Source organism: Phragmites australis, chromosome 7 (genome assembly GCF_958298935.1).
Source record: "Phragmites australis chromosome 7, lpPhrAust1.1, whole genome shotgun sequence".
NCBI classification, from domain to species: Eukaryota; Viridiplantae; Streptophyta; class Magnoliopsida; order Poales; family Poaceae; genus Phragmites; species Phragmites australis.
Window position 1 is genome coordinate 35295798 of NC_084927.1, and position 61525 is coordinate 35357322.

The 61525-nt window shown below is 45.0% G+C and overlaps 11 protein-coding genes, 1 non-coding gene and 1 pseudogene across 17 annotated transcripts; 4 read left to right on the forward strand and 9 right to left on the reverse strand.

Moving 5' to 3' along the window:
- Positions 1 to 1303: 1303 nt before the first annotated feature.
- LOC133923664 (vascular-related unknown protein 1-like) lies at positions 1304 to 2160 on the forward strand. Its single transcript, XM_062368953.1, has 3 exons — positions 1304 to 1591; positions 1681 to 1755; positions 1848 to 2160. Exons 1-3 carry the CDS (start codon positions 1304 to 1306, stop codon positions 2013 to 2015), a joined length of 531 nt encoding a protein of 176 aa, XP_062224937.1. The 3' UTR covers positions 2016 to 2160.
- Positions 2161 to 12659: 10499 nt separating this feature from the next.
- Positions 12660 to 14069, reverse strand: LOC133923665 (CRIB domain-containing protein RIC11-like). The gene is made up of 4 exons (XM_062368954.1): positions 13871 to 14069; positions 13635 to 13735; positions 13420 to 13501; positions 12660 to 12979 (listed from the first exon to the last, which is right to left on the reverse strand). Exons 1-4 carry the CDS (start codon positions 13926 to 13928, stop codon positions 12732 to 12734), a joined length of 489 nt encoding a protein of 162 aa, XP_062224938.1. The 5' UTR covers positions 13929 to 14069; the 3' UTR covers positions 12660 to 12731.
- Positions 14070 to 14721: 652 nt separating this feature from the next.
- Positions 14722 to 14943, reverse strand: LOC133925694 (small nucleolar RNA U3). Its single transcript, XR_009910966.1, has one exon. It is a non-coding gene; the product is annotated as a small nucleolar RNA U3 (small nucleolar RNA).
- A 799-nt stretch (positions 14944 to 15742) lies between these two features.
- LOC133923666 (protein translation factor SUI1 homolog 2-like) lies at positions 15743 to 16603 on the reverse strand. Its single transcript, XM_062368955.1, has one exon. It carries the CDS (start codon positions 16263 to 16265, stop codon positions 15915 to 15917), a length of 351 nt encoding a protein of 116 aa, XP_062224939.1. The 5' UTR covers positions 16266 to 16603; the 3' UTR covers positions 15743 to 15914.
- A 935-nt stretch (positions 16604 to 17538) lies between these two features.
- Positions 17539 to 20328, reverse strand: LOC133925042 (APO protein 4, mitochondrial). 2 transcript variants are annotated; one of them, XM_062370855.1, is made up of 3 exons: positions 19806 to 20328; positions 19377 to 19655; positions 17539 to 19004 (listed from the first exon to the last, which is right to left on the reverse strand). In XM_062370855.1, the coding sequence occupies exons 2-3, from the start codon at positions 19634 to 19636 to the stop codon at positions 18278 to 18280; spliced, it is 987 nt and encodes a 328-aa protein (XP_062226839.1). In that variant the 5' UTR covers positions 19637 to 19655; positions 19806 to 20328; the 3' UTR covers positions 17539 to 18277. The 2 variants fall into 2 exon arrangements, with proteins under 2 accessions (XP_062226839.1, XP_062226840.1); XM_062370856.1 differs by lacking the exon at positions 19806 to 20328 and having other exon boundaries at positions 19217 to 19519.
- A 686-nt stretch (positions 20329 to 21014) lies between these two features.
- LOC133925626 (uncharacterized) lies at positions 21015 to 21556 on the forward strand (annotated as a pseudogene).
- Positions 21557 to 21654: 98 nt separating this feature from the next.
- LOC133925044 (zinc finger BED domain-containing protein RICESLEEPER 2-like) lies at positions 21655 to 25204 on the reverse strand. Its single transcript, XM_062370857.1, has 4 exons — positions 25119 to 25204; positions 24489 to 24818; positions 22211 to 24352; positions 21655 to 21965 (listed from the first exon to the last, which is right to left on the reverse strand). The coding sequence occupies exons 2-3, from the start codon at positions 24814 to 24816 to the stop codon at positions 22215 to 22217; spliced, it is 2466 nt and encodes an 821-aa protein (XP_062226841.1). The 5' UTR covers positions 24817 to 24818; positions 25119 to 25204; the 3' UTR covers positions 21655 to 21965; positions 22211 to 22214.
- A 721-nt stretch (positions 25205 to 25925) lies between these two features.
- Positions 25926 to 35474, reverse strand: LOC133925045 (uncharacterized). Of its 4 annotated transcripts, none has more exons than XM_062370858.1 (20): positions 35048 to 35474; positions 34848 to 34936; positions 34128 to 34237; positions 33986 to 34040; positions 33597 to 33685; positions 31911 to 31977; positions 31768 to 31830; positions 31465 to 31635; positions 31259 to 31352; positions 31089 to 31168; positions 30910 to 30982; positions 30783 to 30826; positions 30582 to 30649; positions 30097 to 30182; positions 29852 to 30009; positions 28456 to 29764; positions 27657 to 27943; positions 27352 to 27570; positions 27106 to 27262; positions 25926 to 26620 (listed from the first exon to the last, which is right to left on the reverse strand). In XM_062370858.1, the coding sequence occupies exons 1-20, from the start codon at positions 35157 to 35159 to the stop codon at positions 26310 to 26312; spliced, it is 3642 nt and encodes a 1213-aa protein (XP_062226842.1). In that variant the 5' UTR covers positions 35160 to 35474; the 3' UTR covers positions 25926 to 26309. The 4 variants fall into 4 exon arrangements, with proteins under 4 accessions (XP_062226842.1, XP_062226843.1, XP_062226844.1 ...); XM_062370859.1 differs by having other exon boundaries at positions 33986 to 34037; positions 35048 to 35473; XM_062370860.1 differs by lacking the exons at positions 33986 to 34040; positions 34128 to 34237; positions 34848 to 34936; positions 35048 to 35474 and having other exon boundaries at positions 25927 to 26620; positions 31465 to 31552; positions 31788 to 31830; positions 33597 to 33668.
- Positions 35475 to 40149: 4675 nt separating this feature from the next.
- LOC133925046 (cyclin-P1-1-like) lies at positions 40150 to 42087 on the forward strand. The gene is made up of 2 exons (XM_062370862.1): positions 40150 to 40740; positions 41457 to 42087. Exons 1-2 carry the CDS (start codon positions 40367 to 40369, stop codon positions 41791 to 41793), a joined length of 711 nt encoding a protein of 236 aa, XP_062226846.1. The 5' UTR covers positions 40150 to 40366; the 3' UTR covers positions 41794 to 42087.
- A 2271-nt stretch (positions 42088 to 44358) lies between these two features.
- On the forward strand, positions 44359 to 47522 carry LOC133925047 (peroxisome biogenesis protein 22-like). 2 transcript variants are annotated; one of them, XM_062370864.1, is made up of 9 exons: positions 44359 to 44684; positions 45720 to 45953; positions 46046 to 46093; positions 46185 to 46241; positions 46314 to 46415; positions 46662 to 46727; positions 46841 to 46942; positions 47026 to 47145; positions 47277 to 47522. In XM_062370864.1, the coding sequence occupies exons 1-8, from the start codon at positions 44529 to 44531 to the stop codon at positions 47137 to 47139; spliced, it is 879 nt and encodes a 292-aa protein (XP_062226848.1). In that variant the 5' UTR covers positions 44359 to 44528; the 3' UTR covers positions 47140 to 47145; positions 47277 to 47522. The 2 variants fall into 2 exon arrangements, with proteins under 2 accessions (XP_062226848.1, XP_062226847.1); XM_062370863.1 differs by having other exon boundaries at positions 44360 to 44684; positions 45720 to 45959.
- A 5189-nt stretch (positions 47523 to 52711) lies between these two features.
- On the reverse strand, positions 52712 to 53648 carry LOC133923667 (uncharacterized protein Os04g0629400-like). The gene has a single exon (XM_062368956.1). It carries the CDS (start codon positions 53299 to 53301, stop codon positions 52873 to 52875), a length of 429 nt encoding a protein of 142 aa, XP_062224940.1. The 5' UTR covers positions 53302 to 53648; the 3' UTR covers positions 52712 to 52872.
- A 3731-nt stretch (positions 53649 to 57379) lies between these two features.
- Positions 57380 to 57718, reverse strand: LOC133925627 (glycine-rich cell wall structural protein 2-like). Its single transcript, XM_062371490.1, has one exon. It carries the CDS (start codon positions 57716 to 57718, stop codon positions 57380 to 57382), a length of 339 nt encoding a protein of 112 aa, XP_062227474.1.
- A 9-nt stretch (positions 57719 to 57727) lies between these two features.
- On the reverse strand, positions 57728 to 59350 carry LOC133925048 (thioredoxin-like protein CXXS1). Its single transcript, XM_062370865.1, has 3 exons — positions 58982 to 59350; positions 58408 to 58530; positions 57728 to 58133 (listed from the first exon to the last, which is right to left on the reverse strand). Exons 1-3 carry the CDS (start codon positions 59087 to 59089, stop codon positions 57969 to 57971), a joined length of 396 nt encoding a protein of 131 aa, XP_062226849.1. The 5' UTR covers positions 59090 to 59350; the 3' UTR covers positions 57728 to 57968.
- Between the last annotated feature and the right edge of the window lie 2175 nt (positions 59351 to 61525).

Genomic DNA, 61525 nt, shown 5'->3' on the forward strand with positions numbered 1-61525 from the left:
GAGATCTCTTCTTCTATAGCTTCTTCTTCATCACGTGGGCATTACTTAGAGCTCAATGATCTCGATGCATATCTTTTGATCTCATGGTATTCCTCAACGAATTCATACTTTATCACTTATGCATTTCCTATGAAATATCCTACTGATAATTCTCAATATAATTGTTAGTCAATATGTATTATCATCACTTATCCAAGTATCACCTAGAGCTCATTCATCTTGATATATTTCTCTTGATCACATGACATTACTCGATAAATTCATGCTCAATCCTCCATGCATCACCTATGAAATAAACTACTAGCAATTCTCAGCATAATAGTTAGTTCATAGGTATTATCATTAATTATCAAAACCACACTTAGGTGCTAGATGCACCTTCACCGGGTCAAGCAGGCGGTGCTCGGCCGCGTGTTATATATATATATGTGTGTGTGTGTGTGCGCGCCGTGTCTAAACTTAACTCTAGATACTGTTACGTTACCCTAGTTAAAATCCAAAAAATAGTAGAGTTATAATTCACAAGACAGAGAGTTGCAACCAAATGTAAAAAAATTGAGTTGCAATTACTTTATAAATAAATGTAACTACTAACGAATTCCTTAGCTAATGATGTACAACCTAAGAAATATGATTATAATCGTAATACAATCTAGAACGTAACTCGTTAGCTTCTCGTATTGCAATTATATACTTATAGATGTATGGTTGTAACTAGTCTATCTAGCAGATAATAACTGATAGTTTTTTAGCTGTAACCAGGGGTGGCACGATGGTAAACGTAGTGCTACTGGTGCATAGAATAGGTGGGCTCAGAGGTCGTAGTCATGCGAGGATCGGTGGGGCGCAATCGGGGATGGCGCACGGGTGGAAGCCGCGTCGGTCGGAAGAAAGAGGTGCGCGGACCAGACCTCGATCGGGTGCATTAGCGTAGCGACAGATCTATCTACATTTAGATATATATTAGACTTACTGTATATATATATATACACACACTGGCCGGTGGCTTGACATACATCCCATGAGAGTTCTCGACTAAGAGATCATTACATGATAAAATATGCAACGAAAAGGTTCTTTGAGAGGAATTTTTTAACAATATGAACAGTATTTTTAACAGTATACTGTACAGGATAAAATATACAACTAGTCATATCGGTTCCTTCATGCAGGCTGCAGCTATATATAAAGACGAGCTGCAGCGAGCCTCCACTCCATCCAAGCTCCAAATCAACTAGAAAACATAAGGCTATTGCCTGCTTCTTCTTCTGCTGCTGTATACAGGCACAGATCACACATACACATGGAGAATAAATCACCTTCTTCATGCATCAGCCCAGCAGCCACATCAATGTCAGCTGGCGAGAGCAGCTGGGCGATGCACATTGCGAATTTCCTGGCATCACCACACGGCAGAAGGGAGATGCATCAAGAAGCGGTCTCTGACAGTAGCTTCTTCTCTGGCTTCTCTTCTTCCTTTGATTATTTCCATGATGACGCCTCTTTCATCACATCGGAGATGATGTGCGGCGACGGCGAAGAAGATGAATCTTTACAGGATACTGCATGTTCTTCTGCAGCTGGCTCAAAGGTAAGGAAAATATTATCCAGTTATAGCTTGTCGAACAACAAAATTGCATAGCTTATCTTCTAATAAAATTACGGTTTGTTGTTGCGCAGATAGCTAGCATGGAAAATGTAGATATGAAGTCAATGGCAACCATGGATGCAAAAGAGTTCAACATGCCCCAACTGGTACGTTTGTGAAACAGTCTCCATCTCTTTCTTCTTGCAGATGCTGATTTGGTGTCCCTTGTTTTACTTACAAGGTTCTTGGAATATTGCAGGCCAAGTACTTTGTTGATGTGGGTTCACGACAGCAGGTGGCCAATGTGGATCAAGAATTGAACAATAGTTATAATAACAATGAGAAGGCACTGTATGAGTGTAATGAGCTAAGGAAGAAAGGGCTTTGCTTGGCCCCTATCTCCATGTTGATAGATTATCTCGGATGATTGCCGTTCATGTACTACCAGTGCTCAGTTTAATTCTATACAATTATAGCTAATATATCTTGTTTCAAAAATATAGCTCATATCTCTCTCTCTCTCTTCAGTTAGCTGAGAGAACCCTACTTCCATCAAGCTGTTGAGCTGTATCATCGTATGTTCACATTTTTTAGATAATGGAAACATTGTTTCCGGCCTGTGCAACATACGGTGTACACAGTCTGGTTTCTTATTACACGATGTTGTGATCAACGAATAACACAGGAATTGGGATAAAGCCGCTAACTAATGCTCCCCTCGGTGCCTCCTTGAGGGGCGAACCACCTCCGCCGACAAACCTCCCAGGCTGCCGCCACTGCTCCCCTTTTCCCTTTCCATTCCCTCCCTCCCTCTCCCCTTCTTTTCCAGTGGTGTTGCTGCAGCTGTCAGTATGTACGGCGGCCGTCGATCTGGACGAAGGCGGCCGAGATCCGCTCTGGCAGGCCGGATCTAGGTGGCTGCGGCATGGATCTGCGGGCGGAGGCATCGCGCGAGCCGTGTTATTCGGCGTGGTGGTGCTGGAAGATGAGGCCGCGATGGCCGACGCAGTGCTGCAGGGTGGCGATTGGGTTCGGCGGCCGGATCTGGGCGGGGAAAGACCTGATGGTTGAAAATTCGGGTGCTAGGAAGCCCTAAAACACCTACTTCATGTATAGATGGGGCCAATTTACTGCAGCAGTCCGTGAACAGGAAATTTAATTATATCTCTAAAGTTGATCACTTTTTGATAACATATTTAAAAGTTGATCCTACTATATCCCACATGGCTAGTTTTTAACAAGGTTTAGCTTTCAAATCTCTTATCCAATACGTAATTTATTACAAACTAGTTCATGTTAGACATATAATCAAAGATGATCAATTTTAGATATATTATCAAAGGTTGATTAATTTTAAGACATATAATCAATTAATTTCCCCGTGAACCTGACTCCCAACAGGTCGGGATCCCCATTTCAGTCGAGTTCGATCATGGCGCTACGACGTACGTTCAGCTGAGAATTCATGAGTCCGTCTAAGGATCGGAGTAGCATGCCGGCGGGCGGGCGAGCGGCACACACGGAGAGAGCAACGGCACGGTGAGGCCGGTCAGCATGCTGATTTGCTCCTCCGGTCCTGCACCAGCAGCAGATTAGGACTCACCAGACTAGTCTGGTGATACGTACATGCAATTACCTGCCACGGCGGCAGGGGTGGAACTGATGCGCATGCATCGTTGCGCCGCCGCGCGATGTCATGGACTCATGGCTACCACCGCACGGGTGCGCGGAGGCGCCATGGCGACAGCGCGCGGGCCAGCACCGCGTGCCCTCTCCTGGTCCGGTCCCCTATATTATCCTCGCTTTGCCGCGATCCGCGTACTTGTATTCCTTGAACCGAAATCAACGATGGGCTCAATTACTACATAGCATTAGAAAGATGGACGTTGCATGGCACACTTCTGTTCATTTGAGATCTGTCTATGGCCGAGATGCTTATACCGACTAATTAGCTGGCTGGAAAAAAGGCACGGTTATTTTATCTTGCAAGTTGTGACTATTTTTATTCCATTATACACCTCTAGCGTTTCCGAACGGCTACTTTCCATCGAAGAACTTTAGGTAAGATAATATAATTAAACAAGCCCACTTAGCATGTCTGACTTTTATCATTAGTTTTCATCTATTTGATGGAACTTTTTAATGACAACTTAGCAGTTGTAAATTTTATGATCAAAGTTGTTGGGAAGCTCTTTAGAATAATACAGAGTCCACTTTTAGGATGTCGACGATAACTACTGGTTGAGAACTGACAAAAAGTGTCAAACGGTCTGAATCATGTGGCACTTTCGGAGATATTGAAGGTAAAATTGTATCTTCCGAGGGAAAATGGAGAGAATGCTAAGACGCAGAAATGTACCTTTGTTTTAACTGAAAATATTATTCAATACATATGTCAAGATGGAAACCGGCACAATGGCTCGTAGCAGGATCTAGGACATTCAGTACAGTATTGGGGAATTCTGTAGCTAAGAAGAATTTGCATTTCAGTGCCAAAGCATTGCCTGTAATGATTGGATTGGGGAATAGTATGCCAGTAGACGTGAGTATTATTTATGGTAATTTGACCCTGAGAGATACTGAAGTGAGCATCTAACTGCAGATTGGTGACAATGTCCAACTGAAATGCCAATGCCAATTTCCTACTCATCCATCATTCACTAAAGCGAAGGTGCACCTAAATGCTTCTGTTCTTAGTAAACGTTGCAGGTTTATATTCCAGAGGAAAATATGGTATGTCACAGACAGGGTCAGTGAATGCAGGGGGGCGTAGCCAACCAAAAGCATCGGAATCGGCAACAGCAAGTGATCGCTGGCTGGCTGGCTCCGGAAGAGACAAGGAACTGCTTTACAGCTTTAGGTTGGACCAGCAACATCATGCACATAAAGAAAAGAAGGTCCCAGCGGTTTGAACCTTTTGCCTTGTTTGAATCTTGATCCTCTCGCAACTTGCTCAAACCATATACTTTGGGCGATGCGCATCGCCAGAGGATGGAGCCGGCGCTGATGTGGCGCGCTGGCATATGAGTATCCTAGTGCCGCAGCATCCGTGGACGGTTTTGGAGCAACAGTTATCCAAATGCAACATGTAATATTTTTCTGTGCATATTTCTTGGTACCGGCCTTCCGGAGCAATCTTTTAGTCCCTCCACTCGTCGTGAGTAGTAATTTTAGCAGTTTGATAGCCAATCTTCAAGTTTGGTGGTAAAAGATGTGCCAAGAAATCAAGATCGGCATGCTGTTTCACTAAGGCCTCACGCTCCCGATGACATTGTTTGGAGGATGAGTGCGGACAGGGAATACTCCACGTCTTCAGTATACAAGATGCAATTTTGGGACTCCACCGTCACCGACTTCACCGTCATATTTTGGAAGGTCCGAGCACCACCGAAATGCAAGTTTTTTACTTGGCTGGCTGAACAGAACAAGCTATAAACTATGGACCGTTTGGCCAAGAGCGGATGGTTTTCAAACATAACATGCAGCCTCTATTGGCGAACCCCGGAGACATCTCACCATCTTCTTGTGGGTTGCCGATACACCCGTGTTACTTGGGGGCAAGCTGCGTCATGGCTTGCCCAGGCGGCAATCCACCCTAGCCAATGGCCGCCTTAAGATTCCGTGCATGAATAGTGGTCGGCAATAGCAAAGAAGCGTCACACTTCACGTAAAGGAGTCAGATCTCTTATCATGCTTGTCTCCTACGCGAATTAGAATGAATGGAATCAAAACATTTTTACCATCGAGAGCAGGCCACAGCCTAGATCATTCGTTCGGTCAAGGATGAAGCCGCTCTTTGGGCTTTTGTGGGCACGCGTTATCTAGGGCGCCTTTTAGCACGAGAGTAGGCTTTCTTTTAGGGTTGGGGACACACCAAAAGTCCCCAATCCTAATCATGTATCGGGGTTGTAAAACCTTTTTGTGCCCCATCAAGCTTTCTTCTTATTAATACGATAGACAATCCTCCAATCAATTTCGATTCCCTTAAAAGAAATCAAGATTGTCTCACGGGGATCGGAGACTCCATAGGAGAAAGGGGAAATTGGAAGGAGTGGGGGAGGGGGATGATTGCTAGTTCCTCTAAAACCATAACTTTTAACAGATCTTACAAATTGTTGAAGATAACTTTTAACATGGGGAGTTCTACTTGGCGTTGGTTCTATCAACTTCGCGTGCTTGAGGGGCAAGCAGTTGTGTCGTTGGCAGTGTCTTCACGTGGGCTGCGATGCGCTTGTGGTTTGAATGTGGTTGTTCTCCCCCCTCCACATGGTTGTTTACGGGATCACCAAGCAAAAGCCTTTTCAAACTTGTGTTGATATCGGCACCAGCGGCATCCTCATGCGTCGTTACCTCCTTGGAGGCGGTGATGTGGTGCTCTTTGCCTCTCTGGGAGGTCCTCCGGGTGAAAACCCCGATTCCGACCTTTGACGACGTGCCCTCTTTGGTGGTGTCGTTCTAGAGTTCTTTTCCTATGGTTCGGGTGGCCTCTGGTTCGAGCCCGGTTTTGGCTGTTTTGCAGTGTTTACCATCTCAGTCATAGTTTAGCTAGGTAAATGGTCAAGAGTTGCGGTGTCTTAGGCCTAGTATAGTTAAGTAGTTGTCCGTTGTGTTGTGATTTTCGGCTCGGTTTTCACTAATTAACCAAGCGTTGTTTAGCCCATTGGGCTTTTCTTCTTATCAATATTATTGGCAGCTCTCCTACCAGTCCGTTTCAAATAAACTTTTAACATGGTACTAGAATGTTGAATTTGGCCTTACAAATTATTTAATATGACTTTTATAATTGTTAAATTAAGTTTCACAAATTGTTGAATTCTATCTTTTAAACTGTTATGTGCATGGGAAAAACCAAAAATGACAAACATAAATCCCAGAGATTAAACTATATAGTGTTTAGAAAAATTCAAAAGAAAAAATAGTAAAGAAAAGGGATTATGCTCCGAAAAAATACCCCCAGAATTTCACAACTGACCATGACAAGAAATTAAGATCAAATGCCAATTCTAGGAAAGTTTCATTGTTACACCTTTTCTTCGTCGCATATCTCATCTGCAATACAAGTCAGTAAACATAGAATTGACGCAAAAACAGAGATGACCAATCAAGCATTGCCTACACAACCTTGAACACGCATTGGATCATTACACGCCATTTGCAGCAACAGTGACACCAGCATCAACAACAGCAGCTGCTGACGGCGATGAAGCTAAAAGAGTCCCTCGATATCAATGATCTCAAAACCGCTGTCGGTGACCGTTCCTTGGCTTCCACGGTGGCCTAGGAACGTCGAGGCAGGGCACCCAGTGCTGCTGGTGCCTGGTGTGCTATGAAACTATGCCAAAAAAGCGAGATGCTCCGAGGATGTTCCTAGTTGATATCTGTCACACATTCACTGTAGCACGCATCACGCATGTCAGTGCATGACAAGAACACAGCTTCGGGAAGTGGCTTCGCAAAAGAAAACTTCTAGCATGCATCATGCCACGTCCTGGGCTGACAGGCCAAACGCTGAGCTAGATGTTGGGTTGGACCGGAGGCCCACTCGGCTGGAAGGCAATGTGTGCATAAGAGGCTTCACAAGGAGACATCAGGATTACCATTTTCTTCCTCGCACTCTCCCTCCTCTTCAACCCTGGTTCTTCTTCCCCTGTTATAGCTTCTCTTCCCAGTCTCACTTACCTCTTTGTACCTAGTCTAGAGTGTTGCGTCTCTCTCTATGTTCTAATTTTCTTTCAATTTGTATATATGCACTTGTGGAACTGGTTGGAGTTTGCAATACAGGCATTCAGTTGAGTGGATTGAGTGTTCTGTGATTGAATTGGTTGTGTGCTCAAGCAGGAACGTGAAACATCAGCTGTGTGGTTCATTGTTCAAGCTCTCATTATTTCCTTCCCTGAAACTCTGTTCTGAGATGTTCATGATGCTTGTATAGCCCAAGAACTTTCACGCCTTAATCCATGGGAGATTAGAGGCGGTAGAGAAGCGGCAATGAAGCGGAGTGGTGGACGTGGCAGGGTGTCGTCCCTCTGATCACGGCGGCCATTTCGTGTGCTCCGCCTGCCTTCCCATCGCCGCTCGAGGGGCGAAGGAGGGTGTCTGCCAGCCTGACCGTTGTCGGTTGTCCTCCAGCAATGACGGCTCTGTTCCTTCTGACGATGGAGACGGTGAGTTTGACGGTTGGCTCGCTAGTGGCATGGATCACTCTGGCCTGTCAGTAGGGAGGCGGCTATTGATCCTACCGTTGCTAGGTCCAGCAGCGTGGACCACCTCGCGGGGAGGTGGCCATTTCTATGATGTTCGCTGGGCGAACCATGCTCTTCCCCCATCGAGCTCTGTGAAGATCTCCTTCGGATCCGTCTGTGTCTTGCCTCCCAAGGCAACCTGTCTGGTGCCCCCAGAGGGCGCAGGGGGGGCCATGTCACAGGCGGCCACCTTTCGGGGCATCTCAGGGTGGGCAGCTGGACCCCATGGCTATCTCTATCTCTGCCCGTGACGAGTGCTTTCCTAGGGACTTTGACCCTATGGTGGAGGAGTGCCTTCCCCGAGAAAGACCAGGGGTCCTCACCTAGGCTCTGCCAGTGCGCACTTGACACGTCTCATTGGTGTACTCGATGCGTCCTAAGATTCCCAAGTCTCGTGAGTGTTTTGGACAGTTTGAGGTTGTTGACGCCAATAGATCTGACCCCCACGTGGAGATGGATCACTCCACTGCTTCCCCGCCTCCAAAGGACCGTGGACTTCGGCCCGCTTTACATTCCACTTCATGAAGCCTAGCGTCATGGACCGGATCGTGGCTCAGCAACCAGGTCTGTTGTCGGACAGCCAACAGGAGTCCAAGGAATCACCCTCGGCATGGCATTGCTGTCCATGCTGCCCCTGCGGCTAGCGCCCTAGCTCTAGATGATAGGTTGGCCTGAAGGCATGTAGGCCTGCATAGGGAGCTCCTTGATGCACTCCTTCCTTCATGGCCTCGCTAGGGAGATTCCTGCTCAACTCATGACACCTCCAAGAAGGTTTTCTTAGGTGCCTGCTTCAGACTGGGGCCCCAGGAGGAGTGACCGCTTGGCTACCCAGAACCGGCTTTCATCCGTGCTGCCATCCAAACATGGGAGGTCTTGCTAATACGCCGTCTTGGCCTAATCAAGGATGGTGAGTCTATCTCGCCGCAGCTCCACTAGGCCTATCTTCGGATCTTCGAGCAGCCTTTGTCTAAACAGCACATTCAAGCTATCCGGGAGGTTTTCTCCTATCAAGGCCTTGTATCCAGGGTATCACCACCCTAATCTGTGGCTCTAGCCTGAGCGGCGTCAGCTGGTTGTCATAATTATGGATGGATATCTTCAACATTCTCAGTTGGAATGTCCATGGCCTTAATTGTGAGGCCCGTCGAAATGTTGTTTGAACTATGATCGCAGACCATAATGCGTCAGTTTTATGCTTGATTGAGACGAAGCTGGAGAACTTTACCCCTTATCTAATTAACAAAAATTGCAGCCCTGCCATTTTTGGGTATTCCTTCTTACCTGCCACTAATACTCTGGGTGGTGTGCTTATCGCGTGTAGACATCCGCTATCCTTAACTGTTGTCCAAGTGGACAAATTCTCTGTTTTCATCCACATTTCCTCACAAGCGTCCAGCAATTTCTTCATACAACAGTCTACAAGCTTAACGATGATGGTCTTAAGGACGTTTTCCTTGCCGAGATCACTAATGTCCGTGCGCGGCTGCCTAGACCGTGGTTGCTCATCAGAGACTTCAATATGATTGCCTCAGCCATGGATAAGAGCAACGCTAACATTAACAAGCTTTCTATTGCAAGGTTCTACCGCTTCATTGGCGAGCAGGAGCTTTAGGACTTACACGTTTTTGGATGACATTTACACTTGGTCTAACGAGCGGGCTTCTCCCACTCTGGTGAGACTCCACCGTGCCCTGGTATCCTTCGAATGGGATGCCGCTTTTTCCCGATTGCTTCTTGCAAGCGTTGTCCTTGGAATGCTCAAACCATTGTCCCTTACTCCTCTCAACTTCGGTACACATTCATCGAAGGCATTGCTTTCATTTCAAGACCTTCTGGGCTAGGATGCCGAGCTTCCTTCAAGCTGTACAAAAAGGATGGATGTTGAAGGCTGAGGAATTGTCCAAGCCTCCCCTTTTGTGGCTGCATTTCTTGCTCACGCGCGTGGCCAAAGAGCTCCAATGATGGAGCAGTACGACCATTGGCAACATCAAGGAGTAGTTGCTCTTTGCTCATGAGGTCATCCTTCACTTAGAGACTACCCAGGAGCACCGTGCCCTCATGCTGGTGGAGTCTGAGCTCCGCAAAAGGCTCAAGATGTTGTGCTTAGGCTTGGGCTCCCTTGAACGCACAATTGCGAGGAATCGCTCTAGAATTGCTTGGTTGCGGGACGGTGATGCCAACACCAGACTTTTTCACTCTTTTGCCAAGTTCCGCATGCAAAAAAAACTTAATCACCTCTCTCTCTCTCTCTCTCTCTCTCTCTCTCTCTCTCTCTCTCTCTCTCTACGGCAGTTGTCTCTGTTTCCTCACACTCGGCCATGGAGGACACGTTGTTCACCCATTTTAACTCCATCCTGGGGGCTGCTCCTGCTAGGGACTTCATCATCAACCTGCAAGAGCTTGACATCTCCCCCCTGGACCTGAGCTCACTGGACCAAGCCACTCAATGAGGCGAAAATCCTTGCAACCATTAAGAGCATGCCCCTAAATAAGTCCTCAAGGATCGATGGGTTCACAGTTGAGTTTTACTATGTTGTCTGGGTGGTCATAAAGAATGATATCACTCTAGCCATCAGCGCCTTCGCCATCAGCTATCGTAGAGGCCTCAATCTGCTAAATAATGCACTGGTCACTTTGCTACCGAAGAAGGAGGAGGCCACCACCGCAACTGATTTCCACCCCATCAGTCTCATAAACAGTGTTGGCAAGCTGATCACAAAGGCCATGGCCCTTTGGCTTACTCCTCGGCTCAATTCACTTGTCTATTGCAGTCAGAGCACTTTCATCACGAGTCACTGCATCCATGACAACTTCAAGTTGGTGCACTCCACTGCAAGGCTACTCAAGAAGATCAAACAACCAAAGATCTTGCTTAAGCTTGACATCTCCAAGGCCTTTGACTCCGTTAACTGGGCCTTCCTCCTGGAAGTCTTGAGGGCGTGGGGGTTCAATCCTCGCTAGTGCTGTTGGATCGGGGCCATTTGAGCTCTTTGACAACCCAGATCCTCCTCACTTACATCCCCGGACCTACCCATGTCCATGTCAGAGGTCTACGACAAGGTGACTCCCTCTCTCCCTTCTTGTTTGTGATTGTCATGGACATCCTTGCTCGTCTTCTGACTCTGGCCGGTGAGGCGGCGATCCTAGATCCTACGGGGCAAGGTTCTATTATCCATAGCTGCTCCCTCTATGTGGATGATGAGGTTTATTTCTTATTGCCAACTCATCAGGACATCCAAGCTCGTCTTGCCATCCTCAACTTCTTTGGGGCGGTCTCGGGTCTCAGAACTAACATGAAAAAAATGTGTTGTTGTCCCCATCTGTTGTGGCAAGAATGACATCAACACCTTTAATGAGGAACTCCCTTGTGGGTTATCATCTTTCCCAATTCTATACCTTGGAGTCCCTCTGACGGTTGGCTGGTGGACAAGATTGTCGCCAAACTCCCCACTTGGCAAGCCAAGCTGATCTCCAAACCGGGCGTGCCACTCTGGTGCAGTTCGTCATCTCGTCAACCCCATTACACACACTCATCTCCACAGTGGTGCCCCCTTGGATTATCAAGGAAATCGATAAAATTAGGAAGGCCTTCTTGTGTGTAGGTGACAAAACAACGTCAGGTGGACGATGCTCCCTCTCCTGGCCTATGGTCTGCCGACCTTTCGAATACGGTGGCCTCATCATTCAAGACCTTCGGTTGGCTGGCCTGGTTCTTCGACTAAGGTGGTTCTTGTGGCAGCGGTGCGAGCTTTCCAAACCTTGGGCCAACCTTCCCTTGCATCATGAGAAAGAGGTGGTCACTTTGTTCGAAGCTCCAACCAGGTGGGAGGTTGGCAATGGATGCTCCATTCTCTTTTGGTTAGACTCCTGGATCAATGGTGGTTCAATCAAAGCCATTGTGCCTGATCTTTTCAACTGTGTTGCTCCTTTAAACTCGAAGAAAAGGACTGTGAGGGACGCTTTGTAGGGTAGAAAATGGGTCAAAGATATTACAGGTCCGCTATCTGTTCCGGCTATTCTACAATACCTACGAATTTTGTGTCAACTGGAATCTGTCACCCTGAGAAACGTCGAAGACCGGGCAATTTAGAAATGGTCGAGTTCTGGATAATTCTCTTCCAAATCGGCTTACCATGTCTTGTTTCTAGGTTCCATCCATTTTGAGGGCGCTACTTTGTTATGGAAGACATAGGCCCCTCCCAAGGTTAAGTTCTTTGGTTGGTTGGGCCTTCATGGCCAGCTTTGGACGGCAGCGCGAAGGCGACGACATGGACTCCAATCCGATGATTCATGCAGGCACTGCTCGCAGCTACCAGAGACTATAAACCATCTCCTTCTTCACTGCAATTTGGCAAGGGAGGCATGGTGGAAGATCCTGAGGGTTCATGCTCCAGCCTCAGCAACTTCTCTCGATACTTGGTGGCTTGACTTACAAAGTCGTGTTGTCGCTGAGTTGTGCAAAGGATTGGACTTGTTGATCCTTCTCACTTGTTGGAGGATTTAGTATCGTGTAACGACATCATATTCAACAAACACCATATTTCGTCGGACTACTTGGTGGCCCTTATCAGGAACGACATCATTCGGTGGTGCGAGGATGGGGCAAAGAAGTTAGTGATAACCATGGAGCGGCTGCATTGCGTCGGCTCGATTATCTGATTTAGGGCAATCTTTAGGGTACCTAGTTGTTCCTTCGCGTGTAATCTTATAGTTCTGCTTCTTCAGCTTATGATTGTTTTTGTGATCCCCATTTTTTAGGTCATCGTGTAAAATTGTTTCTCATTTCTTCTATTTAATATAAAGATACGTAGCTCTTCTACGTATTACTGGTCCAAGGTATTTCCGAGTACATATACAATTAGAGGCGAGCAATGGAGCATCGTCCCAGAACACGGTTTGGATCATTGCACGCCATTAGCAGCAACGACAACCGCAGCATCAGCAGCCGGTGGCGGAGGTGGCGATAACAAACCCCTGGGACTCGGCGGCCTCAACGACGCCGTTGGCGAGCCGTTCTTCGGCTTCTTCCTCCTCGTCTTCGTCGGCGGCCTTGGGATGTCGGGTTTGCACGGAGCCGAGTCTTGCCGCCCGCCAGTGTTCTCTGAAACTGCGCCGAAAGGCGGCGTGTCTCGAGGCTGCATCTCGAAGTCTGTCGAACAATCAACGTGGACGCATGTCAGTGTATGGCAAGGACACATCATGTGACTAATCGTTGCGCGTGATGGCATGGCATCAGCTTGGCGGATTGTTCAAACGCTGCATGCATCTGCAGCGAAACGGAGCGGTGAACGCGGAACAGGCGCCGACACGCCGCCGAAAGCGGCTTTGTTCGTAGCCTGCCTCGCCGCGGTGGTACGCGGTGGTCAGAAGATGGCCGTGGTCGGATACCAGATCGAGAACCAAACGCGGCAACATGGGCATGACCTATGTGGCCAATTTGCCAATTTTGCTTCTCCATTCTGCTCTCAGGCATTCGCACAAAGCCACCGCTAAGGGCTAAGGCAAACCGAAACCTTTCCTAAAGAAGGCACAGACACCAAACAGAGCAATGGATTTTGTACCGAAAAGCAGGGCGATTGATCGCCGTACCTTGAGAAGCCCAGCAGGTCCCTGTGGATGCTGCAAAGTTGCCCAAGGACGAAAAGTCCGTGGATGCCGTGATGCCGTTCATCTACGAGGATATGCAAGATAACGCAGAATACCAATATATTATGAGCAAGAACGATGGATGAACTAATAAGATATCTACGAGGAGTATTTGGAACAATAAGTTGCGGCAGTGCACTGAATTCAGGTGTGTTTACCCAGCTTGGAGAGGCATTCCCCGCCGAGCTACCCCAGCCGATATGCGCGACATGCTTCACGTCTGTCGGATAACCAATCTCCATCTCATGCTCCTTCACCACTGCAAGAACGATGGATGAAGCAGGCGAGGAAGAAACAAGATGTGTGAAACATAGCTGAGACCTTGTGGCTAGCGTTTGTCCCTGTTCACCATGGTCGCACTTCAGAGTTCACATGTGAAGAAAGATTCACTCACCGAAGATCCGGGAGATGACCTTGAGGCCCTTGAAGATCCCTTTCACCTTGTACGCCATTGGAGATGCTGTCCACAAAGGCACGGCGCCCTTCGGAAACAAGAAGACAGGACTAACAGGCAAGGACAAGCAGTAAGCAACAGCTTCAAAGACTTTTTTTGGCCCCTGACAAGGATGTACCAACCGGATTTTGTGACTCTGAAGAATGAAACATCTTGCGCATAATGATGGATTGGTGATATATGTATGCAAAAGCGTTGATCTGCAAACCTCAAGAGAGTTGTTGGCGATGTTGATGCTCCTCCTTAGTTTACTTGCTTCTATTGAAAGATTTGGAGTGAACAACAATTCTGTCATCATTCGTGATTATTTTGTTATGGTCTACTGCAATTCTAGTCTTACATTGAAAAATTTGGAGATCATCGTGGAATGTTATGTCAGAATCATCGTGGAACTCTGTCAACTCTTTTTCATTGTAACTACGACAGCACAATTTTCTAGATTTAATAGTTGACGGCAGACTGCAGAACTATATGTTCAGGCATATTATCAAAACTGATTTAGTGACAATATTAGATTTAAGGAATGTAATTAGTATGCTAAACAAAAAAACTATTGTAAGGCATAGCGACAGGAATATTCTGAACAAATTATGTATTCAAAAGTTAAAGCACATCAACATATTGAAAATGTGCAATGTCCATTGAAATTCAGACATCCGCGAGTTCTTTGCCACACACAAAGTTTCTGAATTTTTGCACTTTCATTGCAAGTAGTGAATCACCCTGCTGCAATGCAAGCGTGTTCTATGAGAGACAAAACTCGAAACTAAACAAAAAAAATTTGGATTTGGAGCCTGTCAGACAACCTATGAGCCACCCCAGTCAGGTAAACCCTAACCGAGAACGATCCTCTACAGCTCCGGGCAGAACCAACAGGCTCTAATCCTCGCCGTTAATCACGCTCTGGCCCACAGGTCATACAGTCATCAACCAAGCTTTAGTGCTTGCCTCCTTATTAGTCAAGGATGCAGCGGTACGATCCTATAGAACAGATCCTGTTCAAGTAAGGTCGTGCTTATTGGGACAAAGCTCCGGTATATAAACTGGTTGCAGCGCGCAAGAGCTTCCGAGGTGGTACTTTCTTTCGCTAAGCGCTGGCCTCCCCCCAGGTTTCGTTCTCATCGTGTTAGCATTCTGTCCTGGGCCGCAGCCCATAGGCCTTTCTTCTGCAAAAGGCCTAGGCCTTTGGACACAATCCTATCCTATCATCTGGGCTTCTACACCACCCCCAACCCCAAATAGCCCATGGGCTTCTACTCATAGTTGGAATCACTCTGCCAATCCTTTTCTCTAATTGACAGTGCACACTCTAAATAGCTTAACCAGCAGCACAATAAACTACTTCGTTTCAAAAAGAGCAATAAACTGCTGCAATGCTAACAATCTCAACTCCATGGTAGGGTAGGATTAGTTTTATACTCTATATAAACAGCCCACAAGGTTCAATATAAATCATCCATAATTATCATAATATATTTATCTTTCTACAATATGTCATGTTTGTTCATGAATCGTGATTGTGTGCCCAATGTAGTTTTTTTCGAAATATATTGTACCACAACGTCGAGGAACAGGCTGCAATTGATGCAGAATCTTGTTATTGGAAGTCATTACAAAGACAGCATCTTTTTGCAGAATACAATATGTCAAGCTTGCTGCATGTTTGTGCAGAACCAAAGGAAAGTGAGCAACGTTTTGATCAGATAATTTGTGGGCGTTTTGGAGAATCAAGTAGATGGAATCATGTGCTATATACAAAACATCGAGTAATTTTTGCACGCAACCAAAAGAATTCAGAGAACAACAAGCAAGCAAAATATTCAGCTTTATTAATACCAGAAACGAGCACGAGATCTTAACATGACATCTGCAATCCATATTACGACGGCACACGACAAGCTCAACTAAACCGAGACAGAAATTACCAAACAAAGCATCCGACGACGATGGCAGACTCGAAACTAATAAGCGAAGCGCGCGGCGACTAGTAGCCGTGGATCTTGACGTTGTCCTTCCTGGCCATGCCGCCCTTGACGAGGAACGAGCTGACGCTCTTGCGGTGGTCGCCCTGCAGCTGGATGATCTTGCCGAGGTCCTTGTCGTCGACGATGATGCCGCTGCAGCAGAGCTCCCGCTTGAGGTCCCGCAGGATCTTGTCGAAGTTGTAACCCGCGCTGAGCCCCTGCACCGTGGTCAGCGCCTTGCGGCCGTTGCGCTGCTGAACGCGGAGGTGCACCACGTCCTTGGCCGCCGCCGCGTCCTCGGCGCGCGCGGCGTCGGCGAGCGGGTCGAACGAGGACGGCAAGTCGCCGAAGTTCGCCGCAGGGAAGGACATGAACTTGTCCCCGGCCTCGCGCTCGCGGCCTGCTTGAGCAGGTGGTGGGCCGGGGAGCGGGTACTTGTTCCTGGACGGTACGCGGCCCTGGACCTTGCTCTTCCCCTTCTTCCCCGCCGCGGACTTAGCCCTTGCGACGGCGCCCGCCTCCTGTTCCTCGTCGGAGGAAGACCCCTCCAACGCGTGCGGCGGCGGCGGCGACACCTTGGACTTTTCCAACTCGGACGGCGCCACGTTGCTGGCCTCCAACTCGGACCTCGACAGCGTCGACACGGCGGCGGTTTTGCGGGCTCCGGGGATCCTTGCGCTCGAGATCGCCGGAATCTTTTTGTTCGCGTTCGTCGTTTGCATGACAATCTCAAGGGACGGCCACGGCGTGGTTTTATAGGCGCGATCGCGGCTACAGGAAACGGAAGCAGAGTCCGCGTCGGAGACGGCACGTTGCTACGCGGGGCTCGATCTCAGCCGTCCGATGGTGCCTGTACGCTCGAGAATCTCGGAGGGGTTACGGCAGAACAAAACTTGGCGGCCACGGTTTCCGATCACTCGAGCAAGGTTGCCCTTGAGCTCCACAAAAGCTCGCTGAGCTGGAGCAAGCCTATGATGGTGGTTAAGCTTAGGATTGGCTCGTCTAAACTATCTCAAGAAAGCTGAGCATATCTTATCGTTTTAATTGGTTGTTATGATGTGGTCATTTGAGTAGGTTTTAAAATGATTATCACTTTCGGTCATAAAATATCTTCTTTGGTCTTAAAGATATATAAAAAAAAGTTATATAGATCTAGTATGATGATAAACTCATAAAAAAATCGAGCTTGTAGGACTCACAAACCTTGGCTCAGACTCGAGTTTGACTTCTTTTGACATCGAGTCGAACTCAAATCAAACATAGAACGAGTCAAACTCGAGTTTTTTTTTACAGGCCTATTTTCGATTCCATGTCGGTGTCCTGCATGTATCTCGATTTGGTTACGGACAGGCTGTGCAGCCTTTGAAAGGGAAAAAAAAGCAGCAGCAAACGATCTTGGTACCAACAGCTGTAATACGAATCAAATACGTGTACTGAAATTGTACTTGCCATCATACGTGTCTACGATGTACCGTATCATGGATGTTATATTGTAGTAAACATAGACTGCAGAGCACGTACTTTGTCAGTGATCCGTCCAAAAAAAAAAAAAAAAATTCAGTGAACAACGTGTTCTCAAAGACAGGTAAGAGTTACAGAGATCAGAACAGAAACGCACTTAAACACACATGAAGTTAATTCATCTTCGGAGTTAGATATCAGTAGATTCAGTACAGCAAAACGAACCAGTAAAAGTCGGTACATAAATTACAGCATCAGAAAGAATGGTTTTCAGCTGAAACAGTAGGGCATACAACACAGGATGTCCACACCATGGGCTGCAACTTGCAGCAAGGCATCACAACCATCACTACATGGCATATGCTCCTAAAAAAATTGCCCATGAGGCTAACAGAGACAATCCGAAAACCAAGTCAAGAGGTTTCAGGTATGACGTCCAGGTAACATGAACAACTATCCAGGTAATCCTCTGGGCAAAATGAAGATTACAAAAAACAATGAATGTTATAGTAGCCGAGCAGAGTTGCTGGAGAGCAGACAGATGATTGGTCCTAACTCCTGAGGGCCTCCCTCTATTCTTGCCAAATGAGAGTCTGAACAAATGAAGGGCAATGAAGTAATCTGTTCTGAATATTTTACAACGCAGATAGTTTGCACTTATTAACTGATGATTTTCAGATCCATAGTGGAAAATAGTTGTGTCTAATCCTGATCTTCTGAATTCTAATAACACAAATAATCTTCAAAATGGAATATCTGCTTCACTGGTCATTACCATTAGCTGGTGACTTCTGCCAAAGCAGTCTTTGCAACCTTGAATTTTCCTCACAAAAAAGATTATTTTGATGTCCGATCTATACATTTCCTTTATAACACCATGTGTAGATCTAACTAGGCAATCAACTCTATAAGACACCCGGTATCATGGAACAGGTGGTGCTAAGCCGTGTGTCTTCATCATGCAACGGTATTTTGGGGGTACTTGTGCACCCACTTTCATACAAAGCTCGATGACAGCAGGCGCATGACCATAATAATCCCTCCCACCATCCACAAGAACGGGTGGGTCATGAGGCCGCTGATGCCACACAATCTTCGGAGGAATTAGGTCATCCACTCCGGCCTTCTTCCACTTGTGCATCCCTTTCCAACCCTCAAACTTGAATACGCCACACATTCTGGCCTTGTGCCCTGATGGCCCGACGTGCACTTCAGAGCAGTGCTCACAAACTTTGGATGGGTAGACCAATAGGAGTTTCATGACACCTAATCTCAGGCTTTCCCATGCATCCAGTGTTCTCTGACCGATATATCTAAGTTCATCCGGTAAGAAAGAAGCAGGTTCTTGGCAGTTGCCTTTAACGGCTGTAGATAGTTGGTCACTTTTGTATAGAACCACATCAGGTATAACTGCACCTGCCTGATGGCAGAGCTCGAGTACAGCTGGGACGCGAGTGAAGTCGAACCTCTGGTCATGCTTTATCTCATCCTGAAACATGTATTTCAGGTGGAAAGCCTGAACAGGGGCAAGGATGTCATTCAAGTTGCCTGGACCCCATTTATGTGGTTGGTCCTTGATCATACGCTTGAAACCATGGCATGTTTTCATTTGATGCCCCACAGCTCCAATGTGAACCTCGGGACAAACCCTTCAGCACAAAAACACATAAATTGTTAAACAGCTTAAGAAAATGCAGAATATTCAGCGCATGAATGAACAAATTGACATCAGACATGGACATGACAGAGAACATTTAGTAACTTGGTATCACTAGGACTCACTGAGACTTAAAACCAAACATGGCTATGCCATCAAGATACACAATAACAACAGTAATTCATGAATGAGTAGTATGTCTACTTGAGTTTCTTGTGCCATATCTTCAATCCTTTTTGTGTCTGCTTAAATTGAAAATGTCCTACTACAAAGAAGCATTTTTTTAGCAAAGATAGTAAAACTGAGCTTATTATCTTTCTGAATGAAGACAAGAACATACTAATTTCACATGTCTTGCCCTTACTTGCATGAATGTACAGGAACAACTTTGAGCAGCGTGGAGACACCCTCAGTGACAATCTCCCTAGTCCTGATCACCTCCTCTGCAACTGGGATCATTCGCTTGATTGGGTAATCCTTTGCCCGGTTCTTAATTCTCTTGAGAATCATTGGCCGCAGCTGTTTCCAATCCACCCTCGAAGAAGAGTAGAGCCTCTTATTCATAACTGGGCCACACAGCTCCGAGCAAATGTAGCTTCCAACTCTGCGCCCCAGAGACGCCATTGCAGCACACAAAGCAAGCCTACAAGTTCACATTTCGCATAAGCGCAAGAAGCACACGTTGAGTATTGACAGGAGAGGTGAGAAATAAGAAAATGGTGTGAGAAAATTTTCTCCTTTATCAGCTGCTTGCGATTAGAATTAAGAAAGCCTATGGGATCAGAGAACTTACTGGTCAGGGAGTCGATCTGACGAACCGCGGCCGACCCCGAGCCGAGTCGAGGTCGAGGCCGATGCCGCGCGCACGCTGTCACCCACGCCGCGCGTGTTGCCACCCGAAAGACTCGACTCTGCTACCTACGCCGCCCGCTCAGGGATACCGCCGGCAGGAGGCGTTCGCGCCGGAGCGCAGCCGAGGAAGCGCCGGCGCCGCAGCGCGGTGAGAGGCGGTACTCGCGGGAGGGAGGCGGCGCGGGATGAGCAAGTGGGACGCGGCCGCCTGGGGTACAGGAGCAGGCGACGCCGGGTGCGCAGCGATTAGGGCGGCGCGGCCGCGCGGGGACCCGCCGTGCGGGCAGGGCGGCGTCCTCTCGCTCGCCTGCGTGAGCCCGTGCGGTCGCGACTCGCGAGCGCAGAGCGCAGGAGTTGGGCTTAGCTATTAGGGATCGGCTGGCCGGTAAGCGGGCCAGTTGGGCTTGCGCCGGCTGGTTTAATTGGGCTGCACGCGCGAGTTTTGTAGGCTTTGTTCATGGAATGGGCCCAATAACATCGAAATGCAACTCCGCAGCTGATGCATATCCATCTAAAAATCACGGAGTAACGAGAGAATCAATAGATAAATATGTATTAAATGGGGGATAAACGATTAAGATAGATAGATATATATTATATGTGAAGGCCAAGATTCAGGACAAGAACTAGCAGCGCCTCATCTTCGCTGGTAAGCAGCTGAGGATGGCCACACCTTTGCCGACTACAACATCCGGAAGGAGTCCACCCTGCATCTTGTCCTCCGCCTGGGTGGTGGTCTGTGAGCCATTTTTGCGGTGCAGCATTGGATTTGGCGTCATACTGTGCTCCTTCATCCTATGGCACCTAGGGTTTGTAGCTTAGGATCATAACTTAAACTCGTGATACTATGAAAGAGTACGAGGATTGGTTAATATGATCGATTATATTGCATTGAGTCTCGATGGCTGAATATATAGAGTACATATGGTTTAGATATCAATCAATCTAGAAATAAGATAGAATCTAATATTATCTTATTATAATAACTGGATTTTTATGTATCATATACCCTATACTATACGCGCCAAGAAAAAGAAACCGAAATTAACGAGAACAAATAGTAACCTGTGTCATGCGTAAACTTGGACGATCATGCATGCCAGTGTGCACGGCTATACGCCTACAAACCAAGCAAGCTGTACACGACGCCATGCCACCGCCGGCGCCGGGGAACGCCACGGACCTCATCCGCCCGCTCCGAGCGGAGCGGCCGCACCTGACCCGCTGTACCAAGCTGCATGCTGTGCTCGGCCTTCCTCACCGTCGTCCTCCTCGCCGGCGTGCTCCTCTTCGCCACCTACCTCGCCGTCCGTCCGCAACCCGAACAGGGACATCGCCTTCTTCTACGACCGGCTCTACATGTCGGTGCAGTACCGCGACGCCGCGGTGGTGAGCGACCGGGACCTGACGGGTGGGCCGCCGTACCAGCCGCCCAAGACCACGTCGCCCGTCGCGTTCCAGGGCGTCGAGGTGGCGCCCGCCTCGGTGGGTGGGGACATGGCGCGGGACGCGGCGGAGGGAGGCACCCTGGCGTTCACGGTGAAGGCGCGGTCGAGGATCCGCGCGCGGCTGGCGTTCTGGGGGAACCGGCATTGGCACCCGCTCCACGTCAGCTGCGACGTGGCCGTGGGGCCCGACGGGCAGCTGATCCCGGAGTACCGGCAGAAGCGGTGCAGCATAGACTTCTTCTAGGAGATTAGATGAGATTGCTAAGATCTGACGGTGTGATGCCCCGTGCGTACGTGAGTTTGTAAACTAGGTAGCCGAGTCGGTTACAGTACAACCGGCTGTTCTCTTTAATCATGTCCATGCAAGTACTGTACTCGATAAGAGATCACAACAAAGCAAGTCTTCGACATTAGCCTACGCTAAGTCATACAGGCATAAGTAGGTCTGGATCCGACTACATCAAGCAAACGGCATCGGCAAAATATATACATCTCAGCGGGAAACAAGTCAGCAAGAGCAACCAAATCCCTGGCCGAGGGCTTGGTCATCGGCAGAGCCACCTCCGGTTGAAAGCGCCATTGACACTGCTTGAGGTCTTCCAGCGACCAAAACTGCAACCCACCTCTGTACTCCACTGCAGCATGGCATGGCCCTGGGTGGAATGGGATTTTTTTCGAGTCATTACCACATCATTAACTATTTTGTGTTGCAACAAGTGCATTGACTTATATTTTAGCCGATGCCGTTTGGTTGATGTAGTTCGCTGCATCGACATTAACTAATTTATATTATGTGATATTTCAATGAACCAGACTTTGCATGTCGTACAACTACCCTATCAAGAAAAAGTGCCTCGACTTCATTGATACTAGGATTGAACAAAGTACAGGACCTTACCGCTTTATCTCATCCAATCCCGAGTACAAACGAGTGCCTCAATGGTCTTGATGCTTAGTGTACTGTGATGCTTTGGAATTACTTGTCCACTGCTACTGAATGCTGCTTCAGATTGGACAGCAGATGCTGGCATCGCCAAGATGTCCTGTGCGATAGTTGCAAGCGTAGGGTACTTTGTGGTATGGCACATCCACCAGTTTAAAATATCAAAATCGTCTTTTCTTGGAACTAACCCATCCTCAAAGTAATTGTCAAGTTCTGTAGATATCTGACTGCTTGCTTGTTCATTGAGATGCTGATCCCAATCCTCCAATGAATCATTATCGACTGCATCAAACGCTTCACCATTTGAAGCATCTCCACTCAGGTGATCCATAGAATTGCAGTATTCATTGAAGAGTTCCCGGACTGTTTCACGTATGTCAGATAAGAAGTTTGCTGAATTTGTTCCAAAAGCTCGTTTCAGACGAAACTCAATGAAACTGATTTTGAATCTAGGATCTAGAATGACAGGTATTGACAACCACAAGTATGAACTTTTCCAATACTCGTTGAACGTTTCCTGCATCTCCATAACCATTGTAGCGATTTCTCCATGCTCATTTGATGCTTCTTCTTGAAAAACTGTCCTCACTTTCCAAATCTCATTGAAGTACATATTTGCTGTCGGAGAGCTAGGGCTAGAAATGACTTCAATAACATGATAAAACACCCTCAAAATCTTGCAAACAGACTCAGCAACCTTGATATCTTCTGGAGACACCACTTCTTCAGAAGGAAATGACTTCTTGAAATGTAAAAGAACTTCAAGCCTAAAATAAATTTTGTGCCACCATTTAGCATCTTCCCGTGGACACTTCAAACTCATCTGTGAAATGACTTCGAGAAGATGTTGTTGGGTCAATGATGAAGATGTACGTGCCACAAAAAAGTCCGTTACCAAGTCACCAACAAGGCGAAGGATATTTTGTTGCACTTTGGAAACAATACTATTAAGGATATCGTCCACACAAGCAATATTGTATATCTTGCCTCTGATAGGAAGGCACTTCTTCTCTACAAGCATTTCCTTCAGCTTCGAGGTACTTGCATCATTCCTAACCTCACCAACAGAAGTCAAGCTCAAAAGCTTCTGATCAAGATTCCAATCTCTAATGGCATCCCATATGACATTGTATGCTCCACTTTCAGACTCTGGGACACAAGCCTCCTTACAATGTATCATCCTTTCCACATCAGTAGGTGAGGACCAAAACATGCCAAATTTGATTATCATTCTGCGAACTTTCCAGTCTTCATCAATAAAATGTGCTGTCAAACAAAGGTAATTTACTGTTGGCTCGGCTCCATCAGGAGTCCAAATGCTTGCTGAGAGAGGGACACGCCGGGAGGAAAACGCAAGTTTATCTTTAAGATTCGCCTTTTCCTTCTGAAATAGAGCACAGCAATGTCCTTCCATATCATTACGAGAGACTGTGTAAACCATAGGGTTGAGGTTCTTTACAAATCTCCTCATTTCTTCGTGCTCTACAATTGACAAAGGATAACCATGCGAAGCTATCATTCTGGCTAGCTCTTGATAAGCTGTTTCATGACCAACCTTCCTTGTGCCTGTGTCAGTCGTTGTAGTCATAAATGAGGTCCTCGGTTTCTTCAGGCTTGGAAAATCTGGTGATGGCAGAGGTTGATGTGCCGGCACCACTTGAATGGGCCGGACTATAGGGGAAGTGTCACCAGAGCTACTAGACCTGAGGAACTTGCTGGAGTATTCTGCAATCTGAACCTTTCCATTTGTCAAGGCAGGTGAGAGCTCATCCTGCCCCCTGGACTTCAGATTAGGCACACTACAAGGATAAAACATGCCCTTCTGATGATTGTGCCCCCTTCCACTTCGTGCTTGACAGGTCTGAAGATGTCGACTCAGATGGCTTCTCCCCCCAAACTTATTTGCGCTGAGGCGCTTCTGGCAATGAATGCAGTCCGCAGCCTGGAGTTTTCCCTCGGCATAGATAGGTTTAAACTCCTTCCACACCTTCGACTTGAATCTGCTGGGGATTACTAAGTTTATGTCCTCAAGTGTCTCTGTGATAATCTGATCAACCGGATCATTTGGTGTAACCGGGTCATTCTCATTCACCAAAACTGTGCAGAAAACAAGGATGTGTTATATATATATATCACAGGTGAATTCTCTTGAGAAAAGAAATATATACACAGCTAGATCTTAAGCGAACAAACTAGGAGGTACGAAGCCTGAGTAGGAAACAGCGACGTATACCATATGGGAAGTAGGAGTCCTTCTGCCGCCGCTGCGCCACTTCCACCTTGGCCGGGCAGATCTTCTGATGCCGCCACAGATGGCTCGTCCCGTTGGAATCCTTGCAGCTCATGCGACTGCGGCAGTACAGGCACTCCGCGAACTGAACCTTCCCATTCTGGAAGATGGGCTTGTACTCCTCCCAGACCTTGGACCTCTTCTTGTGCTTGTACCTGAACGGTGTGTGCACCCCCTCAAATGCCGCCTCCACCTTCATGCTGTTATTGTTATCCTCCTCCTCACGCTCGTCAAGATGCTCCACAGCTTGCTGGATTATAGGATGCTCCATGGCTGCACACAGCACAGCACAAAACAAGGAGATTTGATTACCAGCACCACGGCATGCGTTAGCTACAGCATAGACAGATCAGAGCATACACTTCGAACATAAAAAAAAAAACACTGAACAGCCACGAAAGAGCAAGATATGCACTGCATATGCGTAGTGCCCAGCCATAATCACCGAAACTAACGGATCACACCACTCGCTGCTTCCTGGAAGCCCAAATCGTCCGAACACATGCGCATACAGGCCGCTAGATCAAGAAATTTGCGGGGTAAATCCGGCTGAAATCGAGGCGGAGAGGGTACCTGGAGATGGAGAACCAGAGCCTCGCTGGGAGGGGATCGAGACTCCGGTGGGCACGGTTAGGGCATCGAGCTGGATCTGCGGGCGGGCAGGCGGGCGGCGGGTAACCCATTTCATTGGCTTGGGCCGGGTAATGGGCTGGTTCGCTCTGATGGGCTTGCACTGGGCTGGACTTCACTTCCCTTCACTTCAGAGTTCACACTTTATCCTCGCTATTAGATGGGCTTAATCTTCTACTGGGCCGAATTTAGGATGGACGTGAAGCGATCTGTGATCCATTCTAGTTCTAAGAATTTAAAGAGTTGTTTGGCAGAACTTAGCACTAAATTTTTTTAAAGCTAATTATCTCTAACTCTAGAAATTCTTAAAGAGCCGTCGATAGATTGATGGTGTTTGGTTGAACCATAATTTTCTTATTTTAGACTAAAGATAAATGTTAAACCATATTATTTTATGGTATAAACTCTAAATTCTAGATAAATCTTCAAGCTAGATCCATGCAAAATAGACCATAAGTTAACTAAAGTTAATCTGCTGTGTGGGATTTCGCTTGATAGGCTTATATTGGGCCGAGCTTTTCACTCACCCTCTCTCCATTCGTTTTGTTTTTCCCCCTTGCCTTGCTAATTTTTTTTTTTTTGGAGCCCTCCTGATTTTATTTGATTTAGCTTTAGACCCTGCTCGTTAGTGCGATTAATACATCAAGGACGCAATCACACGGGCACAACTGCTGAAAAAAAAAGAGAGGGTAGGATCAACCTGAATGCGTGAACAAGGTTGAACCGACAAAAGAACAGCAAATATACCACTTGGATGAAATTAGAAACTTCGATTTAAATATCGCTTGCATAACATGAACACCCAGGCGGCGCAAAAGTTCTTGTGTGCCAAAAGCAACGGTCCCTGTGCACATAATAAATACAATGATACAAATGGCAACTCCACTTCCTAATGACCTGTTTGATCATGATGCAGTGCTTTAATACATAACATCCTTCCAGCTGCCTACAAAATTTTCTTCCGTTGCCTACCGATTATTCCACCCCCTTTACCTTTATACAACCCCAAGGAACATATATAAATGTACACAAAAGAATAACCGAATAAGCCACCAGGAAGTGCAGCATTAGCCACTTCCAAGTTAAACACAGAACGACCCCGTACTGTACACAAAAACTCATGTACAACTCACATCAATTGATCAAAGTTCTCAAACGTGCCACCAAGGATTGCATGCTCTCGAGCTTTTCATTCAGTTGCCTGACAACCTCGGCACGATTCTGATCTCCCGCACTGCTTGCCTTGGAAATTAGTACCGCGAATTTGGCCTTGGATTCAGAAATTTCGGCTTGTAATGCAGAAATTGTCGCTTCCAGTGTGTTTTTCGATCCCACAACATCTGCAATCGCATGCAGAGTTGGAGTCCTAGGAGTGCCTATGCTGCCAATACTGTTCTGCCTGCTGAGCCTCCTGGGTGAGAAGATATTGTCCATGCCTCCACTTCCTGTAACAGCACAACATCACAAAGACATTTGAATCCTCTAGAAAAGGATACTTGAAAAACTTTTTTTCTTGGTAAAAGCAACCTGTAAGCGAAAGGATAGTGAAAGAACAGAAACAAGAGCTACAGCACTGAACTGTGAAAAAAGAGCTTGCCCCTCGCGATGCAAATTTTGTAGAAACCTTTTAATTTTGCAATATCAAGTGTTCTTCTCGGCAAGAGAAAGCATGTCCTGTAAATGTTCTAATAACCTACGTTCTGACCAGCTTGCAAAACTGTACTACACACCATAAATAGTTTTTTTTTGGAACGACCCTACAAGGAATTAAATTATGAGAATAATTGTCCAAGATAACTGCAACAGCGTACAGTTGTCCAACTCGAATCACTTGTGAACAATTATGACAAGCCAAAAGCTGCCAAAAAAACTCGAAATCCCAGAGCATGTACAAGAATGTAATTCAAATTACTTGTGGGGAGCTCCATACCTAGGTTACGGAGCTGTTCTATAGTTCCCTGGCCAAGAGATTTGTCAAGCTTAAGGAGGCGAAGAATTGCAGCAGTGATCCTCCCCATCGCATCAGCTTCAGATCTGCAAAGCATGGCAAGGTGCTCTAGTTCTTCTTTTGTTGCAACTGCCTCGATCTGCACTCTCAAATGGATAAAATAATTGGTTAAGGAAGCAGATTCAAATTTACGACAGGTTTAGACAAGTAATTAAAATGTGTTCATACGGGTTCTTTGACAGAAAATTTGACATTATCCATTGTCCACTTGGCACCCTCAATCTCGTCTTCGCCAATGACCATTGTCGCTTCAATATCAACACCTTGGTCACCAACAGAACTTGCATTATTAAATTTATTGCCCATTTGATGATTGTTTGATGTTCCTTTTCCAGTGAGTTGGTCTCTCAGGCAAGGTTTTATTGCCTGTAAACCTTCAATTCCAGCCTGCAAGTACAGGGTATCACACAATTGAACAAATAGAGAGATTGCCAAACTGAAATACAATGGCATGACAGTCATGTATGTTGTACCGTAAAGCGTTCCACCGGAAATGCCTTTTTGGGCAACACTTTTTCTGCACCTTCCAGGTTAAGCCGGTCACTGCTCTTGCCAGAGACATGTAGATTCCTGAAGGTTGAATGCCAACATTTTTCTTCTCTACTGATATGATCACCACCACGAGGAGAAAAACAATTTCCTACTTCTTCTGTTCCTTCAAGTGCGAATAGCCAATTTCTAAGCTCAATTGACACATCAAGATCATCTGGCACCCCAAGGTCAAACTTCGAATTGTGGTCATCAACTTTGGACCTTTCATCTGTAATTTTAGGGGAAAGAGGAGAAATTCATGATTAATGCACTAGAAAAGCAGCAAAGAGAAAAATAAGAGAACTTGGCCTGCATCTGAAATAAGGACTAAATCATTTTCTTCATACACTATTTCAATAGTAATAGTTACTGAACTTGAGCATGTTACAGTTAAAAAAGGAAATCACATTCTGGACTGAGGCAAAGGAGACATGTCGGTGGATGGTGGACAATGAACGATAGTTGTTTTTTTTTTTTACGGAAACTGAATGAACAATGGTTATTGATCTGAAACCATGGATTTTGTGAATTTAAACACAATCATAATGCGGAGAGAGGTTAGCGTCAGATCATGCTAAACTATGTAGTGAGAACTATCCTGGGTACCCAAGGAATGCTGGAAATACCTAACTGATTATCACATCTCAAATCTCACAACTGAGCACAAGCAATCAAAACTCAGGCATATAAACAAAGTTTCCCTGAATTAACGAATTAAATAGCACAGTTGCAAAAACTTACCTTCCTTCTCAGTGAGATGAGACGATTTAAATAGCTTTGCAAGTGGGCCAGAAGATAAATCCTTCAATCCCCTCAAGAGGCCTTCTCCTGGACCACCATCAGGACCCAGGATACCAAATCGATGCAGTAAAGACTCAGTGTAAGTCATTCCACCTCCAAGACGAACACCAGATACCTTAGCTGATACATTCAAGCTGTGGCACTCCATATCCCGCATGTCAGATGGCATCACATGAGTGATGCTTATATCAATAAATTGAGCTTCTTTAGCCTGGTGTTTGCTCCGATGATCAACCCAAAAGACTGCTCTCATCTTGGGATGCCCATTTTCATGCACCGCAATGTTGTGTTCACCTGTCACTGCAGTGCCATTCTCACAAACCATAGCACTTTCTCCTTCCAAACAGTTAACTGAGACAGTTCTCCACATCAAGTTAGTTGTGACTGCAAATGCACCACCTAGAGTGCGATGAGAAACTTTCAGGAACAGATCCTCTCCACCAAACTGAACCAAGGGCATATGTAGGTCACTTGCTGACAAAGATTCCAAGAAATTGAGCTGGAGGTTATTCATAGTTAAGCTCACAGCTGTATCGCTTGGCAGTTTATTCTCAAATTTGTCAGCTGATGATTTGCTCGCCTCAGACCTGTTACCTTTGCTGACCTTTGAAATACGCTCTGCAACTTGACCAAAGTAAGTATAGAATCCTAAGACAAAAAACAATTGCTCAACTGAGGTGTTGGACGTAAACTGTTGGAAAGCAACACCAATTCTCACAACACCCTCTGGGGGTGGCACATCCAACAAAGGGCTACCATCTGCTGTAACCATAGCTGCCTCAAATCGGATGTCATCTAGTTCAATACATTTCCACAAATTTGCAGAGCAGTCCCTAACTGCTCTCTGTCCATTTGAAGTGCTAGAAGTTTCAAGCGAGAGGCTTATGTGAGAAGCCCGAGTAGCCCACTTCATCTGACTTGCATCAACAGGTTGATATTCCCAGAGAAGGAAGGAAGCTGGATCTCTCTCAAGGTTTAGCAATGGACACTTTGCTGATGGTGACTGGCAGAAGTATAGGTCTTCCACATGAAGTCGTGCGCCTGAAAATGATGGTTGAGGGCAAGCATTCTTGGTTCCACTGCACCTTGTGATTTCCTCAGCATCTAATGGAACTGAGAGAACAAATTCTTTAAGTGAAAATGACAGGCTGTTTATTGAAGAATCAGGCAATATGGCACTGCGATTGGGCACGACTCCATCAGCCAAGAATGAGGCAATTCTTAAGCAAGACTGCTCCTGGAGGGTTACCTAAGAATGAAGAAGCACAAGCAATATTTAATTAAGAAGAAAAGGCTAAACAAGCATTGCTTCACTGCTAATGTAAAGGAGACAAACCGTAAAAGGCTGGCATGTGATGACAGTTTTTGAAGCAAACTTTGGAGGTGATGGAGGAGGAGTGATCTGAAGACAATAGAGGGAAAATAAAGGAACTCCAGCAGCGAATTCTAATAGTTGATTCCCAAATGGATAGATTGGAGGGCAAAAATTTTGACCTGATAAAATCAAACGATCAGACTCAACCATATCCATGGATAATTGGATATCTAATCTGATACAAGAATTAGAAATAATTAATTCACCAAAGTCAGGCACAGTCGGTGGTTCTTGTGAAACTGCTTGCATAGAAGGCTGCATCAATGTGCACGGAGGGCGAGAAAAGGTGTCTCTGCAGTAACATATCCATACATGAGGCCCAGCAAAGGTTCTTGAATTGTTCTGATAGCATAGCTAGATAAAAAGGAATCCCTTATTTTAATTCAAATTAAATTTTAGAGTATCCTATTTTCGACATCATATGCACGTTGAGTAACCTAAGTGATACAATCGTCCTCACTATGATGGTTTTATGCCATTTGATACTTTTAACATAAACAGTCCCAATATCCTATATTCAGCATTGTATGCACCCCCTCAGCAGTGCATTAATCCAAATAATGTTGGTTTAATGCCATTTGATACTTTACACATGAAGAGTCACAAAGCCCTCAATTTTAGCAAAGAGTAAATGAATGACTACAAACATAAGGACTTGTGCAGTCTCTAGCAACAAGGATAGACATAGTACCTCAGAAACAGCCCGCCGACCTTTATGCAAGACAAGTTCTTCGAACGTCCCCCATCTGAAATGCTCGCCTTTAAGATAAATAAAAACACAAAAGTGAATCCTCTATGAGGTCGAACAGTCTAAATCAATCATATCATCAGCAGACAGTATCCACAGAGAGTAAATCATAATACAAAATACAACGGCAGTTAAAGAAATTACCCGTGAGAAGAACAAAGACTGCATGAGAAGTTCAAGTTGAAACTCTGTTGGCACAAACGATTTAACAAACAAGTCACTATAGCAGGACTAAAAGTAATATATTGAAGTTATTAGTGCTACTACTAACCAGTATCTTTAATGCAGAGGAATATGTGATCTACAATAATGGACACCAACGAAGATCCTGCTGCTTCTGAAAGCTGGTCAAGAAATAAGAGAACAAAGAGGAATAAGGACACAAATAAAACCTATATACACCACACTTCATACAACGCATGATAAAAGTACACAGAAGAAAAGGTAAACCTGCTGAGCTTTTGGATCCACGTCTCCCCTGTTTAGGCACACAGATACCCCAGTCATGAATCGAAGAAAGGCCCGTAAGCCTGTCCAAATATTTTTCAAGTTTAAATTATGCGAACAGAAATTGAAGTACTGAACAGAATGGTCAGGCTTCATGGACAGGAATCGGTTACCAGGTTCGCTTAAGGCGGGACAGACAGCTTCAGTAATATGCAGCTGAACCTCAAGCCCAAGTGGATTATTTAGTTCTGTCCGTTGGACCGTGATCTGATGTCCAAAGCAATGCATAAGCCAAGAAACCCAGGAAAAGGGAAGTTCGACATCAAATGAACAAATCAATGAGATTTACAGAACGTATTCCAAAACTCAAAGCACTCACGTTAGCCTCCCCAGATATTCCTTCCAAAAATCTTTCACCGCCAAAAAACATTCGTTTTGCACCATCATTGTCTCGTTTGTTATCTTGACTGCTAGAAGAGTTGAATCTTGCATCAGTGAACATGTCAGGATGAGGTAATAGATCAACTGACAGTGATTGCCACTCCAATTTCTGTGAATTTTAAGAAGATATATGGGAGATCAGAAATCCACTTTGAGTTTAACTACCTTAGTTTGCAATAGATAGGTAAACAGTAAAAGCAGACAATATGATCTTCTGGAAGTAAGTAGGGGAGTATCAAACCTTGAAAACATAAATGAAACCTTTGTTGTTGGAGAAATCCCTTGCTTCTTTCAAATTTACTACCTATGTGCAAGGCATTGGCATAAGGCAATGAAGTACAATCATTAATAAAATTAATTATAATTTAAAATTAGTATGAGTACCTGCCATTTTTCATTCGTTGTGTACAGTACAAGATCACGAAATGTGATAGCTGCTAGTGGGGGTGACCTAAATAGAAAAAAAAAGAAATTAGGATTCCTGTTTCCAGGTGCAAACGTTGCAGCAAAATCTACTTGGTGAAAAAAATTAAGACAAACGTCCGCTGGGCGGCCATCCCCTAGCAGGTGGTGATCCGTCGTGTCTTCGCCTGCCGGATGTTGTGGTGGCAATTGCGTGTGTGGTGACGTCCGAGGTCGCTACGGTGCTCGTTGTCATGCGCCGCAACGTCTGCTGGGCAGCCATCCCCTACGTCATGCGTGTTGCCCCTACCGTGCCCCTCGGCGTGTCCTCGCCTCGAATCTGCCGTGTTTGGCGCTTGCTACTATGGTGGCCTCCATGCCGTTCCACCCTGTGCTCACCGTTGGTGCTGCTGTCCACTGCTGTTGGCTTTCAATGCCCTGTGGCCTGCTGCCGTCTCACCGTCGCCGCCATCCTGTTGTCGACCTGTTACTAGTGGTGGTTCGTGCGCTTGGCAGGTGTGCGGCCAAAGTGTGCTCCCCCTCGGTGCCTCAGCGGCTCCTCCCCTTGCCGGATTTCCACTTTCTTTGTTCCGGCCCGCGGGGTGTCTCGTGGCGAGGGGGTGTGCACTTGTCCAGCCACACACTGTGCTTGGCGTGGTGCTGCCGGCTTGGCTTTGTTCTGCTGTGTCCTCAATTGCCCTCGGCCCCTCAGTGCCATGGCAGCTCCTCCCCTTGCCGGATTCTCTCCTTCCCTCCCGTCTGGCCCGCGGGGAGCATCGTGGCGTGTGGGGGCTTTGGGGCGACGCATGCTCGCGGTGGCTAGGTCTTCGGGTGGGGATTGGGTGTCCTGGGCGAAAGCCGTGCCCGTCTTTTGGCTTGGTCCGACAGCGACGCCCTCGGGTGACGCTTCCTCCTTGGAGGCGTTTGTCGAAGGTGCTCCCCCTCTCCCCCTTTTTGTCGTGGGATCCCTCGGTTGAAAACCCTGTCCGTGTCGGGATGAGCGACGACAGCGCATGGTGCGTCGTGACCTCCCTGGAGGCGTCACTATGGAGGATCTCATGCTGCAATTTGGTGACCGACGACTTGGTGGTGACAGGAACCTACTTCAACGACGGTTGCGGCCTCAACGGTCCTCTTTTGGGGCATGTTGTTCGGCGGGATCTCTGCTTTGTTGGTGTTGTGCCTTTCTGCCCACGGGCGACCTTTGGTGGAGTCGGAGCTGCTGTGTCGAGGCGTCCGACGAGCTTAGCAACGATGACATGAGGTTGCCGTGCACAGGGGCATAGGGTCATCTTCGCAGTGGCTGAAGTCTGCTCCGGGAAGTCAGAGCTGCTTGAGCACAACGTGCAACGAGCTTCGCAACAACGACTCGTTGGCGGACTCCGCGTGTTGTATTACCGGTGTGTTGTGGTGGTTGGCTTTTGTCGTCGAGGCGCTCAAGTCGTTGGGTCTTTTGCCGGTTGCCCCTAAATCAACCATGCAGTTGTTAAGGTTTTCGGGCCCGATCTCCATCATAAACAGGGTCAACTCTCTTCTTATATAATAACATCGACATCTCTGGTGCAGTCCTTTCGGGAAAAAAATTTAAGACAAACAAACAAGAGCTGAGATATGCAAAGAACCCATACAAAAATACAGGGCCAAAGTCACTAAAACAAAGGTTAATACCATGTTGCACCTCCTTCACGGCGAGCACCTCCATGTGTTTCCAGTAGCAGGTTCACAATACCTACTTGTACAGTCATTCCATCTGCAATCTAAGCCCGACATAGCACATTAAACCCCATGCCTAGTTCAGTCCTTGCAAGTATATCTTGCTTCAATCATTTTAAGTATAGTCTAGAACAGGGTAATAATCATAAAAGGGCAGAATATCAGGCATGAGAACAAAGAGGAAATATTAGATCATCGAGCAAATGGATAGATTGAATTTCAGCTATAATGGAACTACCATTTCATATATTTGAAGAGCAGACTTGTAATATTAATGATTTTACATAATAAACATGTGGAATGTGTGTGGCTGTGTGCTGAACATCAAGCGCAAGGAAACAAACCTTATCAGCATAACCATATCCGCTGCTTTTAGTTGCTGATGGAGATGATGCACTGCTAAAAGGGAAAAAATAACAGAAAGAACTATAATTACTGAATGGTGACACAATAGCACAATAGCACAACATAAAGAAATGAAATTACCTGCTAGGGCTGGAAAGATTTTCAGAATCGTCCTTCTCTACAAGCACAAGATCAAGCTTATCAATGTTCACCACAATTGGCTCCACTTGCACATTTGATACAGAAGGTAACTGCAGCGATAAACAAAAAGAGAATTCCGTTACTGAAACTAACAAATGCATGGTTATTGGCCATATAGAATTGCCTAACTATTAGACCATTGTAAACTGCAAACTCAGGCTTCAACTGTCAAGTGAATGCAAGTGTCCAATCTACCCAAGATGAACCCCTGGCCACAATAAGCAACATCTGGACACCAAAAACACCTAGTCCCACTCCCACCCTTCCCACTGGAAATCCCAAAAATGTGACCGCAGGTCAAAAATTAACAAGAGGTGCAGCAAATTTCACACCAATGCCGAGCTCAATTCAAAGAAACACTTCATAAAATCATCATTTCACCATAACCCAAAATATCCCACTTTAACTTTCCCAACCGAGAACTATAATCTATCACAGTGACAGTCAAAATCACAACTTCACTACAAGTCCTCTTCTATCCACGAGCATAACCAATGTGCAATTTTTTTAAAAAAAAATACCCAAATACATGAAATTTTGGCAACTTGGCAGCAGTATGGACAAACATCTACCACCAATGCGCCCCTTACGAACCGAGAGAGAAATAAAAAGGCAACTGAAACATACAAAAGTTACGAGCCGAAAGCGGCGCCATTTTACCGTGATCTGGAGCTTCCCAACGCGCGCGGTGTCGACGGTGAGCGCCGGAGGCAGCCCCAGGCTCGCGTGCAACGCATCGCCATTGATATCTGCACCCCGCCAAATCACACCCAAAAAAAACAAAACCTTAGCACCGAAATCACAAACCCCAATGAAATCGGCATCCGGGGAGGAGGTTTAGGGGGGCAAATGGATCCCACCGAGGTTGGAGAGCTGCGCGGTGCGGCCCTGGAGCTTGAACTGGTCGCGGGAGAAGGACTTGAGCCAGTACTTGAGCGTGTACTCCAGCGCCCGCGCTATGATCGACTCCATCCCCGCCTCCTAGGATGCCCCGGACCACCCTGGAAGCTTCTGGAGCGGCGGCAGGGTTCCCCGTCGTCGGTGGTGGCGCGCCGCCGGATCGCAGGCGAGATGGAGAGAGAGGGGGGGGGGGGGATTGGGAAGGGTGTGAGAAGAAATGGTGGGTCCTTTTAGGCCTGAGACTTCCTTTTGGTTTAATTTTTTTTTACTTTTTCTTCCTTATTTGTGTAGGAGTGTTATTGGTTTGTTGGAGAAGTTTTTGGTGTAAATATGCAAATAATAAATGATGTTTATTCGATTTATATTAAAGGCTGTGGTAGATACTAACATCTTACATGTGGAGGGATTATTTCACGATATTTCGTGATCGTGTGGGGTGTTTTCATAAATCAACCACTTCACTGGTGAGACGATAGGATTAACTGTGTTATTCTGATAGGATAGGATAGATTTTATTCGTTATTTGCACGTTGTATATATTTATTTGTTTGTAATAAAGATTTTTCTATAGGGACGGTTTGGCACATTGCATTGCTGTGATCCGTTGCTTGGGGATCTATTTTGGGTACAGATTAAGGTTGGTACTGTTTACTGATTCTTATGGGATCGATCACTCGGTAATTTAGTATTGTCTTCTGTTGGTAATTCAGCTAGATTTTTTGGCATTGCATCCATTAATCCATAACAACACATAATGCATTCATTTGTTTGCGAAACAGATGTAAGAAGCACGAGTAGTATGTTTGGTTAAAACTCTTTGGAGTAAATAATTGGATGGTTAAACTTGGAAACATTCCCCCTCTCTTTTTTTTGTAGAGAATTAGATAGCATTTCTAGTTTAAAATGAGCTGACGAAGTGAGTCAGTAAGCATAGGTAGACCCAACCGACACAGACACTTGGCCTCATGATCTTACTGTTCCTGGTTGCACCTTTACACGTCACTTTTCTCCCACAATATCGATTTTTAATTCCATCTATCTCAACCCTATTCAACAAAAGCTAATGATCGGCTAACCACATTAGTCCTGACTCTCTCTGATCATAAATATATATATGATTTAGAAAAGTTTCGATCAAATTTTTAAAATTTTAACTAACAATAATTTTTAAAATATTTAATTTAAAAATCTTAAAATCATATATACATTTGTCTTGAAAAAAAATACTTTCATATTATCACTAATTCAATAAATTTTAGAAATATATTGTAATAAAAAATAATAGTAACAATATTTACATTAAAAACCATGTTTTATTAAAATAATATGTATTTATGATGGAATGGAGTAGAAAACAAATCCAATGAAGAGCCACGAGCATAGAAAACTACTGAAACCTTCAGCTAAAAGTAGGTTAATTCCGAAGCGAGTACACTGGTCAGTCAGTCCAGTGCTATCAGTTGCTGGCTCCAGACGAAGCTTCATCTCGCGGTAAAGCTTAAACAGCCTCGGGATCCGCGACATCGACGGGGATCTCCTGCTCGTTCATCTAGGACAAAACCGAGTAGCTAGGATTACCGCACGAGGGTTGGTTAATCACTTGGGTTTTTACTGTTACCGCGACGCCGACAGATGGTCACATCTGGACGTTTGTTCCCAGTGGGAACCCAATGCAGACCAAGGACTGTGGTCTGCACGCAGCATGTGAGATGGCGAGAGAGAGTCGTACCAAAGAGTCTTCAGGCAAAGGATAAATAAATTAGAAGCAATAGTTACAGTGATTAACTACGCTAAACAAGGTAGCTAGATGCTAGAGAGGGACACTGACTGTGTGTCCCTACATGTTCATGTCTGCTGCTGTACTGGAAAGTTTAAGGATTTGAAATGGCTTTATGATCATGCAAGGACCAAGGGCCAGCTGGCTGGTACCAGGGAGGGACACTGAAGCTGACTGAAATCATTTGTACCAGGAGAGATTGGAAATGGCTGTGGTGGAAGGGTATCAGAATTTGGCCAGTGATTCTCTGCAGTGCAGTGGAGTTCAATTCCAGCTAAACATGTGGGCCAGTCCATCGTAACAAGGCAAAGATCATCGCGACTTACTGACCCATGATTAGTATTAGTTCACAAACTCGATCCATTCGTGCTCTTCGTGATCCAGAAATGTTCTGAACCATCAGCTTTCCCTGTCTTGTTTGCTCCTTGCATGTTGCATCACATCGATCACATATCATTTCATTCCATAAGACTCGGAACTCAAGTGGCATATACTTTGATTAATATATATATATATATATATATGATAAGTTATTGATAATATAGTTAATTAAACTAATATGTTTATTAAATATATGTTTTAATAAATCTCATTAATGCAACACATGAAGTAACAATTAAAGATGGGATAAAATTTTGATTGAAATTAGACAAGTCTCAAGAAATACGTTTCGGAGCAGAGGTATTTGTACATACCGAATGATTCGGCGTCAGATAAATTATGCACGCTAGAGCATCTCAGAAGTTGGGTTCAAGTGTTCTATACATCGGATAGTCCGGTACTTGCAGTTGTGCACGCTCAATGTTTCACCGGAACATTTTCGAGAAGATTCATTTGGTTCAATGGAAGATAGAATTATACACACTAGATAGTTCGGTGATTGAAGTTATAGATGTCGGATACTTCATCAGAGCATTTTCTAGAAGTGTTTATTCGGTTCAACAATAGAAATAGAGTTGTACACGTTCGATGTTAAGGTGCTTGTACTACTGCTAACGTGGGAACATTAAGTGTTCATAATTTTTACGAGATTTCGATAGAGAATTTTTATTATGACTAACTGGAGATCGAGAGAAATGGAGTTGAATTTTTTTTTATTTGTCTTATGATGTATAGGTGATGGATGTAACTTAACGGTCGATGACGGGATGATTGGGACTAACGGGGTGCTTAGTACTAGAAGATCAAGGAGGACCAGGCGAAATCAAGAGTGATCCTAATTGCACATGTGGAGAACAAGCAAAATGTGAGAAGATGGATGAAGACAGTGTATTGACAAAGTCAAACGAAAGAGATATCGGTGCAAGTGACAAGACGATCCGAGGGATCGAGAGTTGGAGAGATTTGCCGATGATCGAAATCGCAAGACGAAATACACGTATCATCATCATAAATGTTATTTAGAAAGTAAGAAAGCTATGTTACTTAAGGGGGTAAAAAATGTAAGAAACTTATATCCAAAAAAACTTTCAATGTCTGTAAATATGGGGGGAGAGCTATGAGCCTCTTTAAGCCAGCCATCTATAAGTGGCGTGATAGGATTCTAAAAGAGAGATGAGAGCTTAGCATATAGTTTATTTGAGAGTTGTGTATATAAAAACACTTTATAATTCGTTAAAAATAGAGTATTCCTCTGTAAGTAATGAATATTGTGTTTCCTTTATATTTGTGCTTATTTTCTTCTAGTTTCCTTCTTTTCTTCCTCTCATGATTGCAAGTTTTTTAGTTTTGTTATGATTTTTGTTTTTATTAAAGAGCTGAATTTTTACATCATGTTAAAGTTATTATTCTTGTTGATAGAGGGAGAAGAATCATCTATAAGATGATCTTGAACCATATCTTATCTCTAGATCTATTATTTTGAAAAATTTCTTCACCCGGTATCTAGTTTTTTAGATCTAAATGTTTTTTAGTTGCAAGTTTGTTTGAGGTATGACAATCAGAATGTTATTTTATGTAATATAGGTTTCATATTCATTCATAGGAACTATGTTTTTTATAGAGATTTTAATATAATTTATTCTTGTTTATCTCGGTTTTTAACTTTCATGTCGAAACGTGTTAGGTGAAAGATTAAGATATACCATCCTAAAATTTAATGAGATTTCTACTCACTCCTCCCTAATCGCCTTCCTTGTTCCTATAGAGACCTGACCAGCGGATGATTAACCCGAACCAGCATTGCAGCTTTCAGTGCCTCCAAATCGAGCATGTGGTGCGATCGTGAAAGGAAAGGAGAATAAAAAGTTGGGAGAAAACGACAGTCTGACAGACTGAAGCCTTTGGGTGATTATTCTCAGACGATGAGAATGATAGATCCTGAGCTGAGCTCCAACCTCCAAGTCGACGTGCAGCCGTCGAAGTCGATCTCTTTGCCTTGGAGTCCTCCGCACATAAAGTGGCATGGCAATTGTATCCCAAGTTGGCATGCTCGCTTCGTTCCCATGTGGCTTCGTTGTGAGAAAGCAGCCTGTCGCGTCGAGAGAACTGATTTGACAAGTAGATCCGTCGATGAATGCTTTGGCAAGTGAATAATCTCTGTGCGTGTAGTGCAGGCTGCAGAACAGTGAATCTAGATGGCGAAGACTGAAGAGCGAGCAGTTGGAGAAACTACAATGCATGCATACACCCAAATTGGCTGCAAATGTGTTGATTCATCGAAGAAGAAAGGACAGTATTTTAAAAGAAAGAAGAAAGGACTGACGGGGGCCTCGGGCTCGAAAGGACCATCGGGCCAGAATGGCATATTCAGGTGCCAAGGGCTCTTTGGATTGGACCCAGAGGAAAAATACAACTATGTAACGTAGTGTGTATGCAACCTCTGTCTTGATCGTTCATCTTTTTTATTTATCTGTTGATTCTTGTCTATCTCATGTTTCTTTTACATAACTTTTCGATACGAATATCAATATAAATACACGATCAAGACAGAAATTACGTGTATACCATATTATGAAATTTTCCCTTCTGCCGCCTAGAGCCACCCTGCCAATTTTGGTGTTTAACCATTCTTAGATGCGATTGCTTGGATTGGTACTTTCTTTTAGCTCGCCTATGCTCGTGTTGGCTCGTGTAGTCAATTTCACTCCAACGTGGAGGCGAGACTAGGACGGTGGAATCATGTGCCCTAAACACAAGAAGCCCAGGAGCACTTCACACTACGTGCTTGACTTGATCATTTCTTGGATCACGGAATAAGATTCGCACGTCGGCATGGTGTGCCGACAATCCGGCTGAAGCAAGAAGACGTTTTCCCGCTGTCTGAATCAAAATCAAGAGAAGAAAAGGGGAAGAATTCACCACCGTAATACCCTATCCGCTCCTGTTCTATCCACTTTCGTGTGAGCCCAACAGGAGAGAGCACCAGTCGAACCACATAGCATCCGACGGCCGCGACCCCACACCCCCAGCCCCATCCCGGCCGGCCGTAGCCGCAGCCAAACCACCGCCAAGCAAAGCACCCGAGACAGCAGTGGACTAACGGTGGTCTGTCTGGGCGTGCATGGACGCGGTAGCCGGCGAGCCCTCCCCGTCGTCCCCGCCGACGTCGCCGCCGGAGCTGGCGATGGTGGCGCGGGCCGTGCAGCGGCTCGTGGCGCGGAACGACGCGCTGGTGACGGTTGGAAGCGGTGAGAGGGATCGGGGGATGGCGGCGTTCGAGGCGCCCACGGGCGCGCCGGCGCCGCGCATCGGCGTGGCGGAGTACCTGGAGCGCGTGCACCGGTACGCGGCGCTCGAGCCCGAGTGCTACGTGGTGGCGTACGCGTACGTCGACATGGCGGCGCACCGGCGACCGGCCGCCGCCGTGGCGTCCAGGAACGTGCACCGGCTGCTCCTCGCCTGCCTCCTCGTCGCCTCCAAGGTTCTTGACGACTTGTAAGTACCTTCTCTTTTCCTTACTTGAACGTGCGTGCGCCGATGATTCCATACAAAGAGCTTGATACAAATTATGCGGGAAACTTCAGATTTATGCTATGAAGAATACAAGGATCTGATCTTTTTTTAAAAAAAAAAGAATACAAAGATTTCTACACCGTTATTATATATTCGGTGATGTTGCTCATTATGAAGAACTGTCAAAGCATACCAGCGGTTGGCTGTGTACTTTGGTAATGTCGTGTTTGGATTTCGGAAGGGCAGAGCGACAAAGCATGACCACAATTAATCGAGAATTATACCCCGCAAAAAAGTTATTCAACAATAGGAAATATGACTTTTCTTAGAAAAGGTGTATGCATTTTTCCTATTCCCAATTAGTTCTTGACACATCAATTTGCTGGCTGTTATACTCGGACAACGACCGACATCAGACAAACATGTACCCAAGTAGGTACTGGTGCACCACATGATAGCTACATGACACTTTCCAAACATAAAAGTTCAGAAAATGATAGTATCATATATTTGCTATTTTCCTCGTCTGCAGAGACTAATACCTACCTAAATAATGGATAGATGTGATCAGGAGATGGATAAGGATAAATGCCAACGCGTCCATGAAAAATTACACGTTTAACGTTTTGTAATTCATATCATGCATGGTTTTCTCTGACGAAATGCCATGTGCGATTCTCTCTGCGCCGCGCATGCAGTCACCACAGCAACGCCTTCTTCGCGCGCGTCGGCGGCGTGAGCAACGCGGAGATGAACAAGCTGGAGCTGGAGCTGCTCGGCGTGCTCGACTTCGAGGTCGCGGTCGGCCACCGTGCCTACGACAGGTACCGCGAGCACCTGGAGAAAGAGATGTGCAGGGAGTACGGCCTGGCCGGCACCGCACCCAAGCCGAGAACTGCCGCGTCCAGCGACAGCAAACCCCCGGCGCCGCCGGCGGAGCGCGTGGCCGCCGCCGGCGACAAACACGACCGAAGGCTGCCGAACGACGTGCCGGCCAAGCCGTCTCTTAGAGAGCTGTGGGCCTTCGATTACTAAGCAATGGCAAGGATCAATGTGCAAGCTGCAAAGGGTGTCTGTGCGTGTTGATTGGACGTGTATATATCTGCAGAGTTGCGTTGTGCCATAGTTACATGTACGGGATGCTGAATTGCTAGTGGCTGGATGACATGAAGCCAATGCCAAGAACACGCTTGGAAGATGCATCGCCTGCTCGTCAAAACTAATCATCGTGTCACTGCGATGCTAATGGCCCACGAGGCAAGCAGCAGTGAGCTCGATCTCAACTGCACAGATGGAAGACGAAAAGAATAAAGAGCATGGGTTAGGTAAGTTGGTTGGAAGTTGTGGCGCCAAACTCTGCCCAGAAAAGCCATGCCCTCTGCACTGCACGGGTCCGAGAGTTTCTCGTCGGATCTTGGAAAAAGCAGGTGCAGTGCAGCAGAGGTGGAAGCCAAACCGAGCCGCCGAGAGAGGTCAGTGCGCTGTGCAGAAAAAGGGCAGAGGTGTGACGAGCGCATGCGACGATGCGCTGGTTCAGCGGGCTCTGAAGGTGGAAGAGTTGCTCGCGTTGCTTTTCCGTTCCATTTTAGCAAGGACGGCGATCGATCCGGGTATTTCACACCGACGCCCCAAGAGACTAATATTATTCGATCCGAGTTGTTGCATGCTGTCACTCGTGACCGGGATCAGGGTTTTGGTTATCAAAACCATTAAACCAGTGGTGGGTGTGCACAAGTTTATCTAATGGCTGATGCTATAAATTTTGGCAAGTGATAAACTAACCTCTTTTGATATCTACAAATTTTGGGGTTGCACGGGCATATGGGGCACCCCTTAGCTCCGGCTCTTATTTGGTACAAGATATTTTTAGTTTGATATTGTTTATAACATAATAGTTATATAAAAGTATCCCTAGTGTCTTTTTTTTTCATCTTCCTCGACCATTAGATGTATATCAGACGATTATTGGTATCTCCTTTCACTTGTATATAAATATAGCACCTTCAACTTAAATCTAGCCTAGCCTCCTCACTCCATCCCCACCTCCGCCGCCCCCTCCTACCTCCACCACGCGCTATTTTACATGTACCTTGCCGGTGATCCCCTCCCGCCTCCTCCACCTTCTAATTCCTCCTGGTCGTCACCCTCCTTTCTCATCTTTCGTGTCCCACCCTTTGACATTGCCAATCGCCCTCCATCCCACGATCGAGAGGCGGCATCACTATCGCCGCGCTCCCCTCGCCCTTTCATTGCTCTAAAGTTTGAGATCTGATTAACACAAACTCTAATCCAACAGTGGAACGACGCCACTACTAACGACGATAAAAGGCAAATGAGAGGAGGCCAACCTTGGATGAAGCGTGAATCTCCTCGATCCAATGGTGAGTTATCTAGAGTTTGCTAATTTTCCAATCAAATGTAGTTTAGAAAGTCTATTGTTATTATGGAAAATATTTATACAACAGTGCCACAGCCAAGTTATTTACCAAATATTCATAGAAAAAAAGTAGATCTACTATGCTATGTATACCATTTGCCTTTCACCTAGCTCCTTGTGCACTTCATCCTACCACCGCCCTAGCTAATTGCTTTCAACTTTTCACTACTCGTGTCATGTCGGTGCTAACCACACGTAGCATAGCATGATAGTTGTTACAAGAGACAAGTTGTTAGTGATACAAGACATGCTGCTAGTAATCCTCCTCTCTGTGACTATGGCTTTTCAAATTCGCTCGCTGATAACCGCATCTATTAGCACCATCTTGCTAGCAATGTATGATCTATTGGTGAGACTCACTAACAATATATGAAATTAAGCAAATTCATAAAACTACTAAGGAGCCTTTTTTTATCCTCCTTTTTTTCTATTCATGCCCTCAACTGGTAGGCAACAGTGCAATGCTCGCCATTCAAATCTTAGAGTTCATGCAAACAAATCAATTGAACCACCTAGAAATCTCAAAGTGTCTCGAAATCATCGCAGCTCAAACATCAATATTCAATATTAGAGACCTTACCGCCAGATAAAAAATCAGTGAAAATTGTTAAAATATGATATGCACAAATATCTTCGTGAGGACACTTGCTTTCATCCTTGTAGCAATTCTTTTAACAATTATTATAGTGGTATAGTTTCATCCATGCAAAAAAAAAAATGTTCTAGCACAGTTCCAAGAAAAACAACACTGAAGCAAGCGAGGAATGGTATTCTCTGACTTTGCATCAGTAAATTTAGAGGGCGAACAATGCCATGACATTAGGACTTCTGAACCGTTAGATCTGGAATGTACGTACCAGATCAACTGCTACAGTATCTTTATAAAACGGTATAATTACTACAGTAATAATGACATATACTGTTCACCCAGACTTATATTACTGTATTTGAAGAGACTTATATTACTGTATATTCCGGTCGAAACAAAGTCAGAGGATAGCTGTTCTAACGAATTATGGCGAGGAATCCGACAAACCTGGTACCAAAACCGAAATCAATTTACAAATCGGCCCAAAATACTAGGGCCTTTCTAATAATATACAACCTTGAGGCCCTCAACTGCAAAACGGGCGCCTCCTCGTCCAAACATAAAAAAAAAACGCGAAGCAGAGCCCTCTTATTTCTCTTCTCTTCTTCCCCGTCGTTCCGACATCTCAGCTCCTCGTACAAAGCCCCAAATTGCACTAACCTCCCTGCCCCCTCGCCGGCGCGAGCGCCGTCCTAGGGTCTCCGCCGCCGCCCGGATCCTCCTGTTCTCCTCTCGTCAGCGGCGATGGCGTCAGCGTCGTCCCCTGCGGCGGCGGCGGGGGCAGGGGCAGGGGCAGGCGCCGGGGGCGGGAAGGACGACGAGTTCGCCGATCTGGCGCGGCGCCTCGTGGAAGCCCTCGCGCGCTACGCTGATCGCCTCCCCTTCGACCTCGATCGCCAGGTTCGCGCTCGGATCTGTGATGTCGTGCCGTGTGATTAGGGATTGGTGGGGTCCGGGTGCGCAAAGGTTGCGCCTTGTTTGGGGAAGGTTAGGTTTTTACCTTTGTCTAGGTTGGGTATTGTTCTGTTGTCTGTTTAGGTTGTAGACTCCCAAATTTACGCGTTTTTAGCTGTTGTGTAAGCTTGGGCCCCTGCATGCCTTGTTGGATATATACGTGGTGATTTTCAGGTGGTCACTACAAAAAATGCCCCCCTTTTTGAGTAATGTGGTCGGATTTTGCGATATGTTAGGTGATTACTGTGGCCCCTGTGATTTCGATGTGTCTTTTAATTTCAGGTCTTTAAAAATAGGGATCCCTTAAAAATACTGCAAACCAAATTCTATGTGAATCACTTGCTTAAGTAGAAGATTTCTTTTGATTAAGAAGATGCAGAGTTTTCAATTGCTTCGTTTATGTGGTGTCAAGAAATGATCTACCTTTGTGGTCGGTTAATAAAATTGTTTAATGCCACAATTTTGCTTCGTTGTCTCTGAATGTAATGTATTATTAAGTTATATTTCCAAATACTCTGTAGTTGCAAGAACGTGCTGATCTTAGACTTGCGTAATAATATATGTAAACACAACTCTGTGTAAAATGCGGAGGTCTGTGGCATTTATGTTGCAACAGTTTAAAGATTGATATGATGCCACAAACAAGTTGCTCAGTGCTTGCACTGGACGTGTTTGACTTGGTTGGTTTGATTGGTGGCATCTTAGCGTTGCAGTTTTAGCCTTGTGAAAAAAAAACAGGCTAAAAAATTTCACTGGAAAATGCGAACATTCTAATAGAATGCTTAATGCACATTGACATCAATCATCACTCACATGCTTGATGCCCTTTTGAATCTTGCTTATCTTCACTGACATTCTAACAAAAGGACTTAGCAATTTTTGTGGGCCCACAGAAACAAACCCATCACTGACATGTTTATGATGTAGTAATTTCAGCCCTTGCTAAAAGAATCATTGAATTTCTTCATGTTCATGTTTCAGAAACTTCGTTCGCTTACCACACTTGCTGCGATTGCGATCACACTTCTGTTTGCCTGGAAATTGTTGAGAGCTCCTCAAGAGCAACCTCGGAGGCCACGCAGGAGGGCTGCCCCATCATCGAGCAACACAAGCAGTATATCACGGCCAGGACCAGGTGCTTTGATCTCAACAGATGCTTGCACATCTTCAGCAGATTCAAGAGCACATGAAGCAGTCAATCAGCTTTTCCATCCAGTAAACGTATTGTTTGTTTCCATTTGATGAATACTGAAATGATGTAGTTTTTTTAACCGTTAGATTTGATAGTTGCTCATTTTCTTCTGCAGTTGACTCTTGAGCAGCTTGTCAGGCATAAGCTGAGCGAAGGACGAAGGGTATTTTGCAAATTAACTGCTTTCTCGCTATTTTCATCGAATTTAATAGAGTAATATTCTGCTGATGTATGCTTTTCATAACAACTTTTAGGTCACATGTCGGTTACTAGGTGTGATTTTAGAGGAAACAACTCCAGAGGAGCTTCAGGTAGGCACTATGCTGCTGCATATTTTTCTTCATTTTTACAAATCAATTAAATAGATTTATATCTTGTTGCAGAACCATGTCACAGTGAGGACTTCTGTTATGGAGGTTCTCCTAGAAATTGCAAAATTCTGTGACGTCTATTTGATGGAGCGCATTCTTGATGATGAAAGTGGGGTAAGTCTGAAGGTGTCCTTATGTATTCTCGTTACTTTTATGTTTTGTATATTTTAGAAGATGTTTTTGATTCGGAGTGTCAGTAGATGATGAAAGCATATGTTACAGCAGCTATTTTCTCTATTGTTTGAATTTCATAGTTTTTTGGAAGTTTTTTTATTATGAATTAATATCCATTAACTACTTTGGACTTTGGGATCAGAACATTATGACCTGACGCTAGCAAATTTGAATGACATAACACAGGAAAAGGTTTTGTCTGCCCTGAGTGAAGCTGGACTTTTTGCTAGTGGTGGCTTGATAAAAGACAAGGTAGGCTGAAAGATGATGCCATTTTGGAAATATAGCTGATTCATTGATACTATAGCATTGTGTAAAGCCAGGTTATTTGCAATGTAACTTTTAATATTTCTTGAAATCTGCAGGTTCTCTTCTGTAGTACAGAAAACGGCCGCACATCTTTTGTTCGGCAGCTCGAACCTGATTGGCACATTGACACAAGTCCTGAAATTGTTCACCAATTAGCAGTAAGTCATACACTCGTATTTGCAACAGCGCACTGTTGATACTTTCTTGGAAATGGTTGATTTGATATTTCTTTTCCTTGTAGAGGTTTATCAGATATCAACTGCACATTTCGCCACAGCGACCAGAAAGAATTGCATCCAATGTTTTCAGCTCTACAAGCCTGGAACAGTATTTTGGAGGCCTGGATCAGAGATGATACTAGGTATGCGCATTGGTTTGTTTTTTATGAAATCGTTGGCTGCCATAAATGATATTTCCTTTGAACACTTCCAAACAACAAGTCATGATTTTAGCAGAAACGCCCTAATTTCTATTGAATTTCTTTACCCGCAGGTCAAACTCCAGCAAGCTGTGGCATAGCGAGAGCTGAGAAAATCATTGCCCATCCCCCCCTCCCCCCTTGAATGATGGAACCCGTTTTTCCTGTATCATGTGTAAAAGTCTTGTGGCATGTACTACCTTGTTATGCATTGAGTGCCCCATGAGCTATGGAAGGAGATAGCATCAGTAGCATACTTGATGTATCAATTTGTTCTTGTATAACCAAAATACTTAATTGTCTGCCTGATCCTCTTGCCATTCGTTCTGTGGAGAACATGTGGGTCCCATGAGTCTGCTAACTGCAATAAGCAGTTTAACCAAAAGGCGAGATAAAAGGTCACTTGTTTGAGGCTGAAGACGGATTGACTGTAACATTTTAACATGAACACCAGTATTCGAACAAAAACATCTCATCTTGTTACAACGGGGAAAAACAGTGTCGCATCTAATTCGTTGTGCACACCCTATCGCAATCTCTTCAGCTGTAAAAAATTCTCCATCTACAGTGAAATAAACTACGAGAAGATACTCCCAGATGCGTAGAAAAATTTCAACCAATTCCAAGTCGTCTGCCTCCTTTCAGTTCGGTCGCTCTTCTCGGCACTTCGCAAGTACATGTGAATCCATAGTCCGCAAGCAGCGCCTGCCTCTCCTGATATGGAGGATCTTCATCGATGTAGGAGATGGTAATCTGGAATTCATTGTTAGGTGGCAAAATAGCGCAGACAAAGTGTCTCTCTTGATATCAAAAAAATAAATGATTTGACATAGCGTAAAAAATACCATACCTCGTCATCCTTGCCGATAGGCTTGAGAGCAGTTATCACTGCATGACCATCCTTATCCTGCAATGGTTAGTTTAACAGTAACAGGTCATATCTGCATTGCTGACGGCAATTGGGTAGGAAAATGAACTAATCAGCTCGACGAAAATGTGCGCACATCATCTCTTTTAAATTCTTTAGCGTTTGGACAGCATCAATGGTTCATGCAGCTCTGTAAAGGGAAGAATGCTGTACCTGCCAATGAAAAGGAAAAGAATTTATACTGTTGCGCAAACAGAAACATGCAAATGTCAGTAGTGTTGGAAGAAGTTGTGCATACCCTCACAAGGAATTGAATAGTCTTCACCTAAAGTATCTAGGAATGGTCCCGTTACCTTCTCTGCTTCCTCCAAGGGCATAGTGCAATTCAGGTTAACAAAATTGCTGGGTACATTTAGATTAAAAATCTCACAAGTTTGGGCCAACCATCAAACATACCTTCTAGCTATCTGGAAGATCATCAATATGTATGAAATAGTCTTCAATCGGCGATGCAACAACTAATTCACTGCAACAAAGGAGAGGGGAGTACTAAGAGAATATGATGTCACATGCAGCACAGATATTTGTTTCCATTGTGTGTGTGTGTGGGGGGGGGGGGGGGGGACAATGACACAGCATGCACATTATCAAAACGAACAAAGGATTTAGATTCACTTACAGATTGTTCAGCTCAAACATGCCAATTATGTGTCCATAGACGTCAAGCGAAAACACTAGACATTGTCAAGGAAACTTCAAACTTGCATGAGAATGCGATGTCAAGGAAACTCATATACGTAGAACAAGTCTTGCAACTACTGAAAAAGCAGATACAGGGTGGACACTCAGGATCAAAGATTGCATCCTTGAGAAGCTGCAGTGACTACAAAACACAGAAGATATCGTAGCATATATCGGTGACTGATTACTGATTAGATACAGGATAGCAGAATAAGTTGTCGTTTATTTAAAATTTATCTAGCTCGTAATATATGTAAATTGACACATTAATGGAAAAAAAAACTCCATGGAAGTGTCCCAGAGTACAATACCATCAGTAGACTATGGGCTATTAGTTTTATAATGTTTCATAAAAGAAAATATCTGCTGAAAAATTTACTGTAAATGCCAGATCTCTTATTTGCTGCCTAAATGAATCTTCTTCACTGGAATCAACAACCTCAGGCAAAGCAACACACTCCCACCATCTGCACGCACAAGTTTACCTTTCTCACAAGTTTGTAGTAGATAAACAGGATTTTGTCACAACTCACACAATGCAACAACATAAAGGCATCCCATTAAGGGACAAGGTACGTGTAAGCCATGTGGAGCTAGCTTGCTGGTCAGTATATACTGCTAAGACTCCCACAAAGGGAAAAATGGGGAAGAATAAAGACTCAAGCTATGCCATGGGTATGTCCTTGACTACTAAAAAGGGGCATGGGACAGAGATATATTACTTCATCGGATTGTTACTAGCACACGTGAATTATCTAGCTTATTCAGGGGTTCATCCATAAGTTCTTTCCTGTCCATGACAATCACTACATCATTGTCGTCAATGTTTAGTACAGATTTCATACAGTATGAATCAGCAGTCATGAACCTAGACTGCTGAACCCTCTCCTTCTGTATAAGGGCAATCGTCGATATTGTCTTCCCAAGACCCTGTGTAACAGAAATTGAAGTGCTTAATATAAAGGAATCTGGTAGAAATAATTTAAAGTTACTAGAATAAGGTAGAAAATAGAAATAAACCTGATCATCTGCCAAAATTCCTCCTGGACAATGTGAACTATTCTCCTTGGAAACCATCCAAGCTAATGCTATTTTCTTTCAAACATAAAAGAACATTGAAGTGAAGAGCCACCAGAATAAGCAAAATTGTTGCATAACTTCAGGAAGATCTTCTTCCTTTTTTTCCTGACTGATATGCTGCATACATTTTAGGGGAAATAAGTATGGTTCATACCAAGTACGATTAAAATGGAAATACCAGGACATGGCATCTATTTCTTTACGGTAATGCTCTGCTCCAAACGTACAAAGGATAAAAAAAAATTGGACGCCGGATGTTGAATGCAACATAAAATATAATTGTGGCAACAAATTTCCATAACATCTAAAACATTACATTTGAACATATGAAACATTGGAGATACGAAAATATATGAATTAACTCAAATGAATAATTTTTTGAGTCTGGATCTGTGTGCTATTTTGATACATGAATTGAGTGCAACAAACGAAAATAACTTATGCAACAAATTTCCATTATGTCTGAAACATTAAATTTGAACATCTGAAATATTGAAGATACGAAATATAGGAATTAACTCAATTGAATAATTTTTTCGGGTCTAAATCTATGTGCTATTTTGGTGCATATTTTGATGTTGCAAACGTTGATTTCAGATGTTTCAGATGTCAGTTTTCTATGTTGCAACTGGCGCTAGAATCGTCAGTTTTCTATTTTGAAGCGTCTGATCTATCGGACGTCCGGGCGCTAGAATCTCCCATTTCTTTAAGGTGCCATGTCTGTATCAATCAATCAAAGATACCTGCAGGGCTTCTTCATATACAGCTCTCTCATTAAAAGCAAAAAGCCTGTTTTCTACGTCATTATTGACTTCAGCGTCATTGACAGAAGCCCTGGATGGCATCATTGGCGGAGGGAAGATCCTATGTGAACGTGGACCTCCATATACATAGACATCATCTGATAATTTCAAACAAAATTATCTTATTGCCCACACTTCGCATAAATATAAATCCTCTTTGTAGGATTACTCAAATCAGAATCTTTCATGGATAGTATTCTAAACCGTCACCTGTTGACATTGTAGATGAAGATGCCCCGTTTCCATTGGCAGCATATCTTTGAAAACCATTAGACTTCACAGCGGGCTCTTCCTTGATCCTGCTGTCACCTAAACTTGAATGATTGGATGCAAATGATTGAGGACTGAAGCTTCTAGGGCTTCCCTTGGGAAAGATTGTGGAAGCTGGCGTGCGCCATTTGGAGCATAGAAATGCTCAGATTTTGCAGTGGCATTTGTTAGTAATAATGGAAGAGTCCTATTGCTATCGTTACATACATATAGTGCCCCCGCATTATCAATGTGCTGGTCATTAGGAATAGCAGAATCATGTGGCATCCCCATAGAAGAACCATGGTTCACTGGAGAAAAAAGATTAGTGATCTCGCTGCTCATTTCAGTAGTTGATTTATTCTCAGCAGGCATCTAAGAGGATGAAGCCTGAGTGCTACTTAACCAATCATCGTCTTCCAAGTTTATTGGTTGTTCTACGCTATTCTGATCAGATGTTATGCTGGGAGAAACAAGAAACTGGTGAAAATAATTATCGGGGTCCTCATTATCAAGATCATCTACTCTGCCTGAGCCTAAATCAATGTTGTCTTCACTGTCTGAACACAGGCCAATAACATCTTCACTATCTGAACTTAAGTCAATAATGTCCATACTGCTTGCAAACATGCGTGTCAAATCTGTCTTGTCAGACATATGTTATGCTTAGCTTTAAGCACCAACTATACTCAACTTAGTTGAGATCAGCGAGCTTGGCCACTAACTCCTGTGGAATGATTTCAAATAATGCAGCAAGCCTCAAGTAACTCACAGTAGTACTTGTGGTCAGATGTCACTGGAGCAGCTAGCCTGCAAGCAACAAGACGGCAAACGACATTGCAGCTAGACATGTCAGGGTTGGCAATAACGCAAACTCTGGAGTCTAAATACTAAAGAAGAAAAAAAAAAGCAATTCTACAACAGGAAATATATAGTTGTCTACATGAAAGGAGGAGAAAACAGTGTGCAAGAAGCTGTCAATACTTAAAAAGTATTCCCGGGTATACTGAAAGCTGTCAATAGTTTGTAGATACTCGACTGCAAGGCGTAAACTCCGAAGAAGTTAACAAAACACCTTTTTTCCCGGGTATACTGTGGTAGGAAGTCACTACTTAAAAAATGCATTGAAAGGCTGCAGAATTTATCCATGGGCAACAATTTAAGCGAAGTAGATTTAGCGCAACAGGAACAGTGGAAATGCCATCAGGCTGTTATTTCCCGTCGCAAGAATTGGTACAAAGTAGTGAATCCACGACGCTACTGACTTGCGCACAGAAACTAAGAATCTATCGGTAGAATCACGTTAGGCACCATCTGCGGAATTCGCAACCCTAATCGAACCCACGATCGCTTAAACCTCCCCCAACTGCCTATCCAACTAATCCAAAGCCCTAACCTGCACACTGTTTCTAAGTAGACATTTCACAGAAATTTCGTAGGAATTTCGCAAAGACGAAGGGAGCGTTAAGAATCTCTATCAAACGACTAGTTTGTTTTCTTATTTTAGCAATAGAAATGTTTATGTTTTTTTACTAATAGGAGAATCATTTAAAATATAGAATCATCTTCCCTCTCACTTACAATCTTTAGGAATTTGAATTTATTAAACTAGACAAATAATTGCATAAATTGATTTTAATTTATCATAGAAACATTTCTAAGGAGAAACCAAATTCAAATATTTTTAGAAAAACCTAGAAATCGTGTCAAACGGACCAAAGTCTTTCAAGCGAGAACCCAAACATAAACCGAAGAATCTCCATCCAGCTAAACGACCAGAACAAGACAGAGTAATTTATTTACCCAATTGTACAGCTACACGAGTCAAAACTAGCAATAGCAAAAAATGAAAATAAATCATAATCAAGTGCTAAATTTCGGAGAACTACATGCCAAAAAAAAATTCAGCCACCGACTACAACTTCGGCCTCATGCATGAGCTATCGGGCCGAGGCCCACCACGAACGGGCTAGGCGGCCCAAAATACGGCATGCTCGTGGGCGGCGCGGCGGCGGGGGAGGACGCAACCCCGGGGAACGCGGCCACAGCCGGCTGCGTCAGCGGGTTGGGCGGCGTGGTGGCGGAGGAGGACGCAACCCCGGGGAACGCGGCCACGGCCGGCTGCGTGGTCAGCGGGTTGGACGGCGTGGTGGCGGCGCCGGCGGCCGGGAGGAGCGGGTTGCCGTACACGGGCCCCTCGGGCTGCTGCTGGCAGTCGGGCCACCGGCAGACGGGCTGCGCCCTCCGGGCTCCCCACGTGTGGTGGGCCAGACCGAAGCCGAGGACGAGGCCCGCGACGAGGAGCGCCGTGACGAGGCACAGGAAGATCTTGGTGGCCTTGCCCACGTAACAGCACATCGGAAGCTGCCCTTCTTCTTCCTCTTCTTTGTTCCTCTCCTTCCTCTCTACTGCTCTCTTGCTCGTTCTCTGATTCTCTCTCTAGCTACCACTCTCTCACAAGCTCATGCAGAAGTGCACGCACGAAGAGAGAGAGAGAAAGGGAGAAGAAGAAGAGGTATGGAGATTGGAGAGTGATGGTGAGATGGGTCCAGAGGAAGGGGCACTTGGCCACCTCGCTTTGTTTTTGGTGTTAGTGCTGGTTGTCGGATTAGTACTCGTGCATGGCTTCACGTGAATGAGAGAGAGAGAGAGAGAGATTTGTCAGTTGCCATTACCAAACAATCGTTGATGATGAGTGTATGATAAGCAACTCCGTTTCACAGTGTAGTTCAGTTTCACTGGTCAGTGTGTTTATCAACCTGCTCTCTGGTCTTTGCTATGAGCTTTCTGGGTTGCATAATAGAATAAAAAGGCCAGAAAACAGCAAGAAAAAATTCAATTCTGCATTATGTTCTACACTAGTATTCTTCTGCATTCACCTGACAAATTCAATCAAATACCAGTTGCTATCAGCAGAAACTCAGGCGACAAAAACACTTCTACCCATCTGTTGTGGGCTTGTGGCTTGTTAGTGACAGACTTACTCTGCCGACACACACCCAGTCAAAAGTTTTTTTTTGTGGGGCCGGGGGTGGGGGTGTTGGACAAGATGACAGTAAGCGTGAAACTTTCAGAACGTCACAGATATGTGATCATGGAGCGGGTTTTTTTTGCGAACACACAAAAGTTTTGCGCAACAATTTTATAGAAGAAGAAACTCAAAATAAGATGAGTTTGAGTACAACGCGCAATAGCCAAGCGCGATAAGGCCAGAGTTAGGTTGTGATTTGTGAAAAAAAAAAAGGAAACAATAATGCAACAGGGCAAACAATTCATTTGGTCATTTCATGACCAAAATTCACTCAACCTACGAGTTCTCGCCGCTTGCCAGAGCCACGCCACTTCACGAATGTCATCGAAAAGTTCATCAACAGAACTACAGTTCGTGTCAAAGATACGTGGGTTACTCTCCTTCCAAATGTGCGAAGTGATGAGCATGAAGCAGCTATCTAAACCTTTTCTAGAGGTCGCTGGAACTGAGGAACACAGAGCCGCCTAGAAATCAACCATTGTGGCGCGAAAAGGGACAATCTCCAAGCTGCAGAACATGGAACAGGTGCCGTCACACATGCCTGGTGTATGCACACGCAGAGAAGAAGTGATTTGCCATTCCTGAGCAGTGGCACATAACGAGCATGCTTCATGGATGTCTAAGCCACATCGATGATGATGATTGGCCGTCCAAATACGCCGGCGCAGGCATAGCCAGATGAAAAACTTATTGTGCATTGGAGCGTATGAGTGCCATAATTGGTCAGCCATGGGGAACACTTGGATCCTGAGGAAGAAAGCAGAGTAGGCTGAGGATGCTAAGTACTGACCATCCACAGTCCATCACCAAGTAGTGTGATCCTCCACATCGTCTTGTAGCTGAATGTCCTCTAGTCGAGTCCACAGATCGAGGTATTCAATAAGCACTTTAGTCGTCAGGGCGCCGATAATGTCAGCCACCCATTGCCTATCAAGAAGGCCCTCCCGCACCGTCCGTGTTTTCAATGCACTTGTTTGTACAGCCGCCACCAAGTTAGGGGCGAAGATGCTGCTATATCGGTCATCCATCCAATGATGACTCCAAAACAGAGCGAGGTTGCCATCTCCAACCTGGACCAAGATGGAGGTGTCAAACATAGCCTGAACTGCAGCTTCCAGTTGGAAAGCCAGGCCCTTCCAACATCTGTTGGTCGTGCGCTGTAGCCAAAGCTAGTGTAACCTCAACACAAATCCCGCAAGACGAAGGTATAACAGACCTAATTCGCCATGGATCTTGGGAACCAAAATCTACGGCATGCCACCAGGCATTGTCCATCGTTGGCGCGATCAATCCCGGTCCACAAGAACGCGCATCGAGCACGATCAATTTCCTTGATGACCCAATGAGGCAGCTCTAGTGCAACCGAAAGATAGATGGGGATGGCTGAAAGAACTAAGTCTGCAAGGATGGGGTACCCTCCTTTGTTCATTAGTCTTCCCTTCCACATCGGGATACGCCGGCGGACGTTGTCAACCAACGATTGTAGGTGCTCTTTCCGCAGCTTGCGCACTGACAACGGCATCCCCAAGTAGGTGCATAGGAAGTCAGAGATGCGACACGAGAAACTCTCCTAGATCAATTGCACCTGTTCCTCTGAACAACGGATAGAGGTGATTGAGCACTTGACAAAGTTCGTGATTAGCTCGGACGCGTTTCCGAAGCACTCCAGGATGGCTTGTGTGACTACTAGATCTAAGCGCACCAGTGAGAGGAACATCACCATGTCATCAACGTAGAGTGATGCACAGTGGTGAATTTGCGAAAACCAATTGGTTGTAAGAGCCCCTCTATCGATGCTCTGTTGAACAACTTATTGAGCACATCCATGATAAACATGAACAACATATGTGAAAGAGGATCACCTTGCCGCAATCCATGATGGTGCTAAATGTTGTGCCCTGGAACCCCGTTAAGTAGGATACGTGATGAGGATGAAGCAAGTAAGAGTGCGACCTAGTCTCACCAACGAACACTGAAACCCATGTGCTCAAGCACCTGGAGCAAGAACGCCCAGAACACCGTGTCAAAAGCCTTTGTTATGTCCTCCTTGAGAAGAAGACGAGGTAGCTTCTTACGGTAAAGGGTTCTCGCAGAGAGTTGCACCAAAATTTGAAGTTATCATGAATAATGCGACCTTTGACAAACGCACTTTGATTCGAGGACACTAGCTCATCGAGTCTTGATGCTAACCTGTTGGCAAGGCACTTAGAGAAGAGTTTCCCAAAACTACGGATTAAGGTAATGGGGCGGAAGTTACGGACAGCAAAGAGGTTATGGAGAAAAGCATTGGGCACCACAGTCCATGGAGGCATGGTGTCTCCCCAACAATGATTTGCCTTTTCTTCCTCTCTCTTTTTTTCCCTTTATCTTTTTCTTCTGTGTCGCTTGGACGAAGATAAGAGTATGGAAAGCAAAAGGCAGAAGCCAACCTGTGACATGTAAATAGGTTGGTCACATGTTGCATTGGGCCACAACACAGCTTGCAGTTTTGTTCATTATCCTAGATGGTTAGGTGTGGTGCTTCAGGTCCATTTCTGTTGAATATTCTTTTTCATTCCGATGCATAGCTTCCGTTACACACTTACACTGACAGTCTGACACTACCAATATGATACTCCTACCTACAAGCTAACCGCTCTGCCTACCAGCATAATCTGGAATTAGTAAATTACACCACAGGTACAATAACTTGTGTGATGGGTACAGCTAGGTCACTGAGACAATTGCTCAAATGATTCACATAACTTGTTTTAGTGACGCATAGCCGGTCAAAATCTCACAACGTGGCACATCTATGCATGCATGGCGCTGATTTGGCATCACCTCGTCTACTTCACATCAATTCCAATGCTCAAGGGAGTGAAACAAATATTCAAACAATCAAAAACTCGAAAGAGTGCAGATTGAATGTTTTTAATCTCTCACGAAGTTACGACATCCGCACCCACTCGACAGGCTTTTAGAGTTTATCCACAATTTCTCTAATATTTGATGAACAACAATGGAGGATACAAATCAGGACAAACAATTAAGGGATTAATTCATGAAGAGATGCAATATCCTAAGTTTTTCCTTTTGAATTCCCCAATGCTATCGCCTACTTTCCAGAGACAAGTCTATGTTCCACATCCCATAATGAAAGGTACAAATTCATTCATCACAACTAAAGAACGAGAGCGAGATGAAATAGAATCAATATAGGAAAATCTAGTTGTAACAACACTCATTTCTAAGTCATGGTTTCAAGTATGGATGGCAATTGGATTCGTGAATCCAATACCCACAGATTCTATACTCGATGGATCCGGGTTCAGGTTTTATTTTTCGTCTATGAGTTCATCGGATCGGGTATCAGAACCGAATCGAGTCGAGTTCAAATTTTCAATTTTCACCCATGAGGACTCATCAGATCACCCAAAATCCATTCAACCCTGCTGAACTGCTCCCCATCCCGACTGATCCATTCAACTCCGGCCTCCCCACCCCTCCAACTTCCCTGCTCCCCACCCAAGTATCAGGCCTCCCGCCCAGTTGCCACCCCTTCTGGCCAGCCTCCACGCTCGACCGCCGTCCTATGTCCACCTTCCCTGCTCCCCACCCCGGTCTTAGACCACCTGCCCAGTCGCCACCCCTCCTGGCCGGCCTCCCCGCCCAACCGCCACCCCGTGTCTGCCTCCCCACCCCCGCCCCCGCCGCCGCCCCTCCTCGGCCCTTCCGCATGGGGAGGTGGAGGGGCATGGGCATGGACCTTGGTAACAGGCAAAGTGTGCTTGGAGCGAGCTTTATTTTTCAATTCCAAGATACATGCAACATTCAGAGTCACGCTACACTCAAAACTGCAGGGCCAACGGATAAGACCACTAACGGTATACAGGGACACCCATCAGAGTCACACGAGGCACACTGTACACACTGGAAGAGGCGCAGTTTTCAGGACCTGACCAGACAGTACTCACGGCCACGAGATCAGTTTCAGAAGAGTCGACGGCAACCGCTATTCGACGACTATCTGAGCTTCAGAGGGAAGTGGATCGGCAGAAGCGTCCACCAGCTTCTTGAGCTCATCTGGATTTGCCCCAATAATCTTGCTCACCACCTCCTTGTTTTTTATGAGAAAAAATGTTGGCATCGCCTTCACTCCATACTTGGACGAAACACTCTGTATGTATTTACAGTGCGTCAGTACATCATGGTAGCGTAGCTTAACCAGTCCATCTTCGGAGCATTATACTACGTTGATAGACATATATGAAGAGTAATACTTCTCTGACAAATGTCTATGTCCTAATATTCAGTAAAAAAAACAAAGGAACATATTGCTAAATATAAATTCCTCAAGACATAAAGAGATTGTAAAGACAATCTATATCAAAGCATCGATTCATACCCCCTCCCCTTCTCACACACGATCAGTAAGATTGGCTAATGTTTACCTGGATATCATCAACATCCACAAAGAGGAACAAAACTTCAGGGTGGGTCTGAGCTAGCTCCTCAAACTTGTAGTTCATGGACAGGGACGTCACACACCATGATGCCCCAAAATGGGCAACAACCTGCAGAACATGGATGGATAATTTAATCAGGGTTAAATTTTTGGGTGGATAAAAAAATGGGTGCAGGGTCACTAGCTAAGACAGAACACCTACCATCAGGCTAATCTTTCCCCAATTCTACCCATTTTATCAATTTAACGAAAAGAAAATATGTAAAGGATACACGAACAGTAAAAGGAAGAACAAGAAGGAGCATGGCCACAGATATAGAAACCAAGTTGTTTAAAAAACTGTATAATCTCACATAAGCAATGACGTTATAATATAACATCTATCATTCTAGCACAATCATGAACAGAAATAAAGAATGGGCCAAACCAAAAATGATTGAGAGACTATAACATCAAAAGGCATCATTAGAACTTTGAAAAATTGGACAGAATCTCAACAAGAAAAGAGCCAGGCCAAAGGAAGGAGATGGGGAAGAAAAGGGAAAGGGAGGGGAACCCACAGGGCGGCCTTCGTTGCTTGCTTGATTGGTGAACAGCTCCCATGCCTCCTCGTTCTGAACCTTCACGACTTTGGAATTGCCAACCCCCCGCTGATGCTGGATCTCCATATGTCCTGAGAACAGAAGCTCTCCCCCCCCCCCCCCCCCCCGCCTTCTCTCTTCTTCTCGGTCTCCTCCTTAAACTCCTTCCCCAACCGCCAACAAGAAAAAGATTTGCAGATTGTCTACAGGAAAGAAAGGCGTGCTAATCCACTCCACAAAGATAAGCATGGGGATATATTCAACAGCTGGTGGGTCCTGCCTTATTTTGACTGGTCTGGTTTTTCTGGAATCAGGAGGATCCTATGCAGTAATTGAAAATTTTGTGAGCTTATATATTTCCCCTATATGAATCACACTTTTGTTATTTTTTTATAATTACTAATATTTTTATTATTTTTAGCATCTTTTTAGTTGGATTTTATATGTTTTATCTCTAGCCTATCTCAATTTATTTAGGACAAAGATTTTTTATAATTATATATGAACCAAAAAAAGATATTTCCAGTAGTAATGAAAAGAGGAACGCAATGTTTATCCGTGGGAACTTGTAAAATATTAGGATTTTTTTTATTTGTCTGCAAATATATATAATAAATATTGGTGCTAATCGGAGCCATGCTTATTACCTTTTTATTTGCTAGGGTTGTTAACTTCACTAATATTTTTCGTTTACTTTCCTCAAAAATGCCGGTTATACCCTTGTCTTCTTCCTCGCTCTCTGTGCCCCGTGTTCATCCCTCCCTTCCCCTTTCTTAGCTCGGCCTGCAGCGCCGCTATCGCGGCACCTGGGCTGCCTGCTACTCGCCTCCACGTCACCCTCTACCCCAGCTTCCTTCCCCATCTCTCTCTCTCCTTCTGATCGGATCGAGTGCTGATTTGAGGTAGCAGCGGCTCGGTGTGAGGCGGCGGCAGCCTCGCCTGATGCCAACACCGTCACCGTCCAGATCCGCTCGCCTAGTTGGTGGCTTCCCCAGCTGACCTCGCCCCATCGCCTTTGCCATCATGCAATTTATCTCGATTATTCATTTACCTATAGGTAAATATTAAAATATTAAAATAGGTATGGATAATATTTGGTATCCATAAGTACTTTATGACAATTTATAGATAGAAAATACTACTTAACGATGGACAGATTCAGATATAGATATGATGTATTTATACTTGTGAAATTTATTTACCTATAAAATCAGTCTGATAGGTGACTCCAACCTAATCCCCCAAATCTCCCATCCTTTTCAAATTGACATACTCCCTCTCCTGAGCTCCTAGCACGCTTCCTTACCACCAGCTCCTCCCTGCGTTGCGTCGCACCGTCTCTCCCCATCGCGCCGCCCCTGTGTCATGCCATGTCGTCCCTTCCTACCCTGTGTTGCCCCGCCCAGCATTGCCTCACCCAAGGTGCTGCCCAGCCTTGCCCGCCTCGCGCTGCAACGCCCCGACTAGCCTGACGCTGCCTTGCCTCGCGCCGTCACCGCTAGCGCCATCCATCCAGTCATTCCCGCAGGTGACCGGTTTGTTACCGTTCTTCGTCCGTAAATATTCATGAATATACTTATGGACGGGTAAAAACCGACAAATATAGATATAGTTAAACACTACTCGTACTCGCTATAACTGATTGCTATCCCTGGCCAATGGCACCGTTGTCCTCACTCCCGAGGGTGGGTTGACGTGGGAGGGTTGTCCTTTTCTCCCCATCTCTATCTCTCCAAGAGAATAACATCAGATGAAGTGCATCCTGCGGGCAGAATAGGACTTGACACCAACTGCAGGTGCTTCAGGCGAGCTGCACGGCCGGCCGCCGGCCGGCCGGCGACGAGGTTGAGGTGCACATCAGGGATGGCAATGCTGTTGAAGCTTCCACCGAATTCGAGTGCTGCTCAAATTACAACAAGTTTAAGCCATATTTGTTTTTTATTCTATTTATAGATTCTAGTTTAAAAATAAAAGTAAAATAAATGAGCACAAGCTAAGTTGTATTATAAAATTTATAGATTCTAGTCTCAAAAATAAAAGTAAAAAAATGGGCACAAACTAAGTTGTATTATAAAATTTCGCATTATACAATCTGATAGTAAGAAGATTTTACAGAGTAAAACGAATTCTTACAATTTAAAGCTACAATAAACGTGCTTTTATTCTGCACGTGCTTTAACTCGAAAGTTACAATTGGTTTGCAATACTCCATATTGGAACACCAATTCGGTGATTAACATGAACTGGCACATCAACTGAAGCATACTGGGAATAAATGGCAAAAAAACACGAAAGAAGATCATGTCCGCCGTGAGGAATAACCGACGAATATCAAGAACACCGCTTTGGTTTTCTTTTTATCGTGAAATGGATCAAACAAGATTAGTGGGGGCACAAACATGTAATATCGAAATCAATCGTACAAGAGAACTAACCATCCAATATGAAAGAGAACTACACGGTACTACGGTAGATTACATTGTAAAAAGGTTCATCGCTGTAGTCTAAACAGCCTAATCATGC

What these genes read in the sequence shown, in the direction of transcription:
- LOC133923664 (XM_062368953.1), top strand. Translation starts at nt 1,304, where the DNA reads ATGGAGAATAAATCACCTTCTTCATGCATCAGCCCAGCAGCCACATCA. An exon ending in CTTCTGCAGCTGGCTCAAAG is followed by an intron (nt 1,592 to 1,680) that starts GTAAGGAAAATA and finishes GTTGTTGCGCAG; the next exon opens with ATAGCTAGCATGGAAAATGT. An exon ending in AGTTCAACATGCCCCAACTG is followed by an intron (nt 1,756 to 1,847) that starts GTACGTTTGTGA and finishes GGAATATTGCAG; the next exon opens with GCCAAGTACTTTGTTGATGT.
- LOC133923665 (XM_062368954.1), bottom strand. Translation starts at nt 13,928, where the DNA reads ATGGCGTACAAGGTGAAAGGGATCTTCAAGGGCCTCAAGGTCATCTCC. An exon ending in GGAATGCCTCTCCAAGCTGG is followed by an intron (nt 13,502 to 13,634) that starts GTAAACACACCT and finishes ATATCCTCGTAG; the next exon opens with ATGAACGGCATCACGGCATC. An exon ending in GACCTGCTGGGCTTCTCAAG is followed by an intron (nt 12,980 to 13,419) that starts GTACGGCGATCA and finishes ATTGTTCGACAG; the next exon opens with ACTTCGAGATGCAGCCTCGA.
- LOC133923666 (XM_062368955.1), bottom strand. Translation starts at nt 16,265, where the DNA reads ATGTCCTTCCCTGCGGCGAACTTCGGCGACTTGCCGTCCTCGTTCGAC.
- LOC133925042 (XM_062370855.1), bottom strand. Translation starts at nt 19,636, where the DNA reads ATGGCGTCTCTGGGGCGCAGAGTTGGAAGCTACATTTGCTCGGAGCTG. An exon ending in GTTCCTGTACATTCATGCAA is followed by an intron (nt 19,005 to 19,376) that starts GTAAGGGCAAGA and finishes TTTGTGCTGAAG; the next exon opens with GGTTTGTCCCGAGGTTCACA.
- LOC133925044 (XM_062370857.1), bottom strand. Translation starts at nt 24,816, where the DNA reads ATGGAGCATCCTATAATCCAGCAAGCTGTGGAGCATCTTGACGAGCGT. An exon ending in GGACTCCTACTTCCCATATG is followed by an intron (nt 24,353 to 24,488) that starts GTATACGTCGCT and finishes TTTTCTGCACAG; the next exon opens with TTTTGGTGAATGAGAATGAC.
- LOC133925045 (XM_062370858.1), bottom strand. Translation starts at nt 35,159, where the DNA reads ATGGAGTCGATCATAGCGCGGGCGCTGGAGTACACGCTCAAGTACTGG. An exon ending in AATCTTTCCAGCCCTAGCAG is followed by an intron (nt 34,041 to 34,127) that starts GTAATTTCATTT and finishes TTTCCCTTTTAG; the next exon opens with CAGTGCATCATCTCCATCAG. An exon ending in AGAACAGCTCCGTAACCTAG is followed by an intron (nt 26,621 to 27,105) that starts GTATGGAGCTCC and finishes GTGCTGTTACAG; the next exon opens with GAAGTGGAGGCATGGACAAT.
- LOC133925046 (XM_062370862.1), top strand. Translation starts at nt 40,367, where the DNA reads ATGGACGCGGTAGCCGGCGAGCCCTCCCCGTCGTCCCCGCCGACGTCG. An exon ending in TCCAAGGTTCTTGACGACTT is followed by an intron (nt 40,741 to 41,456) that starts GTAAGTACCTTC and finishes CCGCGCATGCAG; the next exon opens with TCACCACAGCAACGCCTTCT.
- LOC133925047 (XM_062370863.1), top strand. Translation starts at nt 44,529, where the DNA reads ATGGCGTCAGCGTCGTCCCCTGCGGCGGCGGCGGGGGCAGGGGCAGGG. An exon ending in AGCTGAGCGAAGGACGAAGG is followed by an intron (nt 46,094 to 46,184) that starts GTATTTTGCAAA and finishes AACAACTTTTAG; the next exon opens with GTCACATGTCGGTTACTAGG. An exon ending in TTCTTGATGATGAAAGTGGG is followed by an intron (nt 46,416 to 46,661) that starts GTAAGTCTGAAG and finishes GACATAACACAG; the next exon opens with GAAAAGGTTTTGTCTGCCCT.
- LOC133923667 (XM_062368956.1), bottom strand. Translation starts at nt 53,301, where the DNA reads ATGTGCTGTTACGTGGGCAAGGCCACCAAGATCTTCCTGTGCCTCGTC.
- LOC133925627 (XM_062371490.1), bottom strand. Translation starts at nt 57,718, where the DNA reads ATGCCCATGCCCCTCCACCTCCCCATGCGGAAGGGCCGAGGAGGGGCG.
- LOC133925048 (XM_062370865.1), bottom strand. Translation starts at nt 59,089, where the DNA reads ATGGAGATCCAGCATCAGCGGGGGGTTGGCAATTCCAAAGTCGTGAAG. An exon ending in CAAGCAACGAAGGCCGCCCT is followed by an intron (nt 58,531 to 58,981) that starts GTGGGTTCCCCT and finishes CATGTTCTGCAG; the next exon opens with GTTGTTGCCCATTTTGGGGC. An exon ending in TGGATGTTGATGATATCCAG is followed by an intron (nt 58,134 to 58,407) that starts GTAAACATTAGC and finishes AAATACATACAG; the next exon opens with AGTGTTTCGTCCAAGTATGG.